We start from the raw sequence: 72,089 nt of genomic DNA, 5'->3' as shown, positions 1-72,089 counted from the left end.
CTGTACATGTATAAGAAAATGACCCTCTAAGCCTGAGAGTATAAAGTTAGAATTGGCACACAGACACAAAACAATAACAGTTGTTACTATTGTTGTTGGTTTGTTACTGGAGTAGGAAGGGGTCCAGTGTATCCCTCTCTGCTGCCAGATTCTCTTACATTCTGAATAAATAAGGGCTGGAAAGGAAATTAAGGGTTTGGTAACGAATTATTTTGCCCAGTCTCTCAGCAGCTCTGGAGTAGAGCTTCAAACTGAACACAGAGCTCTTCAATCCCAGACTCTTCTGTCATTCCCTGAACCATTGATGTCCCTTTGCGTCCTCTGTTACTTAAATACTTCGCTCATCAGGTTTTTTGAAATCTCTGCTTGAATAAGGGAGTAAAGAAGCAGCAGAAATCTTATTCACTTGAAGGAAAAATCATTTAAACTTTTCTGAAACTTGAAAAAGGTTCTGCTCAGTTTGAGGTAAAGTTGCAGTCAGGGTTTTATTTTATGTGAACTGTATCTTATTCCACAAATGCATTCATTGTCATTTCTATTGACTCTCTCTTCTTCTCCATTGAGTAATGTGGATGCAAAGGATGAATTGAGGCTTTGAGCTCAGACAGTCTTGGTTGTTTAGACACTTTTATTTATTTTCCCAGTATGTTTACTCTGAGGCAAAGGTTTGTTTTCTCTCTGAATAGGGACCATCACTCTGATTTTGTTATCGCTGCTTAAAAATGGTTCCTGAAGATCCCACATATTCTCCCAGTGCATTGATGATCTGCAGGTAAGTTTTGTGACAGAGACAATAAAGGCTAGTTCAGAAAGCAAAATGACCATTTTAAAAGAGTGTTCTGCTTGGGGTAACTTACTAAACTCAGATTTAAAAATATCTTCTCCAGGGCAAAACTCATCTGCTCACGTGTGAGTTTTAGTGGTGTCCATGGGATTGGACCAGCACTACCTGGTTCAATTTTAGGAACTCCATGTCTGGGGGAGGACGATGACACAAATACCTCTGTGTCTTCATCACTGGAAATGTCAGAAATGCATTCCCAAGCATTGATTTTTCTCATATTATTCACAATTGTTCACCTTTTTGTTGGCCACTGTGAGGATGGGAAGGGGAATTGTAACAGCTGGTGGTTAAAGTGATGAGGGAGCTCTCCCTCCCTCCCACCAACAAGACCACATCCATGAAAGAGTTATTTGCAACTAACTTAGCACTGTGGTCCCCTGGATCCATTAGCACACCTCTGAGCCTGCTGGGAGGGGAATAACACAGCCAGATTTCTGCTTGACCTGGCAACAAAATCAGCAGCAAATCTTTTTCTTTTCTGAGGGGGCTGTTCCACAGTGTCTCCTTTCTCCTCCCCAGGTCCGGGGAGGGTAGTGACTCTGAGGACAATGTGGAAGGAGTGAGTGGACAGTGGCTGCCCCTCATTGCAGTGTGATCAAGTACAGAGGATGCTTTCTCTGCTGGAAGAAATAATCCAAATATTCAGATTCCTGCTTGACCTACAAAAGAATAATCTTAACAAGCAACCAACATCATGGAGGCATTTGAACTCACATCTCTGTTGCTGGTGAGTGTCTTACCTACCATTGGTTCTGTAGTTTATTTTGCTTTGGACTAGAAAATCCCCTTGAAACTCAAGAAATCTTCCTGACAAACACTTATTCAAAACTGATACATTTCCACACAAGAAATGGGTTTAAATATGAGTAATTTCCAGTGAAAATCTGTTCAGGCAAAAAAAAATTACACAGGTAGCTCTATTAATTGACCTAATCCTGCCCTGCTAGTGATAACTAAGCACATGTTAGATAATGCCTGCTCAGCTCATTAAGAGGGCAGACTGTCCACAGAGGAGCTTTGGTTTGTGACCATTATCCCTCCTAGTGATCCATCCTCTCCTACACCATCCCACCAACAGCCAACTGTTTGGCTTGTGTGTTTATTTCTAAATACTTCCTCACCTTCCATTTTCATTTTTTTGTCCTCCTGAAAAACTTCCCCAGTTAACAGGGGAAACAGCAATCTGGTGACTTGTTGGCAAATCAGGTAACTTGTGTGGTGATTTTCACTGATCTTCAAGCATCAGGGGACTCTGCCATTGGTTTCTCACCATAAGCTGTGGCTGCCCCATCCCTGGAAGTGTCCAAGGCCAGGTTGGACAGGGCTTAGAGCAACCTGGGCTAGTGGAAGTGTCCCTGCCCATGGCAGGGGGTGGAACTGGATGAAATTTAAGGTCCTTTCCAACCCAAACCATTCTGGGATTCTATAACTGAATTTCTGATGCATCTCATCCCTGGCCCATTATGTCAAATGTGCACTAAATTGGATACTTTGGGGTGGAGTCCAACACTGGTAAATTTTCTTCATTGCAGTTGTCAGTTGCATTATTCAAAACAGCTTAATACTGTCTGGCTTCTTGCACGAAAATGTAACATGCTGATAATATCCATTCCCTTTCTTCTGTACCTTTGTCTCTCTCCATTATCATAATTCTGTCTTCCAGCTTTTTCCTCTGCTGAGCTTTCAGAGACCTTCCTAATCAACATTCGACACAGAGGGAAGGTGGGTGGCACCAGGGTGGGTAAAAGGCTGTGCTGTAATTTGAGGGGCTCTACAATCATCTTCAGGAGTGACAGCACAACCCAAGCAGCAACTACAGCTCGCTCACTCTGGGGAGAAATTATTTGATTTTAGATATAAATGTATTTATATTTATGTGCATATGCTTGTACACGTCAAATATTAATTTCTTTTATTCTAATTTTCCCTCATTTCCATCTGTCCCTGTGCCTCATCAGTCTGGGGCTGGGCTGGCTCTGCACGAGCTTTGCCTTTGAGGTGGCACAGAGCAACAGCACCCTGGGAAAGAAACTGTGTCCAAAAGGCCAGTTCTCATCTGTTCCTCCCTGTCACAGGACTGTGGGCTGGGCTGGGGTGGCTCTGACACCCCACATGCCAACCAAGCACTGCTGTAAAGTACTGGGATAGAGGCTCTGGGGTCCCCAGGAAGGATATGGACCTGTTGGAGAGAGTCCAGAGGAGGCACCAAGAGATCAAAGGGATGGAGCAGCTCTACTGGGAGAAAAGGCTGAGGGAATTGGGATTGTTCAGCCTGGAGAAGAGAAGTTTTGGGGTGACCTAATTGTGGCTTTCCACAGGAAATGTGGAGAGAGACTATTTCCAAGGGCCTGGAGTGACAGGACAAGGGGGAATGGCTTCACACTGACAGAGAGGAGGGTTAGATGGGATATTGGGAAGAAATCCTTCCCTGTGAGGATGGGGAGGCCCTGGCACAGGTTCCCCAGAGAAGCTGTGGCTGCCCTGGAAGTGTCTAAGGCCGGGTTGGACAGGGCTTGGAGCAACCTGGTCTGGTGGAAGATGTCCCTGCACATGGCAGGGGGTGGAATGAGATGATCTTTAAGGTCCCTTCCAAGCCAAATCATTCTGTGATTCTGTGATTCCAGGAGGAGTGGAGCGAGATCCAGTGGGGACCCTGAGTGTGCCAGGCTGGACCGTGGGGACATGCACAAGGAGGTCACTTGAAGAACCTCAAGCAGTGAGAGCAAAACAGGAGACACAACTTGATCCAAGCAGGGATCCGAGACTGATCTCAGAGAGGTGCTGTCCCAGTCCTGACATCAGATGTGACACAAACCACCTTTAATTATTAATAATTTGTAACTCTTATAACAAATCTCCCCGTTCCTTTTGATGTGTACATGAGACTCTTTATGTCCTTAACAGGGGGAGGAATCCCCTTGCCTCCCTCCATGCTATGCTGGAGGCCACCAAGTTAATTCCATGCTCTATGCACAGATAAAAAGGAGGGTAAGAAAAAGAGCAGGTCATGCAGTGGCAAAGGTTGAGAAGCTCTGCTTTAAACACTTCATGGGAAATTGTAAAACTTCTAAACAATTTAATAGATTAACTTCCCCTTTCAGTGGCATCGGTAAAACTGAATTATCATCCTCACTTTTAACTGATGGCCAGACCCAATCCTCATCCATCAGGGATCATTTCCTGATAAAGCAATCAATCCTGTCATGGTGCAGAGGGGACAAACTATTCAAGATACCATCGCCAAATATCCTTTCCACCCCAAAGCAGCCTGTGAGGCTTTGTCAATGAAAGTGCATTTGTCTACTCTTATCTGCTGCAGTAGACGTGGAATACAAAGGAAGAAAGTAAAATATGCATTTGATGTACATGTGCAGATGCCAAACACATTATCCACGCGAGGAGGACTCTGCCTTCTCCCAGGAACTGAGCACAGCACCTGAAAACCAACCCCTGCACCACCACCTCAGGTACCAAATTAATAGAAATGAAAGCAAACATGAGGCTGCCTTAAAATAATGCTGTGACACATGAAGGATTTGAGAGAATAATGAGAGATAATTGTAGAAAAAATGTATTTCTGCCTTATCCTTGTTTCAGGAAACCTTGTGTGACTTAAGCCAGAATCTCTAAAACACTGGTCATCTTTTCAGAGCATGCAAAATATACTTCTCTTTTTTGACTCTTCATCAGAAACAGTTTGGGTTTTGATGTTTGCCTTTCTAATATATTAAAGAATTGTTTTATTTATTTATATATGTATCAAGATGGTCACAGACTAAAGAGAATTGGGGAAAGTTGTGAAATTTCCTGTAATTTGTTTAATCAGCAGTTGGATTTTATTAAGGTATGTATCACATACAACTATCATTTGAAGAAATAGCTTTAAAATATTTTTTTTACTCAAAATATCCCTTGTCCATTTCCACTCCAAAACAGGGAGATTTTTAGTAACAGGAAATCATTTTTGAACGAATAATAACTTATTTGTTAAAACAGGGATGATTTTAAAAGTGATTGATTTTCCCTCTCACTGTAATGACATTTCTGTACCATTTGACCACAAGGTAAAAAATTAGAGCAAGTTTATTTCTCAGCCAGATGTGAACTGTACTAAGACCAAGCTCCTTGGACATTTTGTGAATGATAATGTGGCTACTGGAGCAAAAGGAAACCTTTCCCTGTTGCTCCCGAGGAGTTGGGATTTACATCAACAAACAGGTTCAGGGTAAATTAAGAGGTTCAGTGTAGCAGAGTTCTTCAAAGGCTTTCTAGTTGTTCAACTCCAATTAAAAGTCAATTGAATTGGACACTTAATTCCCATTTGTGTCTATGAAAACCTCTCTTCTGTAATGCACTGTGTTACAATTCTGGGCTGAAAAAGCAGGTGCATGTATAAAGAAAGCAAGGCATGTACTTATTTTCAGGAGTATCATATCAAATCCTCAACAGTTACAATATTAAACAAAGAGTAACTCCATAGGAGCACACACATAACAAATAAGAATTAATAACAAATTAAGAATTTAATATCTGTATTTATGTGTGTGACCTATCACCCAAGACACTGTATCATTTTTATGTCCAGAAAATATCTGTAATTTTGTGTGCCAAATGAAGCTCTGAGTAGCTGATGGAGGACAGCCAGCACAACACAGACCTGCTGGTGGTACAAAACTGAACATCTTTTTAAGGGAATTAACAGGGGCAGCAACTGGAGTGGGGCTGAGAAGTGATGACAATAGAAAATTCTTCAGGGAAGATAGTCTGACTCTGCAAAAAGTTACTGACATATGTAGGACAGGAGAAACAGCCCGAGAGCAAACACAAATCCTGTCTGAAGATCATGTGGTGAAATGTATCAGAAGGAATTACAGGAGATGAAAATGCAAAGGTAAAATGCAAAGCAGAACCGTGTGTGCAGAGGAAACCAATGCTGTCAGAATTACAGGAGACCCTGGAAGGGTCAAACCCTGATATTCAGTCTGAAATACTTTTGAATTTATATGTGAGTCGGATTTGAGTGAACGGACCAAAACCCACTGTGGAAGATTTTGATTTTGAGAGAGATTCACTAGCAGGAGGACTTTATTCCTTGTTCCTGACAGGGATGTGAGTGAAAGCTCCCAACAGCAACCACTCCCTGCAAGCCCCTGTGATCTGGGGCTGAAACACTGTCAGAAACCTTCCCAAACTTTCCATTTCCCTGAGCAGGCCAAGCTGCCAATCTGTGCACCTGAATCAGATATCACAGCAATCCTAACACAAACTGCAGGCTTGTAAATCAGTTAAAGCAGCTGGTAACCACTGCACTCCCCTCACCATCCTCCTCTGTTGAGGAGATCTGGTGTTAAATCAAACAAATCTCTGGTGTCCACCCAGGATCTCCTCACAGGAAGCCACCCACCAGCAGAGCTGTAGCTCCCCCCGTCTTGCTTGGGGTCCTGCAAAGCTTTTGAAGGTTATTTCCCTGGGTTTGAGTGGTTTTATATAAGCTATCTTTAAAGAGACTGGTCCAGGCTCTGAGAGCAGAACAGTAATTAGAAAGAAAATGAATTGCATCCTTGAGGTGTGACCCTGTTGAGCACCATTTGGTCAGCAGCAGTTTTGGATGCCAACAGCATGAACAAGAAGTCAGCCCCACTGGTTGAAGAATTATTCCTGCAAGCTTGAAGTCTAGTTTTACCCAGGCAGTGCTAAGCAATAAAAAGCTCCTGCTATCAGTATGCTGATCACTCATTTTATAGAGGACACTATCCAGCACTTCTCTGTAGAGCTAATACAAGAAGCATTTCCTAATTCTGCCAACTAGTCACTGGCTGATGGGGATTTCTGCCAAGAATTTGTAAAGGATGTAAAGCAAGCTGAAGAAAAAAAACTTGCCCAATAACACAAAATATGGCATGATATGCACACATCCTCTGCTTGGACAAATAGGAAGGCACAGAAGGAAAAGCAAATAAGTGAAAACCTCGCAATGAACACAAATGTGGCAAAGAGAAGCTTGCTGAGCTGAGCAACATTATCTCTCCATGACATCAGGCAAGAGCTGGAAGGTTCACCATGTTTTTTGGTTGCAGGTGTTCATCACCTGGCTGCAGGTGATGGCAAACCAAATGTGGTCTGGGGGCCTGTGGAGCTCAGGGCCTGTCCCCACCGTGCAGGGGACCCACTTTATCCAACACGAGCGAGGCAGGAGGAATGGGAGAAGAAAACAAAGCCCATCCCCAGAGGAATGGGAAAAGAAAACAGGAGCTTCCCAGAGGTTTTTCCAGCTCTGCTCTGCCAAAGGCAAACCAGCGTTCCAAACATGGCATGTACACCCAGTAACTGCTGTGGTCACCAAAGGGTGAACAGCATCTTTATGCATGGGCTGTCATATCATCTTATTCCAATGCATCTTACTCCAGGCATCTTGTTTCTTAAATAGTCCCTCTGGCCCCTCTGAAAGCCATCCTGAGATTGACTTTTCAATATTTTTTAACAGTATTAGAAGGGACTTTTTGCCTCTGTGCACACAAATGATTGGAACTACTCCTGTTTCTCACTGTGACAGATATGTGTGCTAATTAGATATTCTTTTAAATGCCCAGCCAAGTCCCAACTCCTTGGAAAATCAGAGCCTTCACTGTGCTCCTCAAAATGGCTCCTTCCTCTCAGAGAACACTTCCCAAGCACACTGTATCCCACCTCAAGGAAATGGGGCTGCCAAAAGGGCAAACAAATGAATGCTGCTCAAGAAAGCCACGATAAAACAAGCTTTGGAGGTGTAATGATTTCCAAGTATGAAGTGAGACTGCAGGTTGTACTTTTTTACAACTAAGTAAATGAAGCAGGGCAGAGGAAACACGTCAGTGTCCTCCACACAAATGATCTTTGTGCTGTGTTATTGAAATGAAGAGAGCTGAAAAGACAGTAGCTGCTCATGCAGCAAGATGCCTTGGATGCTTCCTGGCTCCTTGGGAGCTCCAGGATGAAACACGGAGCAGCTACAGCATCACTGGTGGGCAGTGAGTCCCTGCTCACCTGGGGGGAGCTGCAGCCTGGGTTCCCCCAAGTGCTCCAGCAGCAGAAGCCAAGAACCATGAGAACGATTAAAGACCTTCCAGGAGAAATTCTGTGCTGGTCTTTCTCTTTCACCTGGCACTTGACAGGCTTTACAAGAAAGCAATGGAGGGATCCTCACCGGGGGCTCCAGACCCTCTGAGAGCTCAAGGTCCCACCACAAGGATATGGAAGGGACTCTCATCCCCTGGGTAGCCCTGGGAACTGATCAGGATCAACAAATATTAAGAGGTAAGAGTCACATGCAAATTTTCAAAACACCTCAGGGCCTGTTTCTATATGTTTATTACTCTTCACAAACTCCTGATTTCCATAAGCACTTTGTTTCTGTTTAATGAAATAAGTAAGCCCCAGCTTTGTCAAAGTGCTTCCCAGATCCCACCCCACTGGGATACCACTGCTGAGCTCATCTGGGAATCTGGCTGCAAGGGCGTGTGCTGAGTGCTTGGAAAATCCAGCTCATTCCGATCTGGCAGCTGATCCTGAAAGAGTATCTGGAAATCCACTTGCAGCATTTGTAAGAACTATCCATTTGCATATACAAAAGCTGACTTTTGGCACAAATAAAATTTTCTTCTAGCTTCCTTTGAAAATCTGATCCAGACTGTCTAGACAAGTCAAAAGGCTCATTTCTGCTTAATATTTTACAATTTATTATTTCGCCTTCCATTCTGATTAATTTGGAAAGGTCTCTCAGCAAAGTTGCAGTGATGGGAGGATATAGTTTTATAGGCTACTCATATAATCCCACTGCTCTGCTCAGACATACCCTTGAAGTTTGTTCTAAACTTACACACATAAACCCAGCCTCATAAATCTAGTTCTACCTACGGGCACGAACTTTCAGACATCCACAGTTCACCCAAACACACACACATTTGCTTTTTATTTCCTCCTATACCATTTTTTTTTCAATAGTAGCATTGTAAATGTTTCAGCAGGTGAACATTGTAGAGCTAAAAGAAATTTAAACGTGCCATGTATTTGCTAAGCAAAGATACCATGGCAAGACACTGAGACACCTTTAAAAGGGTCTGTCTCTCTCTTTCTTACTCAAAATACAGCTTTTACAAATATGACATCTTAAAATTAAAATGTTTGTTCTGAAAGTAATAGCCAAGATCATAGAATATTTATGTGATCATTAATATTTGAATTTTGAATAATGTATACTTATATATTTCCACAAAAGAATGCAATGCGTGTTTTATACTAAAGTCATATTATTTTCCCTGTAACAAGTACAGAAGCAGCTTTATTTGCATTACTCACTTGCAGGTATGTAATATCAGATTACACTGTTAATTCCTCTGTTTCTTGGAAATATCTATGTCAGGCTTTTGAACTTTGCATACACAGGAGGTCCATATTCATAACAGCCTGTTTGAAACACAGCAAAGATCTGGGCACTGAGTTGTTTGTTCACTGTGAAGCAGTTTCTCTTTTAATTCATTCCATTCCATTTGTTACTAATTGTAACTTGCTTTTAGGAAAAGTCACTTGGAACTGTAATCCCCATCCTTACCACTTCATCCATAAATGTCTGTCAGGTGCCAAGAGGATGGTGCCAAGCTCTTTCTGATGGTGCCCAGTGACAGGATGAGGAGCAATGGCCATAAACTAAACCACAAGTTCCACCTCAACATGAGGAAGAACTTCATCTCATGGAGGTGGCAGAGCCCTGGAACAGCTCCCCAGGGCAGGCATGGAGTCTCCCTCTCCAGAGACATTCCAAACACACCTGGACTCGTTCCTGTGTCACCCACTCTGGGTGACCCTGCCTGGGCAGTGGGGTTGGACTGGGTGATCTCCAGAGGGCCCTTCCAGAGCCAGTTATTGTGGGATTCTGTGTCCCAGGACACAGAGCTGCACATCTCCCTGCACTGCCACCCCCCACCCCTCCTCAGGGTGCTCATGGATGTGCTGACAGGCACTGTCAGGTTTTACAGAGCCAGGTTTTGATGACACAGGAGAAATAAGAGACAGAGCAGGTAACAAAGGAAGTTTAGAAGGAATAGTAGCAGAGGTATAGACAGAGAGGATTTCATGCACACAGCCTGAAATACAGGAGGGAACTGAAGAACCCAAGGAAAGCACAAAAACATGAAAGAGGGAAAAGGCAAAGGGGAGCCAACTCAGTCCATAGCGCCCCTACAACACAGAAAACATCTCAAATAGGAAACTGGGTTTGGGTGGCACTGTCAAAACTCTGATCTGCTTCACTGAAGTGTTACTGTAGAGTTCCTGAACCTACTAAGCAAATGTGAACCCATTTTCGTAAGAGCCTGGACCTGTATTTTGTATTTCAAGTTGTGGGCTCAGCATGCAGCAATTTCACCTGATTTTCACCTTGAGATCTGGGTGCAGACACAGCCATTACAAATGCAAACATTCATTAAAATATTTTGCTGGACATTCCCTGACAAGCATAGTTACAGGATGTGATTTATGCCCATCAGTGTGTTTTTGTGAGGCTACTGGTAAATGGACAGTTCCAGGCGCACGGACACGGAGTTAATTTGAGCACAGCCCAGACTTGACACTCCTTCATGCTGCCTCTTACCATGGTTTCTATAGCACTCAGGTGCTGGAGAGCTGGTCGGGTCTTTGAGCACAATTGTAAAGCTTAAAACCTGAAGAAGCCATCTAATTTGAAAACCACCTGAGAAAGATGCTGAGAAGTAAAACAAACCCACAAAATCATCCTCAGACAGTTTTTCTTTAATTGCAACTGATTGGTAAAGGATTTTCTACACTTCACCCTGTAATTAAAAGAAGATTCACAGCCTCTATTGCATTCTTCCATTTCTTGTATGTATTTCCAAAGCTGAATTTTGAGCCTTAGAAAATATATTTGAAATATTGGCTAACATAAATCACTTTTTCTCCACTATTTTCAGTAAAACTGCACAAGTTGGGGATATGGACCATGTTCCTGAATTATTTGGGTAAGTGCTTGTTAGCAGAAACATGGGAGGGTTTCCATGCTTGGACAATTAATGGGTGTTATGTAGCTGAGAAAGAACATGTGCATTTAAATCAGTTGAGCCTGCAGCTGAAATCTTTTGCCTCAGTTTTTAAAGGGAGCCAGAGTGCTTGGCATCTCTTTCCCCAGCATAATCCCATCGAGCCAAACACACTGTGGCCAGACAAAGCGTCTGCACTGCTGACTGGGAGCTTCCATCAAGGATTTAGACATCTCCCTGATCTAAACTCCAGTTGTAAATAACTGCAGGTGAAATATGCACCCATAATTATTGTTTTGCTCACCCAAAAAAAAAAAAAAAAAAAGTTGGCTTTTGATCCTTCCCTTTCTCTTGTTTTTATTATAAAGCACAACCATGAAAACTAGACCTTCACACTCTGCACTGTGCACAGAGACATTTTACCCTTTAAGCCTCCAAAGAAACATCAGGCCCAAGCAAATGACCTAATTACTGTGTCTCCGCTCAGTGTGTCCCAGGTCAGTGTGCAGACACTTGCATAAAGGCAATAGCAGCTTTGGGAAATAATCTTCTTGATTATAAAAGAACCATATACATGTTCTCCTGTGTGTAAATATGTGCCACTCACCAAAATACACCCACCCGGTATTGCTGAGTAGGTATCGGAATGGATGGGGGAGAGAAGAATGTTTAAGGAGGAATTTAAAGCTATTTCTCTCCTAATTCACACACAACATCAGTCAGTGGGAGTTAGCCTTTTAAATCCTGACCTTTGCATCACACATAATGTCTAAGTTGGATATTTTTCCCAGTAACTTATACCAGAGGTAGCTGAGTAACACTCCCCGTTAAAGAGAACAAATACAATCCCTGCCTTTACTTTTATTTTCCCAGTGTCCCTAAATTGGGGGATTATTGTTCAAAAATGAGCACTTACTACCCCATTGAAGTAAGGAAGAAGATGTGTCTTTTTCCTCTTCTCTTGGCATATGAATTGGATTTCTAAAAATTCTCTGTAGTAATCACAAAGAGCTGCTGCAAAGAATTACTTGATAAAACCTTTTGAGATTTCAGCCTACCTCGTCCCTTTGTTTCATAACTAGAAGGAGTATAATGAATGCAAAAACTCTGTGAATAGAGCTCAGCAGGGCCTACTTTTTTCTCATGACTCCTGTGATTATAATAATTTGATTTTATAGGTGTCTATCGTAAGACCCCAGCTAGGGAGCAATCTTTACTGAGTCATGAACTTTCACATCATTAAATCTCTCTACATTTATTTTAAACATATCAAAAGTGTCAAATAACTTTAGATCCACTAAATTTTATTTGCACTGGGTGAAATGAAGTTTAGCCACTTGGGGAAATAAGTGGAATAGTTTCCTTGGCACTCGGGAAGAGAGTTGGGCTCTGGAGTCTGAGCAATTCCAACCATGTAGCAGGTACAGCGTCTCCTGAACAGGCCAGGACATGTGTTTACAAGGACAGAAACCTGAGTAATTTCCTCCCATCTGAAGGGAATATTAAACTCTTCTGTCAGTTGGATGTATATTATTTATGTTCCTTTTTTTTTATTGTTGTTGTTGTTGATTTCAAAAAATATTTCTTTGTTGGTTCAACGCTGACTCCCGATAGAAAGTGATGAAATGCCCAATATGTTAAAAAAACCTTATCACTAAATCAGAAGCAGAACTATAAATTTTGGCTTTTGAAACTGAACTGACTGTTGAGGATCATTTTGCTCCTGAAATATTACAGCAGTGATCAATTTGCTGTAAAATTAAGCAGTTTAGCTCTGCAATCTATAGATGGAAAACATGTTGTTCTTGAGCAAAGTTTATGCCCTGCCCAAGGGATAAATTAAATTTTATGGGTAAGACATGCATTATTATATGCTTATCTGTTTAACATATCATTCTTTTCCACATCAGTATTATAAATATTTTTAATCATACATTTGATCTCTTGTGCATATAGTGATATGGTAATTCCCCCTGCCCCCCTCAAAAAATATGACCAAACACAGTTAATTCATCACAGAACAGGGGAGAATATTCTAATCTTCCTAAGAAATATCCTGAAGATTGAAGCAGAGGCACTTAGAATTGGGGCTACTTTGCAATCGTTTAGTGGGATAAAATTTTCCTGAAGGAAGGGGTGGAGCCACGTTACCCATTTTTATTACAGTTGTTATTCTTGAATATTTATATTACAAGTCTCCAATCAAAACTGGGGGCTGCAGTCAAAGACAATTCTGTTACAAAAGTTAGAGAAAGCAGTGAAATACGTGCATTTAGCAAACTTCTTAACGGTTTTACAAATTTCTGCTGATTTTCCTTGAATTCTATAAATTAGGGTCAAAGCTCTCAAAGTGACCACAGCCCTGGCTTTCCAACAGTGGGCAACTTCTCTCAGAAGTTTCTAACAGAAATGGATCTTCTGAAGGGAAGAGGAAGAAGAGCGAGAAGCTGAGAATCCTTTGCCTTTCACGTAGGAGAGACAGCACAGAGAAGACCCTGAAGGTGTTTGTAGGAAGAGGAGACCAAAGAGAACTGATGCAGCAACAAACAAAATCACAGGTATAATCATCTGTTCAACACTTATAACATGTGACACTACAGTGTCAAAATTAGAAGCAGATGAACTCCACTTGCCCATGTTTGCCATCAACCACATCCCTGAATATATTTTTTAAATGTCAGTGCTGTAAGAACAGAGCTGAAGTGAAGGTGGACGAGAGCTGGGAGAGTCAGGCATCTCCAGTATCTTTTATTTGTTTCTGTTAAAGCAGATTAAAGGGGGTAAGCCCTCAATTATGAATTCACCTGGTCAGTTTGAATGGGAAGAGTAAACAGCAAAGACACCTTAATCTGGACATTTGCTCACCAGTCACCTTCAGCATCCGTCCCCTCTACTCACTTCTGTCCACTGTTTTATGTGAACTCTTCCCCCAGGTGCAATTTTGACTTGAGATAATGCAAATTCTTCTAATTTCATTTGGAACTAGTTCTTTCCTTAGCTTTGAAACCTAAAGCGTGGGTCCTTGTAACATTATCTTCATGGTTGACAGCCCTTTTCTGCTCTCACCGCCCACTTGCTTCCTTTCAGTCACACAGATCATCAGTCTTCTAGTTTTGGTGACATGGGTATCACTGACATATTATTTCGAGTCATCTTAATCTGCACTTGTTTCTTACTTCTTATTTTCTGGAGCATATGCTTCCACCTTTTTTTTTCTTCTCACACAGAAATGCTTTAAACATGCACGTTTTAGCCCACATTTTCCATGTGAATAACCTTTTCCCTTTCTGTGGAATGAGGAGGTGAATATAAAAAAAAAAAAAAAAAAAAAAAAAAAAGGGGAAAAAACTTGCACCTTCCTTCAAGATGAGATCTATTCCACTGTGGAGAAACCACTGGGTGACACACACAATGTTGCCTTGTGAAGATGTACGTGGTAGATGTAACCTCCCTTCCTCACTGGGGTGCTGTGAGGATTAGTCAGTGAATGTTTTATAGCCCTTGGAAGTTGTAAAGAGCTACAAAATTGCTAAATATTATTATTCTTTTCATTGCCTTGCATTCTCACAGCTTATATTCAGAGGTGAGCAGGTCTGAGGAGACAATGCAGATGTGTCCCACGTTCTCCATCATGGAGAGGAAGTTCTGCAGATGTAGGTACCTCCCAGGAGTCTGTGCCAAACTGTAACTGCTGCAGGTGTATAAATGGGCTGCCTTCTCAGGCCTTTTGGAAAACTTTAATTCTACTTTTATAAAATTCCTTCTAAACAATCGCTCTCTGAGGCACCCCAGACACATTAAATATGGTGAGATGGGGTTTATGTTCTAACTTACAAAATATTCATTGCAAATTTAGGACAGAACATGTTTGGAATTGCACATTGCAATTTCACTGAGAACAGGAACAAATCCCCAGACGGGACAGCAAAATATATTCATACCCTTCCTTGTCTCTTGGAGAAGAACAAGACAAAGGAGGTGGTTCCAGGACTCCAATATCTCACACAACTCAACTACACTTGATTATTATTTGCTTCCCACAACCTGAAAAGAATCCCACTACCAGATTTGTCTGTCTCAACCCTGCTGAAGCTGAATACTTTCATACATATGTATGGATAGCTTAAGTTTTTATGAGCATAATTTGGGCTTTTCAAAATAGTGACACAATAACAAAGCAAAATTGAGACATGCATGTAATTTGAATACTGATTTGGTTTTATCTCTTCCTCGTGCTGGCACTTTTGATGCTGCTCTTTTCCATTCCATCTTCTTTCTGTTCTTATTTCCCAATGAATGGAATTAGTTGTGAGTGCATTCACTGCTTCTACCAACCAAATATGCAACTTGATCTACGACCTCCCTAAGAGTTTTGGACAGTTGCTCATTTGCTGCTACCTCTAAGTTTTCTATCAACTACTTACAGATGTGTTCCTGATCCTCTTGTCAAACAGGAAAATGAGTGTTGGCAGATGACTGTTGCCCACGTTCCGTGGAATTTCTGACACCGTAAGCCCTGATTTTTATTATTTTTATTGTTTTTGTTTACAGCAATGCAGCATTCCAAGGAGGCTACTGCAAAGGATGTATGCTGATTATATCTCAGGTCAAACAACCTCGGTGAGCTGTTTGCATCGATTTGCAGATGCAGGGCAGGATTCCCAGTGCTCTGCTGGAGTGACTGGGAAGTGCTTCCCCAGTCAGGTGTGGAGCACAAGAGTCTGGGTCGTGTCTGCTCTGCTGCTGGGGCATCGTGCAAGGTCGAAGTTATCAAAGTCTATAGTAGACAAGTAGGTATGGTGAAGCTCTGACATGTCTCCTCACCCTTTTCTGAGGTTTCTGAGTAAAGCCCAGACCTATCACTCCTGTACAGCAGCACAGAGGCCCCTCATGTGCAGCAGCAGGAAGATCTGAACAGTTTAGTGTCATGGAGAATCTGGTCCTCAAAATTATTCATTAAAAATACCCACTTAATAATTTCAAAGAGAAAACTAAAAGATGCTCAGGGGCAATCTATGAACAGAAAAAGGGGGTTAAATTCACCTGATAAATTATTTGCAGACTGAATAATTCATGGGAAATCCAGGGCACACTTAGAAGGGTTTGATTTGGGCTGTCAGACTTCTCTGGAATGTGAAGAAACCTCAGAATTTGGCATTTTCTAAGGCATCATTTCGGTGCATTACCACAGCAGAATTTCCATCTGGAATCAGATGTGTATTTGAAGCTTCTCGTCCCTGACACCAGCCAGTACCTGATGTTAGAGGGAAAGCCACAAGAAAACTCTTGCAACTGGTTTATTCTGTCACTATCTAACAGGAAGCTTCTTGCAGTGGGCAGAAATGGGAGTAAAGGTTTTTTTCAAAACCAGGACTGTATTCCCAAGCTGGCAGCTGTAGCCACATGTTTGAACTTTGTAATGTGAGCAGAGATTTGCTCCCTTCTTTAAAGTTAAGCAGATGCAGGGACCAAGTGGGAGACTACATGTGTGGATCATTTACTGGTCACCTTATCATCTGAGGAATTGTTATATCATGGACAGACAGACTTAATATTGCTCATATATAAACGCAAAGGAAGATCTAAGACCTTTTTGAAAGCTGTTAAACACTTGGCTTCCTCTTGTGGCAAAGAGTTAAATTCAGCACAAGGACTGGGTTTACTTTAGCTTGGGATAAAATTTTCAAGAAGTACATGAAAGTAGGCTGAGCTATGTCCAAATGCAACTGAAAGCCTGGAATTTAAATATGTGAAGTAGGTAAGGAAAGAAGCACATGAAACTTCGTAAACAGAGGTGTTAAAACAAACTTAATAATAGACTTTTTAAACTACCAAATCACTGTCAGAGTATATATGTGTTAAAAGACCTATAAATATATTTTAAAACAATCTATTTTCCTTTCACTTAGCTGCCAAGATCTCCATTAGGAGGTTTGTGTTTCCTTCCAACATTAAAGAATATCTCTAACATCTGTAGCGATGAGCGGTGAAGAGTGTCAGTTCTGCTGCTGAAACAAACGGTGCCACCATTTGAAGGAGGAAAAATGTGAAATAATGAATATGCCTTTGCAGAGCAGGCTGCTGTGTGTAACAGGAGCCTCTTTCTAGTTTTGATCTTCTGAGTTTCTTCTACACACCTCTAAGGAGGGCAGTTAATTATGCAAACCTCGGGAAAAGCATTGCCCAGAGATGCTGAACCCTGATATAAAGTGCCACAGGCACACTGCAAGGACGCTGCTTCATGTTTCCCTCCCTCCAGGTATCAGGAAGGAGAGAAAGGGATCCCAGTACAACATGAGCCAATCTCAGCTTCCCTGGAGAGGCCACGACTTGAAAAATTATTTGCTTTTTTTTCCATGAAGGTTCCCAGAAAGCAGAGAGGGCCGGACACTGGCTGGGGATTCGCAAGGTTCGTGATGGGGTTTTTTTCCACAGTTGCTATCACAGAATCACAGAATGGCCTGGGTTGGAAGGGACCTTAAAGACATCTCATTCCACCCCTGCCATGGGCAGGGACACCTTCCACTAGCCCAGGTTGCTCCAAGCCCCATCCAACCTTGTCTTCGACACTTCCAGGGATGGGGCAGCCACAGCTTCTCTGGGCAACCTGTGCCAGGGCCTCACCACCCTCACGGCCAAGAATTTCTTCCATATATCTAACCTACATTTCCACTCTTTCAATTTGAAGCCATTCCCCCTTGTCCTGTCACTCTAGGTCCTTGTAAATAGCCTCTCTCCATCTTTCCTGTAACTCGTTCAGGTACTGGAAGGCCACAAATAGGTCACCCCAAAAACGCTTGCGGCAGCCTTGGGCCCCTCTGTACTCCATTCCCTTATCAGTAAAGGAAAGCAATACCATTTTCTGATGTTTTAATAACTAAACAGGTGGATATACTAATGATTGCAAGATGCTCAGTCATTGTAATAAAAGGGAGGATCATACAACCATCACAGGTAATAAACACAATGTCTGCAGGAGCTTTACTGTAAGCAGAGCACAGAGAGCCACAGGTCGGGCCAGAACAGGATGGGCAGGATTTTATCACTGCAGGGAACTTTAAAAAGAAAATTCCCATGTCTAATCTATAGCCAAGAAATGTAACAGAACTTCCAAGGCCAGGAGAATTCACAAACAACATTTCCAAGCAAAGTGATTTCGCTTCTTATTTCAAGAAGAAAATGCAACCAAGCCCCGCTCGGTGTTTTACATTGTGTAAAGGGTGTCTAACACTGAGAGGCACAGCTGATAAACTCTGATTCTGCCTAAAACTTCAGAACATTTACAGCATGAATGTTTTCACAAATATTGCAGATATTCCCAAATTTTTAGCAGAAAAGTTCCTGCAATTATGCAGGGAAATGCATCTGACTTAATCTAGACAGACAGTCCTGCCACTTCAGCAGAGTGGACATGGACTTCAGTGACACTCAATCTTAAAAATAACAAAAAACCCCTATTTTTTTACAATTTTCAAAAATATCTTTGTGTACACTTGAATCTCAGAACTACATTATCTGGATGTACTTATAAATTATTTCAGCTGATGTGAATTGGATAGTTTTATACCCAAAATGCACATATACAATAAGTGTGTGAGTATGTAATTTATAAAGACATAGGGGTATTCAAAGGACTTTATTTGCAGATCTTAAGATTTTTAAAACCTGATTCCCAGTACTCCTGTGTCAAAGACAGAGGTTCAAAACCACAGTGGTTAAAAAGAAAGATAATAAACTGCTTACTACTTGACCTTAACTACAATGAAGGGGGGCAAATCAGTGCTAATTTTGCTATTAAAGCCTTAATCTACTTTATTTTTGCTTAGCTTTTCCTTTTTCAGCATGTATATAATTTTATATACAAGATATGCACAGGTTTAGATTTATTATCTGTATATATGATAACCCCAAATTGTTAATTCATCCTTAATTTTTTTGGTTCTAGTTACACTCTTAATGTTATTTTAACATAAGGCTTTTTTGTAATGTAATGATATTTAATTTGCATTAGCACAAGTGACATACAATAGATCATGCTATTACCATGATTGATATCAGATGAACTGGCATAAATTCAACGTTATAAATTGAGATTATAAATGAAACTATGATTTTACAGGAATTACTGTAGTAGAAAGGCTACGGACCCTCAAGTCAACCTTAGTCAAACCCACTCTTTAGAGTTTTATATATTTTATGCCTGCAATAAATGCTTTTGTGAAAGCCCATAACCCACAAAAAAAAAGTCATTGGTAGTCTATTAATTATAATAATACCATCCAAAAAGCTGTGAGGGCTTATTTTTGTGACATCACTCTTTGATTTCTTACTGCCTTAAATTATCCCTTTGTTGGCTGGGTGAGGGTAACAGTCATACTTTTGTCATTAAATATAAGGAGTTTTAAAGCCTGATCCACCCTAGCTCTAATTGATATTGCTTTCATTTGGCAGATAGTGACCTGATTTATAATTTAAATATGCATCATTATATGCACCTCTTCTGTATAATGAAAAAGCGAAGTTACTCTCATCTTTTCCTGCAATGTTAACATCAAGGAAAAGTATCTTCCTTTTTTCCCCTTTTATACTCAGAGCCTAATTGAAAACTGTTCATTGAATTTCAACGTGATAGAAAAGTCTTTTTATCTCTCAATTTGTCCATTAGCTATTATAATTGAAGTATCTGCTACACAGCTGAATTGATATTGTTCTTGTTTAAATTCTGGATTTCTCTAAATCTTCTATGAGGCATCAACCAAAAAAATACGGGTTAGGAGACATTAGCGAGCAATATTGTCTAAATGGGACATTAGACCAGCACTCCACATGTGTAAAGCTACCCAAAGTAGGAAGTCATCTAATTTTACTGGAGAACGTGTTGCATAATAATCTTAACAGCATGACCATAAGGTTTGCTAATTGCCACATCTGTTTAACAGCTGTCAGATGTTTGCCATATGCTGCCATCAATATTACAAGAGAGTACATTACAGGGAGTTTTATTGTGTTCGACTGTTATTTATTTGCCACAGACATTACTCCAGCCAGTGACGTCTATTTATGTTACATGGCTAATTATATTTTAAAAGCTGCACGCAAAATTCAGGCTTCTCAGCTCCCTTAGACCCCATTCCTGATGATGTAAATGATAACTTTTTCCCCTACAGATCTCTGAACTGGTTTATAAATTTCTCTCTCTTCTCATAGTAAGTAATTCTTCTGCAAAATAACTTGTTTATGTTGGTTTTGAAGGATGTTTCTAAGCCCAAGTTATGTTTCAATGGCAATGCTCATAAGGACTGAAAAATAAACTTCTTTTATTTCAAAGAATCCACTTCATTATTTTTTCCATCAGGACACAGGTCAGGGATGGAAGACAGTTCAGCTTTACAGCTCAGGAGGTTGATACCCCAATTCTAGTCCCAAACCTGCCACTGACTCATTCCATGACCTCGATTCATTGTATGACCCTGATTTTCCAATTTCTGAGCCAAATACCTGCTGTAACATCAGACTTCACCGAATGTCTGGGAAAACTAAGAGGTGAAACAGAACTATTGCCTTTAAAGCACATAAATATGGCTGTTCTTTTACACATTCTTTCAGGGATTTTTGAAACAGCTCCTTTCAGCTGCTCCGTTCAGTACTTTTTCGTTCCATGTAGCGACGGCGGCAGCGAAACAGGGAGCAGAGATTGACAGTGTGCAGAGTAGGCAAAATATGCATGATGTGATTTAATGTGAGTTGATAGGTGTCACTGATCTCTATTATAAATAGACTGTGTGAATTCCATATGATGTATTATTTATCCATTGTAGATGCCTTTTTGTTTCATTAATAAACCTGGAAATCAGACGTATACATTTCCAATGATGAGTTTTTGGCAATACAAGGCATTGTGACATTTGTCTGCAATTGCTCAATTATTTTGATGATTTTCTTCTTCTTTCTCTATAAATGATTAATGCTTGAGATGTTTGTTCAAGTTTCTCCTGATTTTAGCTCATTTGTCCAGCTGAATTCTTTCTTCCTTTTCTAATTAGAGATTATTGCAGCGTAAGGACTTCCACTGTGACCTGAATTCTAGTCCCTTGGAGATGTTGCACTGGAGAACACAACACAGGTCCTCTGTATGAGGTTTATGTTCAACTGTGGGGTCTGGGACCTCCAGAAGATCTCACATGAACAATGTGGTTTCCATTTAAAACTGCCTCAGAGCAGAAACCCTGTGCTGTTCTTCTACCCACAGTTAAAAATGTTTCCCTGGTTTTCTGTACTTGAGAAAATTAAGAAAACACTTTGCTGTTTATTTAGATAGGAAAAGACTTGAATTTTGCCAGTTTCTGAAGAGAACAGTAAGCAGCAGCTGGTGCCTCCAGTTCACAATTCTGGAAGATGCTCAAGCAAAGGTATCTTTGAAGACACTAAAGGGCAAAGAATTCAAAATAAAAGGTAAACCTGGGGGTCGTTCCAGAAGCCAAACTGTAAAGCCTCAGAGTCCTGAGGTGAGGATGAGGGAAGGGTCTCTGAAGGAGGGAAATAGGGCTGTGGGTTCAGGCAACACGTGCCTACGGGAGAAGCAGGTGCTCAACTCCCACGAGAGATCCAAGTGCCTTGCACGAACGCCTCCATCAGTAATCTCAAATTTGTCTGCCTTCTGCATTTGATCTCCTTATTTTCCTCTTCTATGCTTTTTTAATGCTGTTTCCAGCCATTTCAATTATGCGATTTCCTTATCTGGGGACCATTGAGAATACTGTACAAGACTTTATAAACAGCTACTAAGTTTATCTGCCTGTCATTTGGTTTTCATTATGCGAGATAACAATCTTCCTCATATCTTATAAGAAGATATAATGTGATTGTTTTGAAACGGGGAGGGGGAAAAAGTCTAGTCTGCATTATCCTCAGCCTCGTAGCATTTGTAACGTCAGTGGTGTCAGCACAATCTCCAACATTTTTCCTTGCTGTGGTCCAGGAAGAATTATCTCTCTAGTTTTTTGTGTTTGCTGCTATCTCCTCTTTTTCTCCATTTTAGACACAGTGAGGTTCTTATCTGCAGTGTAGTTATGCAGCTACAGATTTGCCTATATTCAGTCTGATCACTCCGAACCGTTTCGTGGGGCTTCTGCACTGAAGGGAGGGATGAGAGGCAATTGTCAACAGTTCTCTGTATTAAATATGGATAGATATTATTCATGTAATTTGACAGTTCTTGACTTTCAGCTGTATAATGACAGTGAAACGGCAGGAATTGCAGCAGCCCAACTTCTGTCTTACTTCAAGATAAGCTTATCAAGTGTAGCCTGAATCCATTCTCCTCATAAGCAGATCAGAACTCGTGTCATGCTGAACCGCCACGCTGACTCCTGCTTCCTACTATTGCTTTGCATGTCCATATGGTCCTACTTGTTTGCCATCTTACAGCTATTTTGCAAGGTTTTTAGGAGACAGACTGTCTCTTGTCTTTGTTCAGCACCTTGTACAGAGCAGCCCTGGCTCTTGCCTGATGCCACCAAGCGTTCATGGAACATAAATAAGGTAATGAAGTGATAGCAGCTGATGGTCAGCCCTGGTGGGTTTTTCTCTCTTCAGCAGTTCTGCACTTCAATCTGCAAAGAGTAGCTGCTTTGTTTGGCTTCTTTACAGGAAAAGCACCCTGAGGTTTATCCTGTGCTGTTCACCTCAGAGATTCAGAGGGATCTCTCACCAACATGCAGGAATCACATATATCATTCAGGCTCTCCCAGCCCAGCGTGGCAGCTGCAAACTCAACAATGGCTTAAGGTTAAGAATTGACCAAGAGCCTGTGGAATTTGCATGCTCCCTTATGTTCCTTGCAGATTACAACACTTTCCAAACTTGTGGGATTTGGTGTCAGAGGAGAAGAGCAGATTTGGAAAACTTTTGGCAGTTGAATGTTCAATTAAAAAAAAAAAAAGTAGAATTGAGAAAGCAAATTCAGTCGTTTTATCTTCCAGGATTTGATCAGCCCGACTTTGATCTTCCAGGGGCTGGAAACTCCTCCGGGCTGGGACTGTCGTTCTGTTTCTGCCTGTGCAATGAAGAGCATAAGAACATATAAAAATGTAAAAATGGCCATGGGCTGGTGTCCTGCTGACAGCCAGACCTTGTCCACTCGCCATTGTGTCCAGTGTTCCCCCTCTAATTGGAAAATATTCCTCCTCTAATTAGAAAATATGGGACACTAAGGAAAGTTAATCACTACAGACTTCCCCAGAATATTTCCAAATAATTTATATTTATTAAATCATTGTTGATTTGGTTTTTTACTCTGAGTTTGGTCACTTTTGAGGACACTTTTGAGCAGCAGTAAACAAAAATGACCATTATCAGAATAATGGAAGTTACAGAAGTTTTGCAATTTCTTATCAGTGAAAAACTCTTTGCTGTTTGACTTTTCACTGGAATATGTCAGTGGAAATATGAGTTCAGGTTTCAGAATTAAATGCATGCCTCAATGGCTCAGTTTATGCATTCATAATTATATTTACAATTAGAAATAATGTAATCAGGAATAGAATTCTTTTATTGGCTGAGTGCACAAAACGAGTTGTGGAGAAAAAGCAGTTTTAAGCCATGCTTTCTTCCCCATAATTTAGGAGCATTTAAGCTTCATCTCCAACACACATTAGGAAATTATAGGCTAATTAAGTCCATATGGGGCAGTGCTCCAGTGAAACACTGTTGGATCCCTCCCTAGATTCCCTTTGGCACAGCAAAGCCCCAAATGCTGTGGGCACGACAGGACACAAAACCACTGCGGTGACTCCACACAGTTCCACGAGCAAGGGTTGCCTGTAAATATTTTAATTCCTTTCTAACAGAAAAGTGAAGCTTTAAACGGAAGCGTGGATGGGGAGAAGGCACACGGCACGGTGTAATTGAGAATTCCTGTGCCCTGCCAGGCAGGGTTAATGGGCACTGCCCTGCAGTGAACTGGCTCCTGCGAATCCTTGAAATGTCAGAGTGGCACAGAACAAGACGGTGCTCCAGGTCCTTGTGGTGTTAAATGGAGGCTGCAGGGCAGCTCTGAACCCACCCGCATAATTTGTAGGTACAGGATGTCATTTACGATTGCTTACCTCTCATTAAAACTAATCAGAGCGGTTTTCTGAGAAAAATTGATTTTTAATTGGAAAAGTTAAATCTGTGAACCTGTTTTCTTTTTCCTTGAAAAGCTGGAAACATTTAGCTGGGAACTGATGGACGATGTCCTTGTTTGCTGATAGCTTTGAGAGCACCAAATGACCTTTTTTTCCTTCAGTCTTTGGCCAAAATTAGCATTGAAGACTATTTGTTTGCATACTTTGAAGGGTGATTTCAGTCAGAAAAGTAATTTTCCATCAAAAAAAAAAAATTCCAAGGGATGTTTTCACTTGCCAGATTGGGAAGCACATTGATGCTGGGATACAAACAGGGGGGCACAGATTCTTGCAGTGGGCTTCCACACTTCTCATGATACTTTTCAACAGGACTGTCACTGGCAGCACAAGGTGCAGCAATGTCAGCTTTAATTAAAACCTTTTGTTTTACCCACCACACGGAACAGCTGCAGCATCAGCCAAGAAACAACAGCATCACAACATGTACAAGCCCAGGGTTTTTGGAATATAAAAGGAGACACTGGTAATGGGAACCCCACACAAAGCTGGTTTGTCCATAAATTCTACAAAACGCTGATTGCTTCTCCCTGAAATGTTCCACACAGACTTCTGCTGATGTTCAAAGAATGTCAGCTATAAAAATGTGCAGGGGCATTTTCCTCAAAAATTAAGAGCCGACCAACTATTTTATGCTTAGCTATGTGTGTGAGTGGCTTGTGAATCACAGTAAGTAAGTAGCCCCCAAAATTTGCTGAATCTAATTCAGCCACAACCATAACTGTAAGGTTGCTCCCCAGGCTTTCTGAAGAAACAACACTTTATGGTGTTGATAGCAGCTGTTTATTGTCACTAACCTCAATCAGATTTTGAAGATATTTAAGATGAATTGGCTTTAGATAACCTTTTTTGCTTCTTCTCCCAGGGAACAAGGGACAGAACAAGAGGAAACAGCCTCAAGCTGTGCCAGGGAAGGTTCAGGTTGGACATCAGGAGGAATTCCTTCATGGAAAGGGTGTTCAGGCTTTGGAAGGGGCTGCCCAGCAAGGTTTGGAGTCCCCATCCCTTGAAGTGCCCAAGGAAGGACTGGACATGGCACTCAGTGCTCTGGGCTGGGTGACAAGGTGGGCACTGGGCACAGGGTGAACTCGGTGACCTCAGAGGTCTTTTCCAACCTCAGTGATTCTGTCAGTTTAACCCCATTGCTTTGAAGTGGACAGTGAAGTTCTCCATCACGCAAAAGATCAATTTGGGGTAAAAAACCCTGGGCAGAGAGACCAACACAAGCATTTACACTCTGGTCTGACCCATCACACAGGATACACTGAATGCCCATGTGAGTATGTAGGGAATGATCTGGATGGGAAGGTGTGATCCTCAAGGACATAAGTTATCTCCTTCCCCAGCTGCTGGAGCGTGTACCACAAACCTGGGGTGGGCCCTATTCTCCCTGAAGACCCATTATTAACTAATTACTACAGGATATCACAAACTGGTGAGTCTGACAGCCCCTGCCTCACGAATGTGAGCTGCAGCCATGAAGGTGTAAGTGGAAACTCACTTTGAAGCAGCTCTGTGAGCAGAAAGGCTCTACCATGGCCCAGCCAGCTGAGCCCCCAGCAGAGCTGTCTGGTTGTTTCCAACCCCTGCCACCCAAAATCAACCCTGAATCACATAAAAGCATTGACTGAAATGGAGTGGGGAGCACTTTCAGTGACTGTCCTGAGCTGTGACGGGGTGGAGGTAGAAATGCCCTGCACAGGAAGTGGTGATGAGGACCTGGAAATGGCAGCTGGATTTCAGGGAGGACGTTTGGCTCCAGCCTGGCCACCACTGCTCGCTCCCCTCTGCTCCCTTCCTACTTCCATGCAAAATGCAGGTAGAAATATTCATCTCCAAGGAGGGGGAGCTTGTTAATTAGATAATAATAAAGTTATTTTAAACCGAAAAGCTGCTGATTCTGGTGTGCAATGTGGTTTTATTTCTTTGCCTGTTTTTCTGAGAATTTTTTTTCTTTGTGAGCACTCAACAGAAATATCCTTGCAAGATGTGCATCTCATTTTCATGAGAATTTTATGAAGACCCCAGGGAACAGCAACTATATTACCTGAAGTTACCTTTATATCATAAGATACAGGTAGCAACTAGTCAAGAGACACAAAGGACCTTTGGAATTTAAACTTGTTTGGTGTTTTGCTTAATAGGGCTGAGCAAGAAATTATGCTGGCATTGAAGTTTTCAGAGCTGGGCTATGCTATTTAAAATGGAATTTCATACTAATGAGCCTAAAATAAAACAGTGTGTGGAAGGAGATTTCAAAGTATCCTCAATTGTATCAGTCGTTCCGCAGAAACAGGAAAAAATGACAAATCCAACCAAAGAGCACCCTCTCCTGGACAGTCCCCGAGTGAAACTCAAAAATACCCATTTTGCAGCAAAGAAGAGCTATGCTGGTCCTAAAGGAGAAAGGGAGAGAAGGCAAGAGGCTGTGGATAATGCTTCACGTTCCATTTTCCAAGGAAAACACAGTAAATATTATTCTATTTTTATTTTTCTCTGTGTTTGATATTAAATCATGAAAAATTAACAGAAACAGAGAGTCAATCTGCTTCAAAAGCAGATCCTAGTTATGAAAGGTTCATTTTCATCACGGTTTTATCATTCCTGTGAGATCTTTCAGGTGGGTCACTCAACAGATCGAAGTTAATAATTTTTTGTATCCAACAGATACTTCATTTTTAACTATTTCCAATATTATCATAAAAAGATAGTTTTGTCTAGTTCTTTATGACAAAACATATTTCATGTATTTGCTATTCTGGCTTCTTCAGGAAGATGCTCTTATGTTTCTGATTCTTGACTGAATAAATTTGATTCTTTAGTTCTCAATGCACATTCAAAATTTGCTTTGGATGAATACACTGCCACATTCTCTCAGATTCATGGAGCCTGATAACAGATGAATGAATTTTTACAGGATTCCTGGAAAGCAAACATATATGACCATGGGGAATATTACCCTGAGAAAGATTTAATTGTAAGATGAAAATGAGTAGCAGTAAAGTTCAGATAGTATTTCCGTGGCTGTGATTTCTGTGTGCAGACATCATTCTAAAGGAAATTCAGATGCCACCCCCTCATGTTTGTTACCCTTTTCACGATATTTTCAGTGCCTGAAAAAATAAAGTACCAACATCTTGTGACATGAACACAAAACAAAAGCTGGTTTTTTTCAGAAGGATTATAAATTTTTTTTTCTGCAATGGGTGGCACAGAGTTCACTAATAGCACTGTTAAGTTGTGATGCAAAACCAAAATACTTTATTATTTTACATCAGGACTGACCAAGTTAAATACCTAATAATTATAGGTCTGCAGAGAGGAGTTTCTAGTTGGAATATCCTCTGATGCTCTGTAAAACAGCACCGTGTTCATACAGCTCAAATGCACACTAGTTCTGATGCAGAAGATGTGGTGTTGTACTTCTCCTCTGTGTCATGGCTGAGTTACTTCCTTTGTGTGCAAATTTTAATTGTCTCATACACTTTGTTTACCATTCTAACAATATCAAATGTAAACTGCAACAGCATAAGCAGAGACTCAATTCTTGCTCACTTAATCCCACTAAGCCCAGAACAGGACTCTTCTCGTAAGAAAAGCTGGCAGCTGCCAGGAGCTGTGGCTCCAATGGTTTGGGATGTGGTATTTAATAACTGAGGGATAATTATGCAACACAAAAGGAATGCTCTTTTTATCTATTTTTTTATCTTCTAATTTGGCTGAAGAAATCTTGTTAAAAGTTGGAGAGGTTTGATCCCTAATAGCCAAACATAAGCAGAAATCCTTCTGCCATTAGACAGTGAAATATTCCCTGTCTATGCACCTTTGCACACCTGGCTGTGTGAAGGAGAAACCCAAAAATTGTGCTTCTGTGGCACATTGATAGGCATTGCTTGTACGGAATCCTGCAGCCTTCTGCATGCACAGACTTTGTGAAAGATGGCAAGATTTATAGAGCAAAACCGAAGGAAGAAGATTATTTTTTGTCAGGTTTGGAGGGTATGAATTAATAAATTCTAGTTGTCCCAGCTCTTAGGAATTCCATTCTGTCTAAATTTCAGTTTTGTTTTCTCCTTTCCCTCCTCGGTAGAGTTGAACCTGGGAATAGCATCACTCAATGGCTCGTTAGTTTGATAAAGTGGCATAAGTGACTCCAGCTCCGACGGGCACTTCCAGCTCCAGAACATTTACACGTCCCCAGGGAATTCTGAAAAACACCAGAAAGTCTTTAGGTACTGAATCACAGGCAAGTATTTTGAATCTTTAATTTTTTTTATATATATTCTTTTCTATGAGAATGTCAGAACTAAAATATGGAATATGCTTTTCCCACTTGGTTCCTATTACTTGTAAAGCATTCAAAATCTTCTGGAATAAAATTACCTCTCTGCCCTGCCAGGGAGAGCTCCATGGAGTATCAAGGGAGTCCCTCTGCTGGTGTTGCTTTCCATTTTTAACTCAAATATAATAATAAAAATGACTAAATATTAGACTGGAGCTGCACAATCTTAGATTCAGCATTTATTTGTTATCATGTTTATCCCAGTGGAGTTTTACTGTACATTTATATTTATAAAAAAAGTGCTGAAATGTATGCCATAAATTAACGAGCTTATTGTCAGGTGTGACAGATTCATCATCATCATAATGTAAGTTTCTTTTGAAAGTTTGGTCATATGAGAGAAGGCAATTTGCATTTAGGAAAAAAAAAATATTTGAAACAGAAATGCAAAGAGATAAGAGGCGCAGGAAACTGAATTCATCCTGAAATTATCTTCCTTAATTTTCTATCCCAATTTCTGTGTATTTTCCATGGTGGGAAAAACACTGAAGCAAATTTGCACAGTTAACCCCATAAACACCTGACATTTCCACTGGGTGGATTCAGGTCTGACAATGAAGAATTAGACAACTCAACACAAAAATACATTTCTGTTTTGTTCCAATATTCATTGGAGGTTTAATCACAGCTGTCGATGTGCTATTGCAATGAACAGCATTTTCACATTGAGTTATTTTACAGTTCATACAGCAGTAAGAAATATCTTAAGGTACTAACTATTTTGACTTTATTTATTGTACAGGAAAGTGATGACATTGAAAATGTTGTATAAATAGCAAATACATTAGACAGCAACATCCCTCCCTTGCATTATGAACTGAAATGACATTATTTTAAAACATTTGAAAAAATCATCATAATTATATGTTATCAACACAGAGACAGATTACCTATTATTTTAACATAATTAACTTGAGCTCAGAGCATTTATGTTGCTCTGTGTGTCATTATCCATTAAAATGCTAAAAATTGGGGTTTGAATCTTTAAGTTATCATGACTTTTTTCTCTAAATCCATCATTTGTTTCTCTCTACTTTCAACATCTGAAATTTTAATTACAATTCACATTTCTTTTTTTGCCTGTCCCCTAGGCCACATCCCAATCTCACTTGGGATGTTCTTGCACCAGGGCCTTCAAGAGAGAGAAGGTTCTCCTCTTTGGTGACCACAAGCTTGCAACTGAGTTTATATTCTTTCCTTACAATGCTGTTGGGGTTTTGTGGGGGTTTTTTGCATCTTATTGATATATTCTGTTCATTTATATATTTATATCACCAGTTTATATATTTTTCTTTTTCTCTTTTAAGCCTTTTAACCTTTCTCCCGCTACAGAAAGGCAAACAGAACAATAAATGGTATCATATTTAAAGGTTTGGGGTTTGTTCTCCTGTCTGGCTCAGCTGGTAACTCTCTTCCCCACTACTTGGGGTTGGCTTTTTCTGTGCTTGCAAGGTAGGATACTTTGCTCCTGTATGATCTTAGACAATGGCAGTGTGGATGGAAGCTCTGTATGAAGGTAAAAGTCTACACATTTCTTGTTGTTCTGTCTCTGGGAAAGCACCGAGGCCGCAGCTGTCCAACACTGTGCCTGGGAAAGCCTGTCGCCGAGGCTCTCATGAGCCCTGACTTTTTTATGCCTCTGATTTTTCTTTTCCTTCTCTCTCATGATTGACATTTGTCTTTTCTGGGCCCTGTTTGCTCGCACTGCACTTGTAGGGAGCCCGGAGCGCTGCAGTATTTTCATTTCAGTCAGGTTAAGGGTGACGAGGATTACACATGCACACTGATTTATGCCTCAAAGGCTGGAAATAGTGTCAAGTGTGATCTCAGCAGAGCTGGGCTCGATGACTCAAGTGCTCAGCACAGTGTTACACTCTCAGACATCAATCCTCAGCCACTGAAATGGAAACTCGGTGTCCAGAAGATCACTCGACAAAGCCCTGATCTGTGAGTGTTATCAGTTATTAATAAGATAACAACGGTGTTTCCAGTGTTCATGCCAAAGCCAGAATTACAGAATCACAGAGTCATCAAGGTTGGAAAAGACCTCCAAGACCATCCAGTCCAACCTGTGCCCGATCCCCACCTTGTCACCCAGCCAGAGCACTGAGTGCCATATCCAGTCCTTCCTTGGACACCTCCAGGGATGGGGACGCCACCACCTCTCTGGGCAGCCCCTTCCAATGCCTGAACACCCTTTCCATGAAGGAATTCCTCCTGATGTCCAACCTGAACCTTCCCTGGCACAGCTTGAGGCCGTGTCCTCTTATCCTGTAGCTTTTTTCCTGGAAGGTGACTTCCCCCAAATGCATGTGGCGATTTTTTAAGTATTTCAAGCTCTGCACTGCGTTGAAGTCATTGCCCAGTGACTGTTTTTACGTTTTCTAACCATATATGTAAGAAAAACTTAGAGAGAGTGATTTGACAGTTAATAGTCCCTTAGGATACAAAAGGCCGAGGATTTGAACCACAGGCGCCTGCATTACAAGCTACTGCTGCTTCTGGTGCAGGTGCCTTTCTCCCTCTGGTTTTAACCAGAGCTGCCTGGACATGAAAAACCAGCACGCTCATTACCAAAATTCATATGTCCCTATGAAATACATTAATTTGGTCCCATCTCATCTTCTCCTCCATAAAAAGAGCCTGAACATTCCCAGCCTGGCTATCTTTGCAGCATGCTGGGAAATACCAGAGGAGGGAAGAACAGCACAAGTGCAGTCCAAGACAGAAATCTTCCCTTCCAAATGCCTCCAGCCCTTGCCAGCACAGGGAACTGAGCAGTTCAGTTTGCTACTGACCAAACACTTTCTGCAAGGCAGCTGGAAGGAATGATGGAAGAGGTGGAGGGAATTCCTCTTTTGGATGCCAGCTGGAGCAGCCCAGCTCTCCCTGAACCTTTTCCTGTATGTTAATTTAACAAATCTCGTTAATAGTGTCCAATTGAAAAATGTAGCAACTAACACAGGAGAAACGAAGCCATTCGTATCTGACTCGGTGGTGCAACCTCAGAGCATCCTGTATCACTTAGGTATTGTTGTCCTGACACCTGGGGGGAAGGAGAAGCACATTCATGAGCTCTTTCCCTGCTGTGTTTGTTCTGGCAGTCAGGAGGGGCACACAGCCTGCCCTGCTGTCATCGCTGGTCCTTGTGTAAGTGAAAATCCACTTTCTAACAACACACAATGCCTCTTCTTTTCTAATCAAGGCCAGCAGGCTTGCAGCCTAATGAAAAGGCATCAAATCAAGGGAGAAAGAGGTAAAAATAATATATGCCATGTTCCAAAGCACACCTGTGGTTGCAACTATAATTGGTGGATAGACAGACAGGCAGACACTCTGTCAGCTTTGGAAATGGGTCACAGTGTTCTGGAAAAAACAACAAAATTAGTTAAAAGTCAGTTTTCAGTTCCACAGCTCTATCTATACTGTGGAAAAAAAATAGATCTGTGTTGATTACTTTTACTAGGATTTAATTTCTTTAGGATCTGTTCCCAAAACAGTCTCATCAGCACTAACCATATTCTTATTTCTGTGCTATGCTTTGTAGGGACTGGCTGTGTAGCCACGGTGACACAAAGGAGAGCTCCTAAGGCTTGGTAAAAAGAAGTGGAATATAAGAGCGGGTTTTTAGTAATTGTGCCAGAGCAGCCACTTTGGCTCTCTGGGCAGTTATCAGTGTTGTGATAGTAAAAAAAAGGAAACGATTTTCCATGAAGAACAGTAATGAGCAATTACTTCAACTTCTTTGCATTTAGAACATTCAGCAACCTGGCCTAGTGGAAGGTGTCCCTGCCCACGGGGTGGGTGGAAAGGGCTGAGCTTTAAGGTCCCTTCCAACCCAGACTTCTGTGTGATTCTGACGTGACCCAGAAGAAATGTCCAAAACTTGAGGCTGGCTTTCCCTGCTTCTACTGCCGCAAGATTTAACCCCAGTGCCAGCCCTAACACCCTCGAGCTCTGCTAGGCTAATTAAAGCCCTAATCTAAGACCCGGGGCTGTGTGGGCGCAAGGCGAGCCCTCAGCCCACGGCCGCCCCAGCGCTGCCCTAGCGGGGACAGGCACGGGCAGGGCTCGGGGCTCAACGATGGCGGCTTGGGCAGGGCTAGGGCTTTAATACCGGGTTTAATGTTGGAGGTTTGGGCAGGGCTCGCGGTTTAATAGTAGGTTTAATGCTGGAGGTTTCGGGAGGGCGCGAGGTTTAATCTTGGGTTTAATGCTGGAGGTTTGGGATTTAACAACGCCGCTTCGGCTCCTCGGGGCTGTCGCTGCCCGCGGCCGGCGGTCGCTGAGGGCACCGCCGCAGCCTCGCCGCCGCCACTGAGCATGCTCGGCTCCCGCACATCCGCCCGCGCTCGGCGGCCGCGGGACGCGGCGGGAGCGGTGCCCGGCGGCAGCGGCTCCCCCGGCCACGGCCCCGCCGCCATGAACGGCGGCGCGGCGGGGGCGGCACCCGCCTTCCCCGGGCCCGTGCAGTGTAAGTGCCGCCGCGCCATGCGCGCTCCGGGGCCCGCGCGGCGGAAACCCAGTTGAGCCGGGGCCTGGGCAGGCCCCGAAACCTGAGTAGCGCAGGAAACGGGCGGGAGCGGAGCCCGGGAACCTGGCTGGGGGGCGGAGGGGAACCCGGGAATCTGCGTGAGCGCTGCGGGCGCCGGCAAGGGCGGGGGGGGGGGCGCGGTGGTAGCCCGGGTGTAGCCCATGGTCCGCGGGTCCTGGGCAGTGGTCAGTGGGTCTTGGGTGGTGGTCCATAGTCCATGGGTCCTGGGCAGTGGTCCATGGGTCCCAGGCAGTCAGTGATCCCTAGTCCATGGTCTACAATCCATGGATCCTAGGCAGTCGTCCATGGTCCATAGTCCATGATTGATAGCCCGTGGGCCCCAGGCAGTGGTCCGTGGTCTTTGGGACCCAGGCGGTGGTCCATGGCCCATGGATCCCAGGTGGTAGTCCATGGTCTGTAGTCCATGCTCTGTAGTCCTTGGATCCCAGGCAGTGGTCCATGCTCTGTAGTCCATGCTCTGTAGTCCATGCTCTGTAGTCCTTGGATCCCAGGTGGTGGTCCATGCTCTGTAGTCCATGCTCTGTAGTCCATGGATCCCAGGCAGTGGTCCGCAGGTCCCAGGCAGGCTCTGTGGAGTGATGCTGCAGCCGCTGGGCGAGTACCCCCTGCAGGACCCCGAGCCCTTTGGGGAAGCATCCCCCCCACCCCACCTGGGGGTCCTGCAGTGACTCCACAGCTCAGGTAATGTGGGCAGCAGGATGCCCCTGTGCCCCTGGGAGCAGTGTCACCCACTCCCACTCCCTTGGGCTGAGCTCCTCACCGCGCTCCTGTCCCCGCAGTCCCCGGCGGCACCACGGTGCTGGTGGAGCTCACCCCCGACATCCACATCTGCGGCATCTGCAAGCAGCAGTTCAACAACCTGGACGCCTTCGTGGGGCACAAGCAGAGCGGGTGCCAGCTCACCAGTGCCACGGCCGGGGCCACCAGCACTGTCCAGTTTGTGTCGGAGGAAACAGTGCCGTCCACACAGGCCCAGACCACGACTAGGACCATCGCCTCGGAGACACAGACCATCACAGGTAGCAGTGTCACACACCTGCAGCTTGGAGACACTTGACTCGTGCCAAGTCTGGCACTGGAACAGGCTCCCCAGGGCAGTGGGCACAGCACCAAGGCTGCCAGAGCTCAAGGAGCGTTTGGATGATGCTCTCGGGCACAGGGTGTGACTCTTGGGGATGGTCCTGTGCAGGGCCAGGAGTTGGACTCGATGATCCTTGTGGGTCCCTCCCAACTCAGCATATTCTGTGATTCTGTGAAGTGGCAGCATGACACAGCCCTCTGCTCATGTGTCCCCATCACACTCAGCTAAAACAGCAGTTCTCACATTAGTTGTCGTGTACCCAAGAAAGAAAAATAGTGGTGTGCTGCCTCCTTGGGTTTGGAGTGACAATAGTTGCTTAATTTGCTAATTGAGATACACACTCTTGCAGAGAATTGCTCAAGTCTATTGTGTTGTATAACCAACTTGTGCAAACTAATTGAAATTGTCAATACTTATGAAAAATAATGAAATTACTCTGCATTTTAATTTTTTTTTAAGAATGCTCTTGATGAAAAACAGACACAGAATTGCTGTCAGGCACCAATCCAGGCATTTTTTTTTGTGAGAACACTGCATTCTCTAACATTGCTCCCACAACTAATTGGCAGGAAAAATAGTGCTCAAAATTTCTGCCTATGTGAAGGCTCAAGTGAGGTCCCGATCCTAGAGACATTTAAAAAAAATTAGAATTTTGTTCCATGTATGAAGGTTTGCCCTTCTATATATAGTTTTATTTTATTTTGCTGTGGGACCTTACTAAAATCCAAATTATTTGACTTTAATTTGGATAGACAGATTAAGGCAGAGAATCTGGAAGAGCAGTGAAACAAACTGAATTCAGGGCTCACTTCCAGGAACTTTTGTATTATAATCCCTCAACTCAGTGTGGGTTTTGGATGACTCATTTTTCTGCTTCATATTTACTCATCTTTAAAATGAGGGCAGTTCTATCCATTTGCCCTTTTGGGGTACAGTGTTGTTTAATTGATTTAAAAGCTGCTACTTTGGCTGAGATAGTTTCACCTGTTATTCTTGTGAGTAACAGCTAAAAACAGTAGAGTTGAAAGAGGCTGAACTTTTTTAACAATTATAAAAAAATTTGTTTGCATTTATGCCATTTTGACCACATTTGCCATATAAATAAGGATTTTTTTTTCTCTCCTTTGGGCTATAGCACAGCCAGTGTTGAAAAACAAATATAGCTTTATTTGATATTTGGAAGAAAAAAAGCCTTTTTCCTTTCCCCCTCCCTCAGGTAAATAGGAACACAGGAACAGGAATGGTGCTGGAAAAAAAAACAGAATGTAGAAGTAATTCGTGAAACTAGACAATAATTACATTTTTTTCTGATTAGTGAAGTTAATGTTCTCAAATTAAGCTTTTTTGTGTGTTTAGTTTCTGCCCCAGAGTTTGTTTTTGAGCATGGCTATCAAACCTACCTGCCCAGTGAGAGCAGTGAGCCTCCAGCTGCTGCTGTTGTGTCCACACCACCTAAAGCACGGTCCAAAAAGTCCACTGCCTCACTCACACAGAAGAAACTAAACTGCTGCTACCCAGGTAAGGTGGGGTTTGTACCTCCTTGCTTTTCTTTTGAGCAGTGGGAGGTGTCCTGTAGTGATACACACGGCAGATTTGTCTGTCTGGAGCAGTTCAGATGTACAGAACCTGGAAGACAACCTTTTTACTGAGGGTGTGATGAACTACCAGTGATACCAGGAGTAGCTTTCCTGTTGATTTCACATGTCCTTAGACTTTAGTCCTACACTGTGATGTCCTCTGGTGATGCTGCAGTGGGTTTGAGTGGAGACTTGGGCCTCTGCCCACATCTGTGCCAATGTGAGTGTAGAATCTTGTTACCTTTTTACTGACTGCCATTGTTGTATGAGAGAAATGTGATATATGAATTTGGCATTTCATGGTTTGCCTTTGGTCGTTTAGCATTTTTATAAGGATGAATTGAGCCATCTTTATAAAGTGGTCTCTTATTTGGAGACCTAATGAGTAAAAACCCTGCAGGACACAGAAAATGAACACAGAACCATCCATGTAGCTGAGTAGTTCTGTTCATGGTGGCAGAAGGTTCAGTCTCTTTTCTTAAACTTGCCTTAATTTGAAAGGCACATTTGAGATGCTGAGCTTTCATTTCTGTGCTCTAGAACTGTAGCCTTTTCCACTTGAACAGAATTCCTGAATGGAGAGCTCTTACCTGAGTTCCCAGTTGCACTAACTGGAAGTCTTATGTGGAATGAATTAGTTCCCCCAGCATCCCTTGTGCCGAGTAAAGAGCATCTCAGACCCTAGGCAGAGATTCCAGTGACCCTTGTTCCAAAGCTTTCAGAAAAAGGTGGGAGTGGATTGCCTCCAAGGAGAAGCATTAGAAAACTGAAGTAAGCTGGTCACTCTTTTAAGAAGATGTGAGTAAACAACATGGGGATTTCATTCTCTGTTCATACAAAATGTTACTGAAAATAAACAAAATGCCCAGAATTTGATAGTGTATTTTTATTGTTTTGTTAGATTTTCCTTTAATTTAATCATCTCAATCTTACCATTTCCAGGCTGCCAGTTCAAGACTTCCTATGGCATGAAGGATATGGAACGTCATCTACGAACACACACAGGTTTATATAGTTGCTGTATTTTAGTTTTGGGTTGTTTCCTCCTTTTATCTTTTTGCCAAAAGGTATTTTCCTATGAAATAATGTCTCTATAGGTAGAATGTACACATAAGTCTGTACCTTCTAGTATTGTACTGCCCTGTGTCTGAGGAATTGCCCTCTTTGGGCGAGCCATGTCCCACCATGGGCAGTCCCACTGACAGCTGTGAGACATGAACACTGGAATTGAAGGCACAGGGGTGCAGACCATGGGTTTATCAGGGTGCATGTGTTTATGTGGTGGAAGTACATAAACCCAGAAGTTTATTCTTCATATGAAACAGTAATTCTATAATTTTACCTCCCCTCCCCCTAAACCTCAGTATCAGAGTTGTAAAGGCAGAAAGGTCCAAAGGATCTGCTAAATTCATTGCACCTCTGCCTGCAGCTTTCTGAAGCATAAAAGAACTCTTTAGCTGATAGGATGGCTGGTGAAATGCAGTGTGCAGCTTCTGAAAACCAGTCCCTTTTCTATCAAGTGTTTGGTGTGTGTTTGTTTGTGCTATCACAACATCCTTATGACGCCAAAATTCACGGTGCGTCGCTGCCCTTCCGCTCGTTCCAGGAGACAAGCCCCACAAGTGTGAGGTTTGCAGCAAGTGTTTCAGCAGGAAGGACAAGCTGAAGATGCACATGAGGTGCCACACGGGGGTGAAGCCCTACAAGTGCAAGCACTGCGAGTACGCGGCCGCCGACAGCAGCAGCCTCAACAAGCACCAGCGCATCCACTCCAACGAGCGCCCCTTCAAGTGCCAGATCTGCCCCTACGCCAGTCGCAACTCCAGCCAGCTCACTGTGCACCTCAGGTCCCACACAGGTACCTTCTCGGGCTTGTCAGGGTCAAATGCATGCAGGCACCCCCAAAATACCAGGCAGTGGAAGGATTTAGGGGAATTTCTTTCCAAAGTCGAGAACATGTTTAACACCTCGGCACAAATCTGCACCGGTCCAAGGAAAAGACACCCCCTCCGTTCTTCTCAGGGCTTTGGCATCCGTGGCCCTCCTGCTGTGGAGGCCTTCAAACATGCCTACAGGAACTTATCTTCTCTCATAGCCAGGAGTCAGCTCCTCTGGAATGCAGGAGGAGAAAACATCTGAAACTGTCTCTGGGAAAGGTGTCTTTTTCCAGGCAGGAAACCTTCCTTAAGCAAAAAACCCTAATCTCCTCCTAGTAAAATCTTCTGGAAGGGTCTTCTACATTTACAGGCTAAAATTCAGATCTCTAAAGCTTCAAAGGTCCTAGGGAAAATTTAAAAAGTTATGCAGGTGTCAGGATGCCCAAAAGGGCTGATTTGGATTCTCAAAATCACTGGTGCATCCACCTTCTGTGAACTTCTTAGAATCTAGTAGGGCAATCTAACTCTACAAAAAATACCTGGAAGCAATAAGAAGACAGGTCTAATTCTTGGTAGACTTTCTGCTAAATTGATTTTGAAACTGCCTGTTAGATGTTCTCAGACCAGCAGAACTGAAGGATCTAATTTATTGATTGATTAAGAGCATGGAGGTTTCTGTGTCTCTCAGATCTGGTCCACTCTATTAGAAACACTGAAATTACTTTATAATTGAACTAGTTATATCAGTACAAAACTTAGCTGCATAATTTAATCTTTCTTGCATCAGTAAAATAGCAAGTAATTAGCAATTTAAGTGACATTTTTGGTGACCTTTCTGTGTGGTACCTTCCCTGTGCAGACTGATGAACATTAACAGTGTAAGATGAGCAGCCAGAACTGTATTTTGCTCATGGAATTTTTGCTCTATGGATAGAAAGCTTCAGCCCCCAGGCTTATAACCATTGCATCATTTTCTATTTGCTTTGTTTGCAAATGTCTGTCTTTTTTATATCTGTTCCAAGAAGAGGTTTGCTGTAAAGATACTGTTGTACTGTTGTCTTCTTACAGTTGTCTCTGTATTTTGTTTTTCATCTAATCCAGGGTAATGGATTACTTTCTGTGTTGTCTTTTATACATTTGATTAGTTCTGTGAATTTTAGCTGCAAGGTGGTTATGGTTCAGTGATTATTAGATTAGGTTTGAACCTGTCCTGCATCTGATGCTGGATTCGAGTCCTAAACAACAGTAGTTTGGATGTGTGCAAGATGGGATTTATTTTGAGTAGATAAAAGAAATAAATCCCTTGTGCATTGTGAAGGAGGGGAGGGTTAAACCACTCTTTCTCTAACAAAAAAGAATCTTTTATACCTCACAAATCTTCACAAATTTGCTGAAAGGAGGCACAAGAATTTTGAAAGTCATCATTTCATCCCTGTCAGGTTACAAAGCTGTTGTGCACAAAACCAATTTTAGGAGAAAAGGACTGGTATGTAGAATATATTGCTTACTGGAATTAAATTAATTATTCTTAGAAGGTAAGTGTAATCTACATTGCTCAGAGTGAGATCATGTGCACAGCAGTACTCACTGAACTAGTCATCTAAACATCAGTTTCCTGTTAATTGGAGTAAAACTTCTCTTAGAATTAATAATTCCAGGGTCAGACACAACTTTTTGACGTATATTCAGGCAGTGTCAATTATGGGCAGAAACGTAAAGAAATACACATAGTAGACCATTCTTTAAGCAAACAGAACCAGCATACTTTGCTTTATTCAGTAAAATTAATAATTTATTTCATATATTGAGATATATATTTTTCACATATTTTGCTACTCTGTATATGAAAATTAAGTCATTGAAATACGAACTGTGCCTTCATCAGCAAAGCAGATAAAAATTCAGTAGCTGAGTGTGCAGCTGAGACTGTAAAATAAACTAGATGAACAAACAGTGCATCTTCATTAATAAAATCTGTTTAATACAGATAGTACACTATGTATCTCAATTATTAAACAGATACATGGATTAGCACAGTAGGCCACAACTTGATTTGAAAAATATGCAGCTAAACCTATGACATATGTAGCTGGGTAAGCAAATTATGCAAAATTATACAGCTATCACAAACTCTATAAAATATTAACTTATAAAATAAATCAGCCATTTGCAGTTTGATTATTAAAGAGGATAAATGTTTGTTGAACTAAACACACTTTCTTTTTCCTTCTCTCACCAAGGGTGTCTTAGTACCTAATAACACAATTCTTCCACTTTTTCAAAATAATACCTGCCTAAAGACTTCTTGTTCAGGTATTTTAGAGAACTACACATTTAGATAAAGAGAAAAAGGAAACAGTTATTTAGTTAGGTTGCTGAGCTTGCTTTGGATTTGTTTTTTTCAATGACTTCAGAATGAAGCCACTGGTCTTTACCCTGGATTTGCTTATGGATTAAGCAGAGCTCCACCTTAATGTGGTCATGCATGTTGTGACATAAGCCTGCAAATAAAGGAAATGCAAAATAGTGGGTTAGATCCAGGCAATTGGAATGGTTATTGGGGAGAATCACATAAACAGGCTTATGGAGACCTTGCAGATGTGTGTTCATTTTTCATGCTTTATCAGTTAAGAGTTTGAATGCAAACTGATCTTATATGACCTGTGGAACATTACTGGGTATGATACATGGTGCAAATATCTCTGTCTTGGTTGCTGCAATGCCAGAAGAACAAAAGCTGTGTTACTTCTCTAGGTAAGCACATTTCCCCAGAGCCACATACTTTTTCACAGTCTCACATTTGTCTTTTCCAGGTAAATTTATGTAGCTGTGATCCCTCTTTTTTCCTTTTTTTCCCCCTTGTAACTGTGGTACTGCTATGGTTGTGCAGTCAGCTGACACTGACCTGGGTATGGACTTCTGTCCCTACATCTCCCTCTGTTCTGGAGTTTCCACTGCCTTCCTGTGCCAGCCACATGAACCAGGCCAAAAAAACTCATCTGTTTTTCTGGTCAACTAATCTAACTCAGCAAATGTACAGGAAAGGCAGTAGGGGATATATGGTTAAGGTATATATGGTTGAGCAGTAAAGCTGGTGTCCATTAAGCACTTGTTTCTGCAGTAGCCTACCCTTTACATAGGCTTCAAGTTAACCTGCAAGCCTCCTTGTAAATCTTGTGGTGTAATCCTGAGGCATGGATGTGTTTACGTTGTTTCCTTAGACTTAAAAATACAGCAGCTGTTAAAGTTACAGTGTTTATTTTTATTAATTTTACACGCTAGTCGAGATATCCTGTTGCTAAAGAGAGACAAATGAGATACTTCAGTCGCTTCTCTGGAGCACACTGAGCAGTTTTATACACAAAATGAACTAAAAATGGAGAATTTCCAAGGGTCAGTTGTGAAAAAGCAACAGATGTGGGCAGGTCTGCTCATGGAGAGTTTGCACACAAATATGTCAGACCAGGTGATAATCCTGTGCATTGAAGTTCTTGTCATCTGGAAAATACACTGGGAGTTTAGAACAAGTCACCTGTACATAATTCATTAGATGTCAGTGTCTCATTGTAATTTGAGCTGTGGGTTGTGTTGCAGGAGATGCTCCTTTCCAGTGTCAGATGTGCCCTGCTAAGTTTAAGATCAACTCTGACCTGAAGAGGCACATGCGTGTGCACTCCGGAGAGAAACCCTACAAGTGTGAGTTCTGCGAGGTCCGCTGCGCCATGAAGGGCAACCTGAAATCCCACATCCGGATCAAGCACAGCATGGAGAACACTCTCAAGTGTCCAGAGTGTGACTTTCAGTGTGGAAACAAAACCAGCCTTCGGCACCACATCCGAACTCACCAGCCCGAGCAGCCAGTGAAGTGCTCGGAGTGCAGCTACTCGTGCTCCAACAAGGCAGCGCTGAAGGTGCACGAGAGGATCCACTGCAAAGATCGGCCCTTCAAGTGTGAGTTCTGCAGCTTTGACACGAAGCAGCGCAGCAACCTGACCACCCACGTCAGGAAAGCTCATGGAGACAAAGTCAAGACCAAGAAGCAGTCCATGGAGAAGAAGGAAGGAGACAGGCCAAAGCAAGGTGGCTCCAGGCAAGTTGCCAAATTAGATGCCAAGAAAGCATTTAAGTGTGACCTGTGTGATGCTTCCTTTGTCCGGGAAGATTCTCTCAGGAGTCATAAGAAGCAGCACAGTCTGTATAATGGATCTAAAAATAACGAGCTGGCTGTCCTGCAGCTCCAGATGGACCCCAGCCGGCAGAACAGTGCCCCGATCACCGTCAGCCACCTCCAGGTCCCACTCCAGCCTGCTCAGGTTTCCCCATACAACGAGGGGAGGGTCAAGATCATCGTGGGCCACCAGGTCCCTCCAACCAACAGCATTGTCCAGGCTGCCTCGGTGAACGTGGTGCCTCCTGCCCTGGTCAGCCAGGGCCAGGAGGAGCTGCCGGCCAACGGCCGCCTGCAGCTGCTGGGCCAGGTGAGCCTGGTGGCCCCAGCCCCCCCTGCCATGGCCTCAGGGGACACCGGGCCCGTGGCACAGCCAGCAGTGCTGCTCACCACCCACGACCAGGGTGATGGCAGTGCCCTGCACCAGGCTCTGATTCCTGCTGCCCCCGTCAGCAGCCACGAGGCTGCCGCCAGCCAGGCCTTCATCACCAGCTCCGGCATCAGCTGCTCCGACTTGGAGGGCCTGAATGCCTTGATACAGGAAGGGGCAACAGAAGTGACTGTGGTCAGTGATGGGGGGCAGAGTATAACAGTGTCCACTGCAGCTCCCCCTCCTCCCATCTTTTCTTCCTCCTCCCACACTGAAGCCCCAAAGCAGACCTACTCCATCATCCAGAGTGGAGCACACACAGCTCTGCTGTGCCCAGCAGACTCCATACCAGATTAGTCACAAACACTGTTCCTGCTCACATCTCTCTCTGAGAGGCAGTGCTGATCTCAGCAGGAATCCACAGGACATCAGTGACTGCAGGATTTATCCTCCAAAGCCAAATATACATTTTACTTGTCTGTACATGGAAACATTCTTGTTCCTGAAGAGGTGGATGTATTTATATATATTTATGTGCCTCTATTGAGATGGGAGGCTGTATTCTTTGTAAAATCTGAGCATCAAAGCAACTGTTGCCAGTGTCCCCAAGCAGTGAGATTCCCATAGTATGGCTCCTGTATTATGCTGCCTAAAATAAGAAAACCTCACCTTATGCTGAATTACTATCCCAGCAGTCTTTTTCTTTTGTACACACACAAAAAGACAAAAGTTTGAGCCATTCTGAAGTTTATTTTAGTGAAGTGTCTTTCAGTTCCATGCTGTGTGTGCATTCACTGCTCCTGGCTGATCTCTAAGAAATTCCTACTACTGGGTCTAATCCAGTTCTGGTAAAGTTTAGTGGGGCTGTTCCTTAGTATCTGTAGAAATTGCTGGAACCTGGCACTTGGAAATACTTAGGCAGAAGACCAGGTGATTGTTTTTAGAAAACAAAAGAATTTTGTCCCTTTATCAGTAGCAACTAACTTTGTTAGCAAGAACACAATTGCAAATTATCACCCTGGCACAGTGATCTCTGTCAGAGGCACCTGTGATTTAAAGAGAAAAACGACTGCAAATATATTTTTTACAAACGCTCCTAACATTTTGTTTTTATTTTGATGCTGTCTGTTTGGAGTTGCATGGGTAGTAAAAGTGCATTGCAGTTTGAGTCTCACTCATGAGGGGCTTGCATGTCAGAGACCCTGCTGATGGAACTTTCCAAGGGCTCCAGCTGGACAGGAAACTTCTGCCTGGGACATGGGACAGGAGGTGGTGGCCATGGGCTGAGAGGTTAGAGCTGGTGGCTGTACCTGACTGCAAAGGGGTGATTTTAAGATAAAAGTTTGGTTGTGATATCTGAGTTTTGAGATGTGACAAGAACTAATACAACAGCTGTAGTTGGATATTGGTGGGCAGGCTTTTGGGTATAGAAAGTTACACCAAGCCTACAAACTTCTAAGTGCATATGTACCACAGTTTGGCAACTAAAAAAGGCAGTTAATTTTCCCGTACTCGTTGGTGTAAGTGAACTCTGCAGGGAGGGTTTCCTGAGCTCCAAGTATTCTGTGTCATCCATAGGTGGTGCCAGAGGCCCAAAGAAACTTTGGAGTGTGCTCTGATCTGGATGATGTTTCCTCTTTAAGAGTTCCCTGCTCTTAACTTTGCCGGGTAAAAGCATTTCCAAATTCACTTCTAGAAGACGTTACAAAAAGGTTGGCTGTAAAAATCTTACTTTCACCTAAGATAAAAAGCAGCAAGTAAAAAGAAATGTCGGACATTTTCTACATGAAGCAGATCTGTGGCCAAAACTTATCTCACAATTTATGTTAAACTGATAATTTTTTACTCTCTGTTCATTAATCTTATTCTGTACATAGTTGACACTACAGAATTGTCGGGCACTGCAAGAATGGCACAAAATGTGGGATTCTGAGGAAGTTGATGGTTTGAACTGCAATTTATGTGTGTTTGCCCTTGCCTCCAGCCCTGCACCCAAGGGATGCACCTCCAGGGAGCTCACCTTCAATCTAATGTCACACTTAAGGTTACACAGCTCTGTTACCTGCACTGCAGTTTCACAAAAAGCCTTGTTTACCTTCTAAAATAGGAAACCAGCAGATTTGTGATACTGTAAAGACTCCCCTTGGTTCTGGTCCTGCCTGTGCCTCGAAGACAAACAGGAAAGATAATAAAATGGTGTGAATGAATAGACAAAGCTTAGTGCTGCTTCTTTAACATTGTTAGGCTGATTGCATCATGTTTCAGTGAACAATCTAGAGACTTCTTTTCCTCCACCCTAAAAAAAAAAGGCAGCTGATAACCCAGGCTGACATGGGGGCAATTTATTTTCAATTTTCTCTTCCAATATTCCAGCTTTATTTCTGTGTATGACAGTAATGGTCTTTGTGTTTTGGAGCTGGCAGAAGCAGATTGTTTTAATCTCTGATATTCATTTAATACATTCTTCATGTTATCAACAGAACTATCCCTGGAGAGAGCCTGGTAATTCATAACAAGTGTCTCTTGTAGAACTCACTTGCTTTTGAGCACATGGTAAATAAATCGTATCCCTCCCTCCCCAGAGATCTGCCAGAGCCTCAGAGCTCTGGAGCAAGTTGTCTTTTTCCAGGATGAAATACTGGGATGGATTTTTGTTCCTGCTGCCTGAGGATCCCCAAGCTCCCCTGGTAAGTGTTGAGCCCCAGGAGCATGACTTAGTCCTGCTCACTGGTTAAAAAATGGGTGATGAGAGGGAAATGTAAAACTAAATATTCCAAGGTTTGCTTCCTCCAGGACGTCCCTGACAGGTCCTGTTCTCTGCACAGGCTTGTGCTTTTTACACAGTTTGCTTGTGGGGTCCCAAGTGTGAGTTTACAGCGTGTTCCCTCCTGCGTGAGGGCAAAGAGCTGAGGTGACACAGAGGCAGAGCACTGGGCAGGCAGTGGAGCATGGCCTGTGTGCCTTTCAATAACCCAACCCCTGCTCTTGGGCCTTCTCAGCCTTTGGGATGTTGCTGTTACTCCATGACTCTACTTTTTAAAGCCAGACATCCCATGAGCAGAGGCTCATCCTCCACAAGACCCGCTCGAATGTGCTGTCCCCTCGTGTTTCTGGGAGGTAGAAACACTCAGCAGGAAAAAAAAACTCCAGAGAAAAGTTTGTCTTGGACACCTTTAATTGTGTTTTGGGGAGGCTGGTGTGGGAGTGAGCCCCAGGTCAGTGTTCCCAGCAAGGCTCAGTGTTGAGTTTGAGCAGCAAACCAGCAGCACTCCGGATTGAGCCCTGCCAGTGGTGCTTAACCTTTCATATGGTTTTGATAAAAACTTTAGCTGTCATTTGCATCAAAATGGCAGATTCCTGCTCAAAACCAGCCTCAATTTGTCCTGTGCACAGGGGGGTTACTGGATATGCAGATGCCCCTCCTGGATGGGTGAATGGGATCAAGTCCTCACCCGAAATGAGACCTAAAACCAAAGCTGGGTCCTTTGGTATCTGGGGCCAAACCAAACTTATATTGAATACACTTGGGGTTTGCAGTTAAAATGTTGGGATCAAAATATTTCCCAATCATTTTGGCAGAGCTATTTATTGCTATTATCATCTGACTGCACTGGAAAGTACCTTCTGTTATGGGGTTTAAAATGTTAGAGCCATGCCAAGACATTTTTGGTCTACATTACAAACAACTGTGGAAAGGCTTCTTTTTTTTTTAGATACCTTTATTTTAGTCTGTATTTCTGATTATTTATTTATTTTGTTTGCAGTCAAAATAGAGTCAGCTGTCCTTTTTGCCATTTGGTGCTCTGGTGTCTGTAAAAATATTTGCTATGTCCCCAATGGAAAGGCTTCCATCCTATAATTTCAGGAATATTGACTGGATACTCTAATGGCTTTTTACATCTCTAGTTGGAAAATCTTTAGCCTTGTTATTTAAATTTTAAGAAGAGAAACCAATATTGTTAAGAGAAACTGATGTCTCCTGTCACTTACCCAATGACCTTTCATAAGGTGATAAAGGTTTCTATAGTGACCTGAGGAAATAATGGCTCAGGTATCATTGTGAATTAAAAGTCTCTCTCAGGAAAAGCTTTCTTTTCTCTCTCAGGTATCCAATTCTGCCTTTGTCTTTATTCAAGTTGCTAGACACGGGGAAGGACTCAGAAAACATACAGTATTTGGTTACATGGCTGTCTTTCATCTTTTAGAGACTTCACAATGTTGTGAGGAAGTCAAAAAGTCCATGGCAAAGCAGAGTTGGATTTTTAAATGCTGTGTAGTGTGAGGGTAGCATACTCCTGTTCAGGCTGAATTCTGTGACCTGAGATATCATAATTTATTCCAGGAGTAATAAATAATTATTTATTATTTCAGGAGATGTGTTTCCCTCTATAAAAACCAGGAATTTTGTTTTATTGCAGATTCAGCTTTGGCAGAGGTGTTTTCTCTAAGTTCCTACTTTCAGGCCTCATGTAAACCTCAAAGTGAAATCTCTTTTGATTAGTGAGTGGGTGAATTCTGTAAATAAAAGTTAAACGTTATTTGAGAAGTAATTACCTGAGGACCTGTAGAGTTTTTTGGGGGAATGTTTTTGGTTGATTAGTGTGTTTTGGTTTGGTTATATATTAAGGATACAAGGATGCATTTATGCCTGCTTGTGCTCCTGGATGAAGCAACATGTTTCATCAGTGTCTTTCAGTTTATCAAACCTGATGTGACAGACACCTAAAAAAAGCTTGGAGAGACAAACACTTTTAGCTCGAGTTTCCATTGATGTCTTTCAAAATTGAAGGAAAGCTGTTAAAATCTGTGTTATCTGTAAAGGCAGAATGTGCAATAATAGGCTGGCCCTCCAGAGCAGACTGAGGCTGTGTACCCCTGGTGCTCTGAGCTGTCAGACAATTGTCTGTCATTTTGCTTTTGATCACAAACTGGAAGTTTAGGAAGCCTGGGAAGTCCTGGGCCAGGTGAGGCAGAGCAAGGCCAGCGATGCCCAGTGGGTCTCCCAGCCCTGAGCCATCCCCTCATTCCACCTGGTGCTTTTATTTATACCTTTTAAATGTCAGACTGTGAAAGAAAATATCCACCCCACACCTTTTAGCAGAGATCACAACTTCATACTTCCAAAGTGTGTCTGCACTTGCTGTTGCTGGCCAGATTTAATCATTATGTTAGTAATATGTATTTTCCCTGGAGTTCTGTTGCTGAATTGCTGTGTTTCTCCCCACCTGGAGAAGGTGCACCTCAGAAGTATATTGTGAGGATGAGAATAACTTGGATACCTCAGTGATGAGTGAGATGCAAATACCCAGATAGATTCTGGAGATAGTCACAGCTTCCTGATGGCCCAGAGGAAAATCTGAAAGAACAGGAATGCATAAAGCTAAACTGCATAATGCATAGCACTCATAATTAATAGATTAAAGTTCTTTGTGAAACATGCTTTTTTATTCTAATAAAGAGAAGGGACTACAAATGGTGACACAGCTTGAGAAAAGCAGCGATGCCATGTTAAAGTTGTAAAGCTAAAGAGGTGATAAAAGTGTACCTTGGTTTTAAATTTTTACAAGACTGATGTAAGACTTATTCTCTTAAATAGCAGCACTTTTCCTCATCTCTGGGCATACTGGATCATTCTGGTTTTTGAATTGCATACAGTTGCTGGGGGATTATTAAAAAGTTGCCAATCCTTGCTGCTTAGTCCCTCCTAAAAAGTTCAGAATTTATCACGTGAATTAATTTGCCTAAGCAATGTTAAATTTTGCCTTTGTTGCAGGATTGTGTAGATCAGCCATTGATAGAACTTTAATTGGCTGGGAATGTTCATGATTTTTTTCCTTTAAAAAAAAAAAAAAGCCTGCCAGCAAAATTGCTTTTTGGTGATGACTCTGCTTGAAAAGTGCTCTGCAGGGGCCCATTCCCAATTGATTATCTTTCACAGCTAATAGCTTCAAAGGCTATTTGGTGGACAGTCCAGTTTTACATTTAAATGTAAATCTCGATAGCCTTGACAGACTGATGATCAGAAAAAAGGGGAGGTAAAAACAGTAAAATAAATGTACAGCTGGTATAACTTTCACCAGCTCCTCCAGGGGCAATTGTAGTAAAATTAAAATGGTTACAGTTTGACAAAGCTCTTTAGAGTGGATGGTGAGTGAAAGCTTCCCTCAAAAGATCCAGCATTAATAAGTTGCTAAATAGCGTGTCAGCCTTAAAAGTTCAGTACAGTGTCAATGGCTCCCATTTGTGCTTCATTTGGAATTTCATTTGGATTCAGGAGTAAAGTTCAAAGCACTGGGGCCACCTGGGTAAAGCCAGTGTTATGACAAAGCTGCAGCAGAGAAGTTCCCTGGAAAACCAAGTTCACATTTGCAGCTGAGCCCTCGTGGCAGGTCAGGTGCCATCAGGGTGAGGAGACCCTGGATCAAGGGAGAGGTGCCACCACCACCAAGGCAATCCTGCCTTTCAGGGGCTGCCCTGGCCCTAGGTGAGTGAAGGTGGGGTCTGAATTTTGACAGCCCTCATAAGGATCATCAAAGTGGCAGAAGGACAAAGCTGACAGCGGTGGCAGAAGGAGGTTCCCTCTCAATATGCCAACTGCCCCGACCCTGTTATGGGCTGGATGGATTTTTACGTGGTGAGGGGCTACAGGCTTCAACCCACAGGGTTGCAGGGTTGAGGGCTCCTTCAGCAATGATATTCTTGTCATTTTGCTGTGGAATGACTGAACTGCAGCAGGCTGGAGGCCCCTGCAGAGGTGGCCCATGTGCTTGGCCATTGTTACTTTGCCTCTTGTGCCCTCTGAGCAGTGGCCTTTCCTTACACATTCCTGTCATATCACAGGTAACTTCTTTGTTGGCTTCTTTGCCTCAGCTGCTTGGGCTTCTCTCCAAGACTTATGGTCATGATATATTCACATCCCAACTGCACCATGTAGAGAAGACCACTCAGTGAGGATAGAGCCAGCAGTCAATACCATCCTATCAACAGGAACGCTGGAGAAAGGCTCTTCCCAACAGAAAAGTACTGAAATAGAAGACTGTCCAAAGGTAACTCAGGTTTCTTACTTCATTACCATCTTATTTAATTTCTGATGTGCTTCAGGACTCCTTACATGGCAACAGTTAAAGACGGTTTGAGCTGTGTGGTTGTGTGAGTCAGGGACAAGTCCTGGACCACAGAACTGTTTGAGGGCTGCAGATGCAGCCTCTGCTCTGGTCCCACTGGCCAACCCCACCATCTGCTCCCCTGCTGACGTCAAGGGCTCTGAGGTTGTGGGCAGGGAGCTACCCCTCTGTCTCATGCTCAAATGTGCTCTAGAGGAGCTGTAATCTCCAGCTGCAACCTCAGACTGAGCCTGTTGTCCGTGCAAGTGCCACCAGTCCCTGTGCTGTGCTTCCACAGGCCGTGGGAGAAAAGGTGGGCAAGGAATTCCTCAGCTCCAAAACATCTCAACAGCTATGAGAAGGTGCCTTTTTCTTGGTTTTAGTCCTTGTTGCCATGGAAACTGAGCCACAGACACTCACTGCTCATTTCCTCTGCATAGTCCCTCAGGGCCAAACCAGTTCACCACTGTCCAGTTTTCCAGACTTTTCCAAAGGAAGGAAAAAGAAGGGGTAAAGAGGGAGAATATTCAGCATATAACCCACTGAGAAACAGGAGAACAAGGAAGGAATGTCTGTCTCTAAGGAAAATAGGAAGGCAGAGAATTAAGGATACTTGATGATGAAGGGATAACAGAAAAGGTGTTTATCCCAAGCAAGAGCCACCATGAGGGACTGGCCCCTTGTCCTCTACTCACCTTTTCCTATGAATTTCTGGAATCACCTACACAAGGTGTATGGACTCAAGGTAGTTGGTACTTCTGTAGCCTTAATAGCGCCTGGCACAGCTCATGCAGGTGTAGCCACGAAACAATAGCCTGGCAGGAACTGAAGCTTGCTGGTGACTCCAGCTTGATCACAGAGCTGGTTCAGCAGCTCAGTGCCCGTGTGGAGGAGTCAGAAGCACCTGGGAACTGAGCTAAAGACCAAGTGTTTCAGAGAGGGAAGGTGAATGCAGACCTTGCACTTCCCTCTCAATACCAAATCCTTTGCCGGAAGAAAATGTTTTTGTTTAAATTTAGTTTAAATTCCTCTCCAATGGCACAGTATTCCCGTGTAATGAAATAAAGGTAGTCTAAGCCTATCTTTTCCTTTACTTTTTCTTTTTTTTTTGTTAAACTTCTACAGCTCTATAAATCCTCTGCAATAAATCCCAAGCTCCCTCAGGAGTGCTGACCAGCACATTGATCATGGCAAAGTGGTATCAAACCCAGTGAAAAGCCCACCTGCCTTTGATTCATCCTTCAGTCCTTCAGGGCAGGACCATGAATTAGCAATGATCCTCCCCCAGTTAAATCATATCCTCCTTCCAATATAAAATTAATAAAAATGCACAAAGGATGTTTAACAAATCCTTGCCCTGCTGGATTTATTCCCCCATTTTTTATTTATTTGGGATGTACAAAGCCAAGGAGGCAGCAGATTCAGAAACAAGGCTTGTGCCATGAGAGACCTCAGGCTGGGGCATTTTTTTGAGCCTCCAGTCCCCTGATGGGATGGGAGCAGATGGGTAGGACTGGCAGCAGGGAAGGAGGAGGTTCCTGGCACAGGGGATGGATGCAGTTTTTTAAGGGAAACCCCTCCATGTGGACACAGTGACTGAGGGATGAAATCCCAGCTGGTACAGAGCAGTTGCAGCAAAGTATTTAAAAAATGAATTAATCCTCTTTTCCTCCCCCTGTGCACAAATCTTTAATCATAAATCCAGCTATCAATCCAGTGTTTCTGAAAAGGTAGGATCCATAAAATCCATGCACAGAAATACAAGTTTCTATCTCTATTAAGCTCTGAAGATATTATCCGTGTGGCCACTGAACTTTGCAGTGATCTTTCCTTTGGATTCACCAGACTTCAGGTCAGATCCCTATTTAAAATATGCTTTGTCATGTGACTGGTGCAGAAATCAGAAAAGAACAGAAAAAAACAACTTTACTTGTTCTTTTCCCTTTTTGATGTGACAGTTTCCTGCTCTGGGTTCAGTTTTCCCAGATTTGTTTCAGAAGCCTTTGGCCCATTCATGCACAATTGGCCTATTTGCATGTGCAAATTTCTATTATTTGCCCTTTCATTGTATGCATTCAGTTTTTGCATTTGGTAAATAGAAATACTTTGTATCTGGAGAAAAACTAAGCCACCCAAACAATTCTTCTGTTTACTGTGATAACTAACAGCAAGTTTTAAAAACACAAATAAACAAACATGCTCCCCATTAAAGCAGTATAAATTCATACAGAAAATCCAGTTCATCAAAGTTTTTTTGGTTTACACCTCTCAATGTTAGAAAGGTGTTAATTTCCTTAGGTCACAAAGACTATCATTATTTTTGCTCATATTTAGACATAGAGACTGTACCATAAAATTAAGAATATTCCTCCCTTTCTTTCTGCATTATTGATGGAAAACAACTACAAAAGATAATTTCTTTGAAGAGGCTCCACAAAAAACTCAATTTTAAAGAGGTTCCATTTAAATGTATTATACAATTTAAGTATTTTATATAATTTACTGTATTCATGGCAGTTAAAAATCTGGGTGCTCACTAATTTTATGTGCCCCTGTCCTGCTTCTTTGAGCTGGTTTGTCTGAAGGAGGAGGTGTCACTATGGTAATCAGGAGCAGTTTGACGCTGTTTAACATTGCTGATGAGTTATGCCATCAATACCAAACTGATTTCCAGCATAAACCCATGACTGAGGCATGACAAAGCACAAGTTATGGCCAACTGTCTGTACGTGATCATCTTACAGTGATTATACAGCTCAGAGCTGCTTTTATCACCCGCCTGGTGATGCAGTTATTGTGGGTTTTGGAAAGAAAAGGATTAAATTAAGACAGTGTGGTGTTATCAGCTAAATTCTTTAGTCCAGCTCCTACTTGCTAAACAAATTGCTCAGTTCACATTGAACGAATCTAAGAAAAAATGCAGTGTAAGGGATTTGTTAGAAAAGCAAATAAATTTGGTTACAGTTATAGAAACAAGGTGAGGCCCCTCAGTGACCACATCATCTTCTATGTACAAACAGCTGATAATCTTATCAATGCAAAGATGCCTCCGTGCTGCATTTAAAAGCAAGTTGCCTTTATTCCAGCTCCCACTCAATTGAAATCTGCTATAAATACCTACTTTATAACACTGACCCAATATATAAATTGCTTAGTTCAAAAGAAAAGGTTTTTTTGGAGGAAGGGGGGAACGGAGTCGACGCAGTGTGTTGTAAAAGCTAAGTGGTTTTATTGGCACTTTAAAATACCCTTTTATGCTGAAGTCTATCAGCTCTGATTATATATAACAACAGTAGTTATGTATTAAAAATGTGTGTCAATAGTTCTGGTAACACTGTGATTTGTCATTTGTGTGCCAGAGGTCCTAACAGGCTTGATTGACAAAATCGAGCCGTGGCTTAAAGGGATCAGACACCGGGGTACATTGTTTGGTGAATTGATAAGAGGAACCATCTCACTTACTTAAATAAGAAACTTCACATATATCAAGCATATAAATGCTAATGCAGTTTGGACTTGCACACCTCTCACAGACACCCTTTCAGGAAGCCGAGACTGCCACAGCCACCAGCCTGTCCATTGCAGGAGGTTCTTGTGGGAGTTTATCCATCAAATAATTAATAAAACCTCTAGTAAAGATTAAGGAGCAAGTTTACTCATATTTACACAGGAAGGCTGATAGTCTTCTGTGCTCAGTGATTTAAGAGGTACCCTCATTTCAGTGGTGATAGAGCCTATAAACTCTTGCTCCCAAAATAATCTCTCTACCAGAGGAGGTAAAGATATGTCTCCCTGAGAGGTATAAAACCTTGTACCTCTTTTTCTTGTGTGAGACTGTAGCCACTCAGACATCTTGTCTTGCTAAACTTCTCCAATAAGAAGCATATAAAGCAAGCTATATCAAAATCATTTACAGAGATGAGTCAAGCTTTTAAAAAGTTGTTTTTAAGCCAGTACTGTATTTAAAAGAGTGGATAAGGTTTCTTTGCACCGGACACAAGCAAAGCTGTCCTCAGACAGCAGGTGTGGAGCCTGTTCTGTTCAGTGAGGGCAACCTCTCCTTTCAGCCAGCTTGTTCTGCCTGTGTGTGAACTCAGGGGCTGTGAAATGAAACATCCCCCAGGACAGCTCACCCTTTGAATCCTCTCAGCTGTGTCGTACATAAATTATGGTACTCTGAGACTGGAGGAAGTAATTTAATGCTGGAATCCTCTGAAAGGTTTGCCTGCTTGTTTTGCTAAGGTGTAGCTGTGTTCTACATTAGAGATAAACAGGGACTTTTGAAGACCCCCCCTCTTCTCTGCAGTCTGATTCTCGTAGGAATTAGATCAGTGACTTTATATTGATAACTGCTGAGTACTCAGCACTTTGATTTCTTTTCAGACCATCCTCAGCTGAAGGCCAAGCTGGGTAAAGCCCACAGGATCAACCAGCTGCTTCTTGTCCCTTGTAAGTGTGCTTTGACCAACAGGCCACAGCTGGAGAACATCCACCTTCCTTCTTCTCTCTATATACCAGCTCCACCACCCTTGAAATCATGTTTTCGGGTGGTCCCAGCTCCTTCTTACTGCCCTGACAGTCGCTGAGAAATACCCATGTAAGACACTGATGTTCCCTGCTTTGGTCACCTGCTGGGGCAGAGGTACCATGTGGTATCTGCAGTTGGTTTATGGAGCATTTGGATTCCCTGTGGCTGCTCTGATTTATCTTCCTAGAGAAAATGATGTCATTCTTGGTGGTTAAAGCTGTTGTGCTGTGCTGAGAGCCAGGATGATGGGGCCAGGCTTTCAGCAGCCTCCAGGAGAGAGCAAGAGGCAGCTGAGAGCAGCAGTGCTTGGAACTACCTGGGTGAACCCCTTGGCTCCTGCCCAAGCCCTGGGCTGGGCTGGCTCTGGGATGGAATGTCCTGCCCAATATTAGTCACAGCTGATATTGGTGAGTCCTCCTGGGGATGGGAAATTTTAGGGTGACAAAAGTGGCCTTGTCCTATTTATAAAGCACCTACTACTCTGTCAGTGGCGTACAAATAGAAGAAGATGAAAGAAATAATCTTCTCAAAACATCCTTGTTTTAAAACTGCATTTATAACTCTGCAATCTGGACTGATGGGGACAGTCACAAAGGCTGGCCAGCCCTAATAAGGCCAATCACATCCTGCCTGCTCCCTATCACAGGAGGAAAGCAGTTTTCTCCAGGGCTGAGTCAGACCAGTATCAGCTTTGACTCACCCTTTGGAAGTTTCTCTCTCTGCATTCATACACAGTGAAATTAAACCCATGAGCCTGAAGTGAGCTTCTCTGTAAAGACAGGAGATGTCTCTGAGATTCCTTTCTTGTATCCATGTTGCTTAGTTTAGAGACACTTGTTTTCAGTTTTAAAAGTAGAAAGACTGGTAATAATAGGAGGAGGGAGTTAATTTTTTTTATCTTTATTTTTTAAAAAGTTGAACTTTCTTTCTAAGCTGCATATTTCGCCACCAGTCTCTGCGTAACCAGCAATTTACCAAGTGGTGCCCAGAATGTTTCTGACTGTAAGTTCTCTGTTGAGGAACAGCAATATGCTGACCCTTCTCTTGTATAATTCAAAATGCATCCAATAAACCACTCAGCCAGTTCTGTGAGTAGCCTTAAGATGTCACTAACTGACTTGGCCTTGGCTTTTCCTGCTGGTTTGCAGTGGAGCTGGGGCTGGAGAAGCGGAAATAGGCTGTTATTTTTAACACATCTCCCCCTCCTACGGTGAGTGACAGACAAGGTGCTGATGTCAATTGGCTAGTGTTACAGGCATTAATTAAATAGGCTAAAAGTCCCTTTAGTTTCCATTTCCTTCTGCAGGGACAGCAGAATGAAACCTCCAGAACTGGGAAGTGCTCGGGGAGAAGGCGAGTGCTGTGCTAGGGATGAAATCAGTCCCAGTCAGCTCATGGTGCATGTGCTGCAACAAACACTCCTCATGTGAGGGCCCAGCTGAACACCTCTGTTGTGAGGGTTATGCCAAGTGTCTCAGTGTTTTCACTCCTCTTTCATTCAAACCCCCATCTTTTTTCACAGTTCACCTCTCCCTGCTCTCCCCATGCGTTGCTCTGAGCTGCTGAAGCCCCTCTGTGGGGTCAGCTTGTTTCCAGAGTCTGCTTGTTCTCCCCTGCTTTGCCTGAGCTGAATCCTGGTTGTTTTACATTTCTTTTGGGCTGTGATGATTTGTAATGAAAGATCAGCATTGAACATGCATGGTGCATGGATGGATGTAACTGGAGGACTGGTTTATCCCTAGTCCAGGGCAGGTCCTTGAGCTCCTGGTATTGTGGGATGCTGGAGGGAGGTTTTTGGAGGCCTGGATAAGCTTGGAGTGAGGAGTCAGCCAAAGTCTGGCACACCCTTATTTATTTTCCACCAAGCTTCTCTAACTGACTGCAAGGCTGGGCAGTGGCACATCTCTGAAGAAATCCACGAGTGTAAACCCCTGTAAACAGTGTTAATTCATGTTTCATTTTACATTTGCAGTGCGGTAAGACTATACTAAGCCAGCTGATGCATGATAACCTGTGCCAGGCCTTGGGCTGCCAATTCTTTAGCTCTCAGCTGTTTCAGATCTCCTTGGTGCTGCCCTGAGCTTTGCCAAAATAAGAACAACCCCTGACGACTCCCAGTGATCTCTAAATTAGATCTGTAGCATCCCTCACACTGCTGTCCAAAGAGCTGGGATTGCTGCCAGAACTGTCTCCTCCATTGAGCAAGTCTTTGGGCACTCCAATAACTAGAATTTAATATGGAATTTCTACTCCAGTGCATTAAGACATGCTGCATATCTCCTGAGCATCTGGCAATGAATAAAGGTTAAACTGGGAAAGATATTCTATCATTCAGCTCCTTTGTCCATAATTACAGTTGTTAAACAGATTTTGTATTTCTAAAAAAATTAATTGTGATTTTTCTTAATATTTTGTCAGATGCTGCAGTTTAAGCTCTCCTTGCACTGCTTCCTGACCAGACAGTGTAATACAGTATGAACAACTCCATTTCTGTATCTTATTCTTATAAGTAAAATATACGTCAATTCCCAAGATTAAAGCACACTTTTCTAAAGTACAAATCTGTGACAAAATCTATTGCATCTGTTGGTTTGGGGTTTTTATTTCTACTCCTTCATCCTCTCTCATAGAAACTTTTTCTTCTTATAATTCTACCAGTGCATAATTGGGATCTGGTCTGCATTTTACTTCCTTACCAGTAAAATTATTTTAACTAGTGGCTTTACAGGAGCCATCTGTTGTTCCTGCACAGCATATTCCCAGCAGCAAACAGGACAACCACAAGTCACATTCCAGCAGCTGAGGTGACAGGAGTCATATTGACAAAACCATCCTCCTACAGCTCAGATTTTGCCTCTTTTCACCTGGTGAGAATTCACAGCATCCTTATCTTGGCACAATTTGCCAGGACAGGAAAAGCTGCTGTCTGTCAGGTTCCTCAGAATTACCTTTCCTGGGGGAGAGAAAGATTCTGGGCAATGAGAGGGGACTGAACACCTCTTTAATAGTACTCATTAATTAGGAAAATAAGTGAGTATTAAAAAAATTGCTTTCACATTGTGGAGTGAAACTATAAAGTTACTGGTGTTACATGTTTAGATCTTCAAGAAAAGAATATATTCACATCTTATAAAATTTATTGTTTTAAAATAAAGGAAGTAATGGCTGGTAAACACCAGGCAATGTGTAAGGGCACAGGGACCATGCTGGCTCTGAGTTATGGTAGAGGTCTATGATTCAAGGTTTACTACTATACCATGGTTTCATGAACCTTTTTGTGACCCCAAGCAAGTTACTCCCATCTCACTATTCTTCCATTTCCTCTTTCTGTAAAATGATATTAATAGCACTTCAGCTGCAGAGCAGGTTTATTGTACAAGGCTTAATGAATGTTTGTCTCCCTGTGATTGAGATTCTTTCCTGCTGGAGGCAAGAATTTTAAGCAGGTTGATTAAATAGAAAAGGTCTCTAGCTCTGAAGCTCTTATTAAAAGCAGAAGGAATTATTTCTTAGGGAACTTCTAATTTTATGTCCATTAAAATTGTCTAAAATGTAGCAGCTTTAGTTCTTCTGTCATTTAGCAACTTTAGGTTTTTTTCCCCTAGAAATTCTGCTGAGGGATGCTCTGACTTTTGAAATTATCTAAGGCAATGCCAAGACAGACCCTGCTAAACTCTTCTTGCTCTGAGGAACAAAAAATCACAGCAGTCACACAGTCAGAAAACATGGCACTACACACAGAGTTCTAGAACTGTGGCCAAAAATGAATTTTGGCTGTTTTGCCAGATGCAATCCCCTTCCCTAAGGCTGTGACATTGGTGCAATGCTCTGGCAGGAGATTTCAAGTACTGGGAGGTGCAAGACTCGTGCTGTTTGCACAGAGAAAACTCAGCAGCCCCCAACAGGATGGTGAGAGGCTGTGCTGAGCTTGGAGCACTAAATCAATGCGATAGGAAGCATTAAGACAACTTTAGGACAGCCTGACTGCCTTGTGGAGGCCAGCAGTGTTCACCTGTGACTGATATCCCAGAAGCATCCCAAATGTCTCACTCTTTGAAAGAGGGTTCCCATCCTTCCTGTGAAAGATTGCTGTCAAAAGAAGTGGTTGTGTCCTCCTCTGCTAGAGGAGAGGGAGGAGGGCACAACCTTCCACTAGCTCAGGTTGTTCAGAGCTCCATCCAGCTTCGCTCTTCCCAGTGAATGTGGGGCAGCAAACCTGAGGAGGTTTTTGTGGGGCAGCCTTGCAGCCAGATCTCCTTGCCCACGGTCTCACAAGCACTGAGCAGTAGGTGCTGCCCCTCTGACTGTAACACACATTTAACAGGCCTCTCTGGGTTCAGATATTTATTACAAAGTGAACCTCCATGCTCCAATAAGGGGTTTTTACAAGCAGTTGCATGAGCTGCCATTAGCAGTTATATGAATTTAATCTCTCTTCTGTGGATATGATGAAAGGCTTGTCATGAATTTAGACAGTGGTCAAGGCGAGTATTACAGAGCACTATTGTGGGTCAGGGATTATAAAGCTGCTGCTGGTGGCCAGAGACAAAGATGGGATGTTTTAAGAGTTAGCCCCAGCTAGCAACCACAGTGTTTCCATTATTATACAAACAGGGCTTAAAGTCCTTGTCTTTCTCCCTGATGTGTTAAAAGCAACTGCACTGGTTAATAAAAATCAGGGATGAGTTTTGTTTTCCCCAGAAAATGGAGTGGATGGAGCCTCTTCAGAAAGCTGGGTGATGTAATTTTGTTAATATCTGTAACTTTTAGCTGAGAAAACTAATTCACATTTCCCATGTTACAACCAGAATGGTCAACAGAGACTTTATAAAAATGTCAAAGAGAGAAAAAGTACAGGGGACTGTATAAAGGATATTTTGCTGCGGGAGCAACAACTTTAACATAAAGCACACACATGGGCAGCAAATCTTCCTTTTTTTTTCCTTCTTTACTGTGATTCAGTGACCTGACATTTAGTATTGAACCTAATCTGCCTCTCTTGTTCATGATATCAACTACCAATAAATAGATCAATATCAGGAGTCAGCAGGATGACATGGGGGGGGATTTATTGGTGTGCTTGGAGGCAGATCTAGAATACCCAAGTGAGGTGTCACCAACGAGCTGGGAACACCAAGCCTACAGAACCCCTGAACCCACAGAACATGAGGCAGAGCATGGTCTGGCCCCCCTCCTCAGATACCCTGAGGCACAAAACCAACAGAAATTGCTGAAATCATCTGCTCTTGTCAAACTTTACAAAGTGAACAGCCTCATGTCTTCATCCTGGTGCACATCTGGAAAGAGGTTGGTTTGGAGCTGTGCAGAAGTGTTGCTGTAAAATCTAGCCAGTGCCAGTTTTGGTGGGGGCTGGATTCCAGATAACAAATTAGCCTCTGCTCAGTGAGAAAACTTTTGAGGTATTAAATTAATTCCTCATTTGCTTATGTTTCTGTGTTAGGAGGAATGTGTTCTTTCTGTTTGGCAAAGCAGCTCGTGGCCAAAATGTTCAGTGTCAGCCTAATCCTTCTGAAGTTTGAGAGTCGTTCATTTATGAAATCCTCAGGTTATTCATACCCTGCTCAAGTAGAAGTTACTACAAAATTGGCATGAAATCTCCCAACAGAAATCAGAGGTTTCATGGAGCTTTTGCTATGAAAGAATAATAACAACAATCATTTCTTGAAACATGTTCAGAATGTCATAGTTAGTTTAGGATGTGTTAAAAAATCAAATAGACCTTTCCTGTCATTCAGTTGTCTCAAAATAAATTGCGAGAGGCTAATTCAGAACTTGAAATTTTTTACTTCTATTAGATTTTGGCTTGCTGAGGCTATGAACCCAATAATCTTCCCAGGTAAAAATATGTTTAATAAGCTATAAAACTACCTTTTGTCCCTTATTCCCTGTTATGGGGATCTTTCAGCATCAGTAAAGAATTCCACATATAAAAATGGACTAGGAACCTGTAGTGAAAATCAGATTTACCCTCTTCTTTCAAGATGATTCATGTTTTTTCAGGCTGTTTACAGAGTTGTCAGAATCCATTAAAAACAGGGCTTCTCTTTTACCATCCTCAGTTTTTAATTTTAATTAGAGTGGTTGAGTTTTCATAATAATAGTTGCAGTAGTTGTTTGGAGGGAAACTGCACATTTATGTAGAGAAGTTTTTATTCCAAGTTTATTAAAGACGTTTTTGAAGGCACACTTCTTATGAAAAAAAAACGTATTCGTAGTATTTCATGGTAACAGTTTATTTACTTATTTATTTCAGGTGCTGATCTGTAACTATCGCATCCCAAATCACTTTTCTTCCATCAGAGGAAGCAATCAGAAAAAGCTGCGATTGCCCCTCAAGGTTTCTCGTTAGCTAATTGGAGTTTTTGGCTCTTTATCCCGATGTTTAAAAGAACAGCTGAGTGGAAGTCAGAAAGCATTTACAGAGCCGACACACCCAGCCCTGCTCTTTGCTTTACTCTGATTATTTTAACAAATGAAACTCCAGTAAACTCACATAACTTTTTGCCTACACAAACCCACCGTTGCTCTATAGTTTGAAGTAAGCCTTGGGTAAACTGTCCCGTAGATAACTAAATCAGAAGAACAAAGGCTTTCCAAAAGCTTTTTGTCCAAAAGTGGTTTTCTGTAAAGTAACATTTTGTGCTGGGGCATATAGATTGTATGAAATGAAACGACCCTTTTGGAGAAGCTGCCTTTATTTTCGAGTATGAGAAAAACAACTGTCACTGTTTACACTCTTCACTCAAGGTAAGCATGTTTGTCTAAAGTATTACTCCAGCCTGGCTTGCAAACACTTGAAGCTTGCTTACCATTTTTCTATATATAGACTGCTCTGTGGAATTGTCTTTATCAAAACTTTTGGGAAAATCTTTAACAGAATCTGAGAGACTTGCCTAATTTATGCAGCCATCTCTTCTCCTTCTATTGATTCCCTCCATGATATATGTTTATCCTCCCTGCCTGTGAAAACCCGGAATTAAAAGTGAAGCTTTTCTATTTTATGCCTGTAATTGCTGGGAGAAAGGAGATGGGGGTTATGGGTAAGAGCTGGTTAGTGAGCTTTAAACAAATCATCTTGTAAAACCGAACACAAAACTGTCCCAAGTTTACAAGGCTGAAACTCCCAAACGGCAAAGCCTTACTTCACTGCAATTTTAAGAAACTGGTTTTAAAAAACGAACCGTTCCCACACCTTTTGTGATGAAATAACACCAAGTGACCCAGCGAGCTCCCTGGGTTTGAGAGCGGAGAGAGAGTGTTGGGGACGTGGTCCCCACATCAAAACTATCCTGGAGAGATCAACCATTGATGACTTAAATCTTCACTACTTTATCTCTTTGTTTGCTGCTTGGAATGCTATTGATACCTTCTTTGTCTTTGTAATTGTTTTAATTAGCCACCCAGCATGGGCCCCTGACAGTGCTTGTGATAGAGTATTATGGACAACCCAGCAGGACAGTGAGCCTGTTAACATGAAACACAGACATCATGGCAAGCTTAATTTCTTTTAGTTGTGTCATTTTTTTCTTCCTTGTCTTCTTTGTTTGCGTGTGTGCATTATTTCTGGAGAGAAGGAAAATAACTTCCCAAGTCCCTTGCCTTTGAAAAGGGGAAAGAAGCATGAAAACGCCCTCGCAAATCCTCGCAATTTCTCGGGGATTGTACAATTAAAGCTGATATCACCACGTTGCTGGAGTCAGACAAAGAATGAAACATTGCCCATATTGATTAGTCTTTTTACGAATCGCGTCTTCAGCAATTAGGCTTATATTTATGTCAGTTACTGTACTCTCGACCCTGCAAATTTCTTCTTAATTATTACTTTTTGGCTCTGTAGCGGTTTTTGTTCTTGTTGACCACATCCTTCTTTTGTAAGTGGAAATCTGCATGTTCAATTATGGTGCAGATCTGCAACTCATTAGCAGTGAGCTTTGGTGCTGGGGCCATTTGAAGATTCTGTCGTTTAACTTGTGGGAACTTCTGGCAATGTGTATATTCTGAGGGGGGGGAAAAAAAAACAAAACCCAAAAGTTTGGTTGTAGAGATAAACAATTCAATAGCATAAAAACCTCAATTCCATTCACAGTATAGTTTTCTTCCCCAAAAACAATCGTGCTTGGGATAGAGGAATGTGAATAGAGATGCTTCTTGAAAGCACAAGTTTCCTTTGGGTTTGGTTTGTTCAAATTAGCCCAGGATCAGTCCCTTCCAATTATTGCCCCACTTCAGCTGTTCTCTGGACATTAATAAAAGCATCTGCTGTATTAACCAGGAATCCAGTTTTGCACTCTCAATGCAAGGAGTTGGGGTGTTTCCCCCCACTGTGATGAATTTCCAGCTCGTTACCTTGTGTGCTTTAATTTATTGGCCTCCTTGAAATGTATCCATGATAAAGTATTGGTTTGTGACTTGATGGGCTAGATTGAAACCATTTTCCATTGTGACAGAGTTGAATGTAAACCCTAAATGCCTGGGAATTCCTATGTTGTGTTAACCTAAAGGCATTGCTTATTTTCAGTGTTGCCAACTCTTGCACTTTTTCACCTCCCTCTGGCAAGAACAAAAGGTGATGAGAGGAGAATTGTTTCTTAAGGAATATTTTAATCGTGACTGTTTTGAAGAGAAGGTGAAATGCAGCCCGTGGTGTCCACTTTGAGCCAAAGGGAATGGTGGGAGAGAGGAGGAGAGGGAAGGGGGGTGTAGTGGTGGTGCTGGTCCTAAGCTCAAGTACCACGAGAGGTGAATCACTACCCTGAACTGAAACCTTAAAATCAAAGGGTATTGTCCCCAGGGGAGGAGTGGTTGCACAGGAAGCATATTTGCTCCTTCCATGGTTTGCAGCTCAGCAGCTGAAGGCAAAGTCTCATCCTTTTCTGTATCTGTTAATGCAGCAGCAATGAATCCTGAGGGTGGAGGGGGCTTAGTCCTGGCTGGATGGGGCATCAGGAGCTGTAAAATTAAAGGACTGTAAATTAAAGATGTATTAGCCACAAGTCCATAATTCAGTCCACCAGAAAAATTACTTAATTTAAATCATGAAGATGAGCAATCCCTGTTGCCATTAAAATGGTGAAAGGAAGCTCCTTATTAGAACAAAAAGAAAAATAATGTTACCTTATGTACAGCATGAGGGACATGAGTTCCTTCAGGAAAGGAAGCAGTAAGACATTCACTACCAGGTTTTACCCCTCTTCAAGACAGTCTAAAAGTTGTTCATATTAAGTTTCTCTGCACCATTTCCTTTTCTGTCAGATATGAGGGGAAAGCGAGGTCTGTAGTTTTCCTCAGCGTGGTCCAGTGGTGTTAGTGGGGTTGGGGAATGCAGAAATTCATTTGTCTCAAGAACTGCCAATTTTTCTTTATATTTATAAGTCATGGATGAAGACTTCTTATTTGATCTTTGGCTTCTTGTTCAGCCCATGGTGTGCCTCAGCCTCCTCCCCCCATGCAAGAGCTGGACCTTCTTTTGCTTTTCTAGAATGTGAGAGGGCTAAAAGCCACTAAAGATTGCAAAGAGCTTAGGAGCTGCTTTAAATAAAGCTCCTGGGGTTGAGTGAAGGAAAACTGAGAGTATCTCTGATGGGAGTGCTTAGCCACCCTTTACAGAAAAATAGATAATCTTATTTATGTCTATTTGTCTCTCTTCTCTAAATAGAACATAACTCTGAGTAGCACTCGGGTGTGGTGTGGCATGTGTGCCAAACTGACACTCATAGGTGATATTTTAGTATTTTAATCAAGAATAATTAAACATTACAAGTGTCTTTATCCCATGAAATCATGCCCTTGCAAACTGGGATTTTTGTATTTCTGAAGTCTCCATTTGGATTACTTTGAATTTGGATGTGCATGTACTGCAGACAGAAGTGGTGGCACTGCTGATTAGGTAATTAGGTTCTGGTTTACTTATTTCCATATGCATTCATGGAAAATGTGTGTGCAAATTAAAGGTACAATTTGGTGTTTGATGCTTTTTACATCCCAAGTATTGCACTTATTCCTTTTGATAAACTTGAGTGTAAAGCAGATCCTGATGTAGATGTGATGCCATAAATGCAGGTGGCTGTGGGTGGCATGAGTTCGTTGACGTGACAAGTTAAAACAGATCATTGCTTTAATTATCTCAGACTCAAAATTATTTATTTAGAACCCTCTGGAGTCAGTGGTGCCTCTTTCACTGATCCCATTGATTTTCCTGTAGGGACATGGGTGCTGAGGCTGCTCAGGGCACCTCAGCCAAGGCATGGGCACTGCAAGGGCAAGGACAGCTCCATCAGCTCCTGCTTCCCTTCCCTCCACCATCCTCTTCTATCCTGTTGTTGTGTTCTGGCCTCTCTGACAGACCAATACAGTTGTTGGGCAGTTTTTTGCTTCCAACTTGGACCAGTGTCCTGATGTGGTGGAATGGGAGGGCTGGAAATCTCCAGGGCTGCGTCCAATGGGAGGGACAGCTGGGGTGGCAGTGCCATGAGCAGCTTTTCCATGCTGGATGCTTTGTGGTATTGAACCATGGTTTAAGATGACCATCCTTTGCAGGATGAGAGTTGGGTGCCCTACAAAGCCAATGGGAAGAGCTGGGTGCCCACAAAGAAACTGGTTGAGCCCTTGAATTCGATGCCTACCTTGTAAAGGCATAAGCAAAAACAGAACAAGCTAAACCCAGAAAGAACCCTTTGCATGCTAAAAGCTTATGGAAAGAGCAGAATTAGCTCAGTTTAAAGGAAGCCTGATGTGTTATTAAGAGATTAATGTACTCACTGTGATTAGGATGGAGCCATCGCTCTGGAGTCCATTTTCTTTTTGATTTTGTTTTTACTGGTTATTTAGTTGATGAAGGCTCCTATAAAGCAACAGTGTCCCTCCATCTGACTCACAATTTATAAATAATAGCTGTGTTTACAAATGAACCATGAGCTAAACTCTCCTGGGTGAGGCAGTGTCTAAACTGAGTTTAATTAGTTCTTACTCAATATTTGGTAGGCAACAAAGGCCTATCCCAATGCCAGCAGAAATCCATTGCTGTCTTCATGGGATTCTGTGCTGGCTATCTGATTTGACCACTTTGGACAAATAATGTTATTTTTATGTTGGAAAGCTTGCATGGGAAAGCTTGGTAAGTTATCTGTAAGCTCCAGATGTTGGCACACAATAATGTAGCCTGAAACATGTGGGCCTCTCCCCAGTCAAACTTGTGTGTTGTAGAGTCTAAAAGAAAAATATTTTCCGTGTTGTGGCTTGATGTTCACACTGGCAGAGCCCACTAGAACATATCTAATCTTAAATTTCTGGGGTTTTGCTGGTTAGTGTTCAGGCCTGTTATTAATGACCCAACTGCACAGGCTCCCAGCCCTGGACTGGGGAGGTGAAGTTGCCCTTTGAGGGTGCGTGTGAGGGGTCCCACTCTCAGATGTGAGCATAGAAAGGGAGAACCTCTTGGAGAACACACCCCACCTTGGACAGAACAACAGTTGAAACCCATCCTGGAGGAGAAGCTGTGGTGGGGAGGGGATTTCTTGTACCCTGAGCAGTGGGGAGGGTCACTGTGAACCTGGAGAAAGGACTCGTGTCTGAACTGGGACAAATACATGACGTAGCCAAAACTCCTCATTCCTTACACAAGAGTTCTTGCAGTAAGGCATTTACCAAAAGGCAGCTTGAGTGTAAACAAGTAATTGTAAAGGTCGAGTGATTATTTTCTGGTTTTCATTTTGAACTAGATGGTGAAATGTTTACATCTCCTATAGATATGATTGATGTGGAGAGCAAACAAGAAAAAAATCCTTTGCTGGGTCAACAGGTTATTTAGAAATGTGTAGAAAGGTTAATCCCAAAGCTTCTGTCCTTCTTAAGTGACCATTGTTATTTATGTATTCATAACCCTGGAAAAATCATAAAGACCTTTCCCCCCACTCCAGGAAGTTATACTCATGCATTTACCTGTTACAAATGACTAACTAAAGTAATCCACAATTTTTATGACCTCCCACTGCACTTTCAAATGAGTTCTTTTTCCTTTGTGAGAGCTTGGTGAGGTATTACTTTCTGCTCAGGTGTAACTGAAATCCTGGGTCATCCAAGCAAGAATGTTGTTGCCTGTGAGATATTAATTGCTTCTCAAACCTTAGAACTACTCTAACTTCCAAAGGTTAATGGAGCAGATAGATTTAGGACATGTTCCTAACCACACAGGTTATCCTCCCTTCCAGAAATATGACCACTCTCTGGAGATGGGTCATTCATTTTTACTGTTTAAAATGTAATGAAGCATGGCATTTATAATCCACTGGTTGGGAACATCTTACTTGGAAAAAAGAGGCCACAACATACAGTGCTTTAGTGGATGTTAGCCCATCCATCTTTGGTCTGTTCTCTGCAGACTGGCCACAGAGGTGCATGTTTTAGTTAAAGCATCTGGTTACTTCCTGAAGATCAAGCCTGGTGTGTCCTTCCAGGGCTTGGTGGTTTGCAAAGCTGCTGAGAGCTGCAGAGTTGTGTGGGGAGCTCAGAATGTGCAGGAGGAGAACAGGACACCTGGCTGGCAGCAGTGAGAAGTAGCTGGTTCGGGTTTGCAGGCTGTGGACATGGTGGGTCTGTGCTTTGTTAAGGAGCAAAGTCCTCCACCATAGATGTTTCAGAACTTTCCAAGCCTCCTTGGAATAGCCTCAACCCAACAGTAGTGTGTGGGACTGTGGGAGCTGGGACTTTTTCATCCACAGAAGAGAAGACTGAGAGGAGATCTCGTGAGTACAGACAAATATCTCAAAGGCAAAGCCAAGAGGATGGTGCCAGTGGTGCCCAGTGACAGGATGAGGAGCAATGGCCATAAACTAAAACACAACAAGTTCCACCTCAACCTGAGGAAGAACTTCTTCCCATGAGGATGGCAGAGCCCTGGAACAGCTCCCCAGGGAGGACACGGAGTCTCTCTCTGCAGACATTCCAAACCCACCTGGACATGTTCCTGTGTCACCTGCTCTGGGTGACCCTGCCTGGGTGGGGGGTGGGACTGGGTGATTCCAGAGGGCTCTTCCAACCCCAGGTGTTGAATCTGTGACTCTGAGCTCTGGGTTACATTAGATTCAGTTGACACAAGCTTGCTTTTCTGTGGTGTAAAATATACTCAGCTGAAATTTGGAGTGAAATGTTAGTTTCTCTAAATATCAGTAGGCCAGGACCTCTGAACTCTGTGCCAGATCTTGCTCCTGAATGGCAATAACAAATTCCTCATGTGAACTTTATTATCCACTCCTAATTTTCAGAAGTTATCTAAATTCTATCTATCATAAACCCTTGGCAAAACAGCTGCTAAGTTTTGATAAATATTTGATAAGCCTCAGGATTTACTAGGAAGATTCATGAGGGTCCCCTCATCCCTCCCACACATACTGTGGGCTCTGGAATTTTAAAACTATTTGCACAGGTTGTGTGTGAGCAGGATGTGTGGACACGTGGCTGCCCATAGCATGGATAACTTCCAGCTTCTCCTCTTTGCCTTACACCAATGGATGCAGTAGTTTGGCTCACCAGGTTCTCCAACCCACTAGTTCCTGAAAATACAACCAAGGAGGTCTAAAATCTGTATCAGTTAAGAGATATCTTTTTACCCCAGTTAAGGTTTTGACTAAAAAAATATAATCAATGTTCTGTACAGAAAAAACAGAAATACTTTTCCTGATTTTCTGGTGTACGTCAGTGAAGTCAGATATTGTAGTAGGTTGAAACTGATATAAAAAACATCACCCCTGTTATTATAATAGGTTGTATTAAAAACAACAATGAAAGATGTTTTCAAAATTATGAGGAAAACAAAAAAGAACTTTCATCTTGGTCTGGGGGAGGTCCATTCAAACATTAAGCTTCAGGTGCCATCCCAGGGAAATCAGTCACATCCTGTGCAAAGGCAGGTGTCATCCAGACTTTTTCTTTCATTTAGAAGTAAAGGTCCAAGTAAATACTGCCCTCACATCTGTAAATGGTAAACTTTATGCTTTAAGTTTTGATCTTGTGGAAGAGTCTGTCCAGCATTCCTGACTGCAGTGTCTTTGCACTCCAGGCTGCATTGTTAGTACTGGGTTCTACCTGTCTTGAGACAGTGGCAAAAGTTTTTCATGTATTACTCGTTAAATCTCAAGAATATTCAGTGGAGTATTACTTTGTTACTTTTGTTAATTATCTTAAAACTTTTTTTTTGCTTGTTTAGCTTCTTTTAATTTCTGAATTCTGAGTTTATTCACCTTTTCTACTCAAAAATGGGAGGGTCCTACTTCTTTCCACTGGTTTCTCAGTAAGGCTTTTACAGATCACAGCAGTTGCTCATCAAGTTTCCAGTCAAACAAAAGGAAATGGGTTGGACATCAGGAGGAATTTCTTCCTGGAAAGAGTGTTCAGGCATTGGAAGGGGCTGCCCAGGGAGGTGGTGGAATCCCCATCCCCGGAGGTGTCCAAGGAACCACCGGATATGGCACTCAGTGCTCTGGGCTGAGTGACAAGGTGGGGATGGGGCACAGCTTGGACTCCATGGTCTGGGAGGGCTTTTCCAACCTAAAGGATTCTGTGATTCAATATAAATCTACTGGAAGAGCCTGTAGAGTTTTTGCTGGGGGGTTTCTCCACCCTCCCCCAGCCAAAAACACTATGGGTGGAAAGACCACAGTGATCTCAGTTGCCCACAGGGAGGGATGGTAAATTATGTGATGTTCCTCATGGTCTCCTACTGTGAAAACTTAACTTTATAGACTCCAGAGTTGAGTACAACACTGTAAAATAGGAAGGGGAGAATTTTCCATCTTAATCACAGAGTGATACTGAGGACAAAATTATTTCAACACTTAGGGCAGAAAGACAATGGAAGGTCAGTAGATAAAGAGATTAAGAGCACCCCAAAGGTCAGTACATCTTGCTGCGGAGGCAGGAAAAGGGTTGATGAGAGAGATGAGCGTGGGGAGAGCAAAATATTTGCTGCCTCCTGATACAGTAAGGGGTCCTCTGCAGCCCTTAAAACAGCTACTCAAGGGCCATAAACATCACAAGAAGAGAACAGTTGTTTAACAGAATTTCTTCACTACTGCATTTGGATTAATTGAATCCTGTGCAAGGCCTTATCAGGAAGAGCTGTCAGCAAAGAATTCCAATAATCCAATCAGGAGGTCACGAGTGCAAGAATAAGTATCTACAAATCGGATTGAGAGAGCCAAACCTGAAGCCAAGCAATATTCCAGAGATGACAGAATAGATGATTTCACCACATTGCTGACATAATTAATGGAGATTGATAAATTCATCCCAATACCCATGTTTTGTTTGTTGTGCTGGAAAGGTGATAGTCAAAAATCCTGATTAAAAAGGCAAAAGAAGAGTACAAGAAGTGTAAATTGGGTGGTAATAACAGCTAAACAGTCACAACTGTCATGTTAGTCTGTGAAATATTGTGAATATGAAGTATTTTTAAGGAAATGTCCAATGTTAACCACCACATTAAGTAAAAAGACAGTGGATAAGTGAGTAACAGGAGTTAGAATTTGTTTAAAAAAAGTAAAATCATTGGTCATGGTTGTGTCAAACAGTTGCCTAAAAATAACAGCTATTCTGCACTGTAGATATTCAGGAATATTGTCTGCATCAAACTGTTTTTAGGAAGAAATATTTCAAGTGGATGACTCAAGCCTTAGTCACTTCTTGTTGCATGTTTCCTGTTGTATTTATCAGAGAAGTCTTTTAATCTGAGCTGTCTTATATAAAGCTGAAGTTGTCCATAACTGAGTGAAATACAGTGAGTCCAGCTTGCACCCTGGTTTCACCTGTCAGTCTCTTGATTTAAGTTTTGGGTTGGTTGTGGGTTTTTTCGGGTATGAAAGGGTGGTCTCAAAATGAAAAATGTAATGTGTACTCAGGACAGGGTATGACTAGAAATGCATCGTCCCAGTTGAAATTCAGCGAGGACAGACCTGGGGACTTCTGACTCTCCAAAGAAAAGGAATCTATGAATTCTGTGATTCAGTGCAGCTTCAGGTCTGTGAATCAGTAATGTGAAACCTAACACCATGATATGTGCTGTGAACAGAGGTCTTCCCCTCCTTCTTGTTGAAGAACAATTTCAATTTCCTGACTGCAGATGCAGGGAGTAAATACCTACATATCTATATAGTGCTTGTTTTATTCCTGTGTCTGTGTTACAAGGAGGTCCAATCTGCATCTGCCAATAAAACAAAATGAACCAAAGATAAGAACAAGCGAAATGTGCTAAATTCAACCTCCCTTACACAGGAATGACTGAGAGTAACTTTGACTGAGAGTAACTTTGTGATTTAACCCAGTGTGACTGAGAGTTGATTTGGTCTATTGCTGACTGCAGAAAGGCTTTCCTGATCCAAGAGATGCCTCTCTATTGTAAAACTTTGTATTTCTAACCTTTAACATCTTACCAAGAGTACTGTCCATTGCTTTCACATCATTATCTGAGTTTAAATACCTCTCATCTGAGCTTAATCTTTAAACCTTGCTTTAGTGCTACCTTCATACTTAATCATTCTCCTGCTTTGCAAAGCACTTGGGCATCATTCCGATGATAAATTTCAGCTTCATCAGCTACTGACCCACATATGCTCTGCAACTGCTTGTCCCCACAGGTCCTGGGGTAATGTTATAATTAAAGAGCAGCTGCTGGCATATATAGGCTCCGTGGACTCTGTCATCAAAGGGCAACTGATGTCCCACATTAACTGAATGGATCTCTGAGGAATTTCAGTGATAGAAACCAAGTTTCCTCCTCAGGAGGAATTACAGCACATCTGCCTTGCCACTGCACTTGTCCTGGTGATTGTGTCCCACCCAGTTGTGCCTGTAGGTATGGCCACTGAGGTCTTCAGGTACACAGGGGCCACCACCCATCTTGCTGGGGGTCCCCACAAGTACCAGAGATGCTTCTGTGCATGTCACACATTGAAGTTGTGTGGTTAATTACACATATTTACCCATCTGATGATTAAAGATAAATAGCAGTGAAATTTAAAATGTCCTTTTATGCATCAACGAAAATGGATAAAAGCAAATAATCTTGTGTTTGGTGTATGATTAACTCGTGGAATTTACTGCAGTAGGATATTACTGAGGCAAATAGTTTAGTAGGATTTAGGGATTAGAGACATGAATAAGAAGAGCATTTACTAGTTACCTTCTCTAGATTTAGGAAAGGTAATTTCTTCCCGGTGCAACTCAATACATAAGGTCAGCAAACAATCACCAGCATGAGGATGGGCAATGTCTTCTCCAGCCCATGGCTTCCAGCAGGTCTCCAAGACAAGGTTGGTCCTTCCTGGAGAAGGATGAGGTATCAACATGCTTGTCACTCAGGGCAAAATACTGTACTGAGCCACAACTGCTCTCTGCTGTTGCAGGATTATTCTGATCCTGTGGTTCAGGTCAGGACTATTTCACACTCTCAGCAGTTTGGGGCTTTGCCCTCCTACCTTTTTTTATTCCTTTCTTAGTTTCAGAAAGCCACTGCCCTTCCACAGCGAGCATCATGACTAATGGGCAAGCTTATTTATTATAAAGTCTGTTAAAGGGTAGTTAACAAGCCCAGATTTCTATTTAACTGTCACACTGTAACCTGCTTGGGAGCAGAGCTGCACTCTAAACATAATCACCTCTTAATGCTTCTTATTTATTTATTTAGAGGCAGTATAAACACCCTAGGCCAGAACCTCTGTGGATACATCAGCTGCCCCCAGCAACCAGGATCTGCTGAAATCAATGGGGCTTTACTGATTTACATCCCCTGAGAATCTCCATGTAAAATAAATTCCAGGCAGGAGGTAGGAGATATATGTATATGCAGAAGCCAGATAAATTGGTGTGTTTGTATGACACACACACGTTTCAGGGTCAATAGTAGGTACAGAAATCAGAGTTCCTTTAAAGGAAAACTTAACGAGTAACCCAACTTATTAAACCTGATTTATGTTTGTTAAAAAGCAGTCAGGTGACAACTAACCGATGCATATCTTTATTTGCTTTGGTGTAATCCTGCATTTCTGTTTTGCACTCGCCGAGATGATGTTTCACTGTTTTCAGGTCAGAGTCTAATTTCAGCTGTCACAAGGAAGGCAGTGTCCGAGGCAGCACAGCCCTGCTTTGTGTGCATGCAAAGAAAACACAGATCTTTTGCAACACCAACCCCTCCACGCTCACAGTAGCTATAAACTGCCCCATCAACCTTAAAAACAACAAAATACCTTTAAATCAAGGAGTTGCAAAATGCTTTTCAAGCTGTCATCCCGGCCAGGCAAGTTTTTAATAAGTTGGAATAGTCCTAATTTCCTCCCTCCCCCAATTGAGGTTAGACTTCAGAAAATGATGTGCAGATTTTGCATCCAATTTTCTGAGACTGCAGTCCGTGGAGTGTGCACAATT

The 72,089-nt window shown here is 42.3% G+C and overlaps 1 protein-coding gene across 3 annotated transcripts; it reads left to right on the top strand.

Annotated features, from left to right (window-relative positions):
* Positions 1-32,814: 32,814 nt before the first annotated feature.
* ZFP64 (ZFP64 zinc finger protein) lies at positions 32,815-44,233 on the top strand. Of its 3 annotated transcripts, none has more exons than XM_027645833.1 (7): positions 33,101-33,332; positions 33,466-33,547; positions 33,733-33,972; positions 35,391-35,552; positions 36,554-36,616; positions 37,218-37,469; positions 41,083-44,233. In XM_027645833.1, the coding sequence occupies exons 1-7, from the start codon at positions 33,252-33,254 to the stop codon at positions 42,381-42,383; spliced, it is 2,181 nt and encodes a 726-aa protein (XP_027501634.1). In that variant the 5' UTR covers positions 33,101-33,251; the 3' UTR covers positions 42,384-44,233. The 3 variants fall into 3 exon arrangements, with proteins under 3 accessions (XP_027501636.1, XP_027501634.1, XP_027501635.1); XM_027645834.1 differs by having other exon boundaries at positions 33,101-33,352; positions 33,431-33,547; XM_027645835.1 differs by lacking the exons at positions 33,101-33,332; positions 33,466-33,547 and adding an exon at positions 32,815-32,872.
* Positions 44,234-72,089: the final 27,856 nt, after the last annotated feature.

The sequence above is a fragment of the Corapipo altera genome, unplaced genomic scaffold, assembly GCF_003945725.1.
Source record: "Corapipo altera isolate COAL_440 unplaced genomic scaffold, ASM394572v1 64, whole genome shotgun sequence".
Taxonomy (NCBI): Eukaryota; Metazoa; Chordata; class Aves; order Passeriformes; family Pipridae; genus Corapipo; species Corapipo altera.
This window is presented reverse-complemented; position numbering and strand designations above follow the sequence as displayed.

Bases quoted from the DNA above. Each gene is read 5' to 3' on its own strand.
- ZFP64 (XM_027645833.1), top strand. From the start codon at position 33,252: ATGATTGATAGCCCGTGGGCCCCAGGCAGTGGTCCGTGGTCTTTGGGA. The intron at 33,333-33,465 runs GTGGTAGTCCAT...CATGCTCTGTAG, and splicing joins CCATGGCCCATGGATCCCAG to TCCATGCTCTGTAGTCCATG. The intron at 35,553-36,553 runs GTAAGGTGGGGT...TACCATTTCCAG, and splicing joins ACTAAACTGCTGCTACCCAG to GCTGCCAGTTCAAGACTTCC.